This window comes from Myodes glareolus, chromosome 2 (assembly GCF_982192425.1).
Source record: "Myodes glareolus chromosome 2, mMyoGla1.1, whole genome shotgun sequence".
NCBI lineage: Eukaryota > Metazoa > Chordata > Mammalia > Rodentia > Cricetidae > Myodes > Myodes glareolus.
In genome coordinates, this window is record NC_142027.1 from 101,759,917 (window position 1) to 101,814,150 (window position 54,234).

General features: G+C 49.1%; 3 protein-coding genes across 6 annotated transcripts; all 3 read left to right on the forward strand.

Annotated features, from left to right (window-relative positions):
• The first annotated feature begins 13,507 nt into the window (after positions 1 to 13,507).
• On the forward strand, positions 13,508 to 23,278 carry Zdhhc4 (zDHHC palmitoyltransferase 4). Of its 3 annotated transcripts, none has more exons than XM_085683691.2 (8): positions 13,508 to 13,666; positions 14,269 to 14,445; positions 16,375 to 16,499; positions 17,598 to 17,671; positions 19,168 to 19,346; positions 20,858 to 20,983; positions 21,789 to 22,033; positions 22,925 to 23,278. In XM_085683691.2, exons 3-8 carry the CDS (start codon positions 16,383 to 16,385, stop codon positions 23,213 to 23,215), a joined length of 1,032 nt encoding a protein of 343 aa, XP_085539817.2. In that variant the 5' UTR covers positions 13,508 to 13,666; positions 14,269 to 14,445; positions 16,375 to 16,382; the 3' UTR covers positions 23,216 to 23,278. The 3 variants fall into 3 exon arrangements, with proteins under 3 accessions (XP_085539817.2, XP_085539819.2, XP_085539828.1); XM_085683693.2 differs by having other exon boundaries at positions 14,269 to 14,419; XM_085683702.2 differs by lacking the exons at positions 13,508 to 13,666; positions 14,269 to 14,445; positions 19,168 to 19,346 and having other exon boundaries at positions 16,456 to 16,499.
• Positions 23,279 to 24,234: 956 nt separating this feature from the next.
• Positions 24,235 to 37,532, forward strand: Ints15 (integrator complex subunit 15). Of its 2 annotated transcripts, none has more exons than XM_048436818.3 (6): positions 24,235 to 24,644; positions 25,197 to 25,418; positions 27,831 to 27,996; positions 32,088 to 32,612; positions 33,643 to 33,682; positions 36,751 to 37,532. In XM_048436818.3, exons 1-6 carry the CDS (start codon positions 24,483 to 24,485, stop codon positions 36,950 to 36,952), a joined length of 1,317 nt encoding a protein of 438 aa, XP_048292775.1. In that variant the 5' UTR covers positions 24,235 to 24,482; the 3' UTR covers positions 36,953 to 37,532. The 2 variants fall into 2 exon arrangements, with proteins under 2 accessions (XP_048292775.1, XP_048292774.1); XM_048436817.3 differs by having other exon boundaries at positions 24,236 to 24,674.
• A 4,857-nt stretch (positions 37,533 to 42,389) lies between these two features.
• On the forward strand, positions 42,390 to 49,829 carry Znf853 (zinc finger protein 853). The gene is given in 4 exon segments (XM_085683676.2): positions 42,390 to 42,814; positions 43,317 to 43,434; positions 46,376 to 46,534; positions 46,537 to 49,829. Coding segments are annotated over 4 exon segments (2,145 nt in total). The 5' UTR covers positions 42,390 to 42,802; the 3' UTR covers positions 48,393 to 49,829.
• The last annotated feature ends 4,405 nt before the right edge of the window (positions 49,830 to 54,234 follow it).

Genomic DNA, 54,234 nt, shown 5'->3' on the forward strand with positions numbered 1-54,234 from the left:
GGGTCCGGGAAATTTAACCTGGGTCCTCTGTAAGGGCAACAAGTGCTTATAACCACGGAGTCAACTCTTCAGCCCCCCATAGTGTGTGTGTGTGTGTGTATATATATATATATATATATATATATATATATATATATATATATATATATATATATTCTCTCTCTCTTTCTCTCTCCCTTCTCCCCTTCTCACTCTTACCCTCTCTTTCCCTCTCACCACCCCCTCCAAGGTCTCACTGTATATCCCTGGCTGGCCTAAAGATCACTATATGGAAACCAGATTGGTCTTGAACTCTCAGAGCTCTGCCTGCCTCTGCCTCCCAAGTTCTGGGATTAAAGATGCCAAGATAGTGTTCTTACAAGAGGAAGACGTCTGGGCAAAGATACACAGAAGGATGTCAAGATGAAGACACAGCAAGAAGCTAGCCATCAGCGAGTCCTAAAGTGGTCTTAGAAGAAACAAAACTGCTAATACAAACCAGGCTTGTGGCTTCCGGAGCTGCGAGAAAATGAACCTTGTGATGGGGCTGCAGCTTAGTCGGTAGAACTCTTGCTTAGCATGCACAAAATTCGGGGCTTCATTCACAACAGCGTAAACCCAGCATGGTAGTCCAATGCCATTCTGGTTTACAGAAGACATTCAAGGTCAGCGTTACGTGAGACCCATCTGAGAACAAAACCCAAATAACTGCTACTGCTGAAGCCACTCCATCCATGGTATTTTGCTTGGTGGCCCTAGCAAAGCCTAAGGTGGGCTTAGTTTATGGTGGGCTCCATTCTGCATACAAAAGGCTCTTCATTCAGGATGTGGTGGGGCCACAAGGAAGAGGTTTTTTGCCCAGCACAGTGAATGATGTCAGACAGAGATGTATCGGGAAAACCCAGACGTTGGCTTGAAAGAAGCCGGTGTCTTGTTTTCCTGCCAAGTCTATCCGACACATCCAGCCATCCTGAAGACAGAGGCCAAGCTAGAATTTATATATTGCAGTCACACATTCCTGCCCAAGGGCTGTGTGTGCCTGCACTCTGCTTTTAAAATCTTGGCTTGACAGGCAGGGTGTGTTGGGTTGTGTTACACCTGTCGAGCCAGCTCTTAAGAGGTGGCGGCAGAAGGAATGGTAGTTCAAGGTCATTCTTAGCTATATGAGATAGTGAGATGGAGCCTAGTCTGGGTTACATGAGATCCTGGACAAAACAAAACTATTCCATAGGGGGAAGGTTAGCCAACTCCATGATTGAGCTGAAGTTGACCGATGAATAATGTAATGATATTTGGAGGCTTGATAGTTGTTCTGGCTAGTTTATGTCAACCAGATACAAACTGGAGTTACCTGAAAGGAGGGAGAAACCTTAATTGAGAAAAATGCCTCCATTACATTCGGCTGTAAGATATTCTTAATTAGTGGTTGTGAGAAAGGACCCAGGCAATTGTGGGTGCTGCCATCCCTGGGCTGGTGGTCCTGGGTTCTGTAAGAAAACAGGCTGAGCAAACCAGTAAGGAGCACCTCTTCATGGCCTCTGTATCAGCTCCTGCCTCTGGTTCTTGCTCCCGTTCCTGCCCTGGCTTCCTTCAGTGATAGATTACAATGTGAAAGTGTAAGCCAAATCCTCCCTCTCCTCCCCAACTTTCTTTTGGTCATGGTGTCTCATCACGGTAATAGAAACCCTAACAAGACAAGGGTCATCGCTGGGACATGTTAAAGCTTTTCCTATAAATGTGGGTAGTATATTAGTCAGTATTATTAACACTAGCTTCTGTAACAAATAGTCATCAATGTCAATGTCGTCACTTAACCAATGTGGGTGGTGTATTAGCACCATTACTTCTAGATGCTGTAACAAACAGCCTCCAACTCAGTGGCCTCGTATAACCAGGTTTCAGGGCTAGGGACACTAAGGTTGACTTCACTGAGCCCATTAGCATGCCTGGCTCACTTCTGTGCACTTCAGTTGGCCCTATCCCTTTTACATTCACTTCGAAATCGCCTTCTGTTGTTTTCTGTCTTTAGAAACTGTCTCATTGCTTATATAATGTGGGATTCCCTTCTGTATGCTGTAAATACAATTGGTTAATGAATAAAGAACTGCTTTGAGCCTATGGCAGGGCAGAACAGAACTAGACAGGGAAAACTAGGCTGTATGCTGGGAGAAAGAGGGCAGAGTCACAGAAGAAGCCATGTGGCCCCGCCAGAGACGGACTCCGGAATTTTACCCGGTAGGCCACAGCCACGTGGCAATACACAGGTTAATAGAAATGGGTTAAATTAATATGTAAGAGTTAGCCAATAAGAAGCTAGAGTTAATGGGCCATGCAGTGATTTAAATAATACAGTTTCTGTATAATTATTTCGGGGATAAGTAGCCGGGAACGAATTTGTGGCCTCCTCCAACACTTATATGTATGGCTCTCCCTACAGGGGATAAGGATTCTTTTTCTAAAATATTTATTTATTTATTATGTATAGAATATTCTGTCTGCGTGTATGCCTGCAGGCCAGAAGAGAACACCAGACTTCATTACAGATCGTTGTGAGTCACCATGTGGTTACTGGGAATTAAACTCAGGACCTTTGGAAGAGCAGGCAATGCTCTTAACCTCTGAGCCATCTTTCTAGCCCTGGGACAAGGATTCTTTAAATTGAGTAGAGAGCACCTGGTAAACTAGTCTGCAGCCATCACTGGAGCAAGGATGGTGGGGTACCTAGCACCCCTCTCTATCACACGGAGTCCATGGGAGGCTCTTTCTAGCCCTTCTCATTGGACTTATCTATTGGCACTTCCTTGGGAAGATCAGAGAACAGCTCCAGATGACTTCCTTTGTGTGTGGCACACACACGTGTGCGCACATGCACCTGAGTACACACGCACATGCGTAAGTATATGAAGGCCAGAGTTGACATTGTCTTCTATAATTCCTTTCTACCATATTATTTGTGTGTTTGCAGTCTTTGTTTGCGTCCATGAACATACATACAGAGACCAGAGAAAGATTTTAAGTGACTGAAGGGTCAGTCTTTGCCTTATTCCATTAAGACAGAGTTTCCTGATAACTGAAGCACCTGATTTCAGCCACACTGACTGGCCAGCAAGTTCCTGGGATCTGCTTGTCTCTGCCCTTCCTTCACAGAAACGCACAGCTATCATGCCTGTCTTTATGTGTGCTGGAGATTTGAAGTCAGTCCTCATGCTCTTGGCTGCTGAGCCATCCCCTTGGTTTTATATCCCACTTTGTCCTGCTGGCCCTGTGATGAGCGAGCATCTCTGCCTCCTCTCTCTGGCTTCTCTGAAGGGATGACATCCATTCTCCGTGACCTTGCACTGCTGTGAGACGGCAGCTCTGTGGATAAAATTTCCTTCTCCTGACTTTGAATATACATTTCCTTGAGTCTGCAGCAGCAGGCAGCTGCCAGGAAGGAACTTGTCAATAGATTTGCCTTTGAGTCCAGAAAGGAGAGGACACATGCCACATATTCGCACCTCGCCAGGGCATCCCAAATTCTCACTGCTGCATCCTTGGGTCAGTATTGAATTTGGAGGACATTTTTGACATATTCCTCCAGCCATTCCCAATATTACAACATATTATATAGTCATGCATGACTACCTACCCAGGAGTCATGCTTCTGCCTGCCACCCCTAAACCTCATTTCCGGGGGTTCTCCCCTTCTCAAAGCAGCTGTTGGGCTGAGAGAAAGCAGATTCCTTCCTGCTCACCCACCCACAAACTGCTTCACCAGTTTGTAGGTTATACAACTCAAGCTAAGGAACACATTCTATTTTCTTGCCCTTGTCCTTGGTTCAAGGGTGAACATTATACCCAGAGCTAGCAGGAATGTCTTTCCCTCTCTTCTCTCACTGTCTATGAACGTGGGAGCATGATGACTTAGAGCCTGGAGTTCAGCTCCAAGCACCTCTAATTAAAGGATCGGACTCCCCCTTCTAGCCGCTGTGAGCATCTGCATACATGTGCACAGACACATAAACATACACACATACACATAAGGAAAATCAAAACTAAACACTCGAAAACAAAGCATCCTAACACCTTGTTTTAGTTTTATTTCTGTTACCATGATAGAATAGCCTGATCAAAAAGCAACTTAGGGGCTGGAGAGATGACTCAGAGGTTAAGAGCATTGCCTGCTCTTCCAAAGGTCCTGAGTTCAATTCCCAGCAACCACATGGTGGCTCACAACCATCTGTAATGAGGCCTGGTGCCCTCTTATGGTCTGCAGGCATACACACAGACAGAATATTGTATACATAATAAATAAATATTTAAAAAAAGCAACTTAGGGGAGCAAGGGTTTATGTTGGCTCCTAATTCCATAAGCTAACTCAGCTAGCCACCACCAGTCAAGAGCAGAAGGAAATGAGAGAGAGAGAGAGAGAGAGAGAGAGAGAGAGAGAGAGAGAGAGTGCTTTGTACTCATTTAGCTTTCTCTACTATTACACAGTCCAGGGCCCCAAATCGGGGAATGGTGCCGCCATTATCCCCAGGCCAGCCTGAACCTAGACAAATCCTCACTGTGACTTTCTTCCCAGGCAATGCCACATTGTGCCAAGTTGACCATTACATGACTAACCTTCACACACCCCAAAACTCTCACTCCAGAACTGTCCTGCTTTGTTCTTCTGTTCTGACTCCATTTGTTAATGTGGAGGGTTGTGTTTATTACATCAGCAGCCAAAATCATATGGGGACATTTCCCCGTTTAATCTTCACAATAACTCATTGAAGTAAATTCTCTTATTCTTATTTTTGAGTCTAAAGAAACCAAAGAACAGAGAGGTTAATAACTCACCTGTAGCCACACAGGTGGAAGATACGGATGCTCCATCAGAAGCCCAGGATTCCTGGGCACTAGTATCATCAGTGCCTTAACAGTGGTAACACCACTTAAAGAGAATGTCTCTCCCTCCTCATCAACTGTCTACTGCCTCTAGAATGTCAGGCAAGGGTTGGACCTTGTGAGCCCCATCCCTCTTCAGGATAGAATGTCAACCGGCCCAATTTTCTAAAGGTGGAGTTATGGCAACATTTCACCATGTAGACAAGACAGTCCTTTCTCTCACAATCCTCCTGCAGCCCCCTCCTCAGTGCTGGGATCACAGACATGTTCCATCATGCCTGACTCTATGCACACACTCTACCCTTACTTGACATCTCAATATTCTCATTCTGTATTTCTTGTTGAAACTACCTTTGTGTTGGTCCTCAGCAGAGCTTAGTGTGATCAAGATGCACTTAGTGTTCAAAGAGTTATATCAGTTACTTTTCTCATTGCCTGGCAGAAGCAACTTAAGGAAGGAAGGGCTTGTTGCTTTTTGTTTTTATGTTGGTGAGCACACATGCTATGGGACATTTGTTTAATTATACAAAGATGTGTTGGCATTCTTTATGTTGAATTTGTTTAACTCTGTGAAGCTGTGTTACTTTGCCTGCCTGAAACACTTGATTGGCCTAATAAAGAGCTGAATGACCAATAGCAAGGCAGGAGAGGGACAGGCAGGGTTGCCAGGCAGAGAGAATAAATAAGAGGAGAAAAAGAGAAGAAGGAAGGAGCAAGAAGAGTAGAAGGGGAGGCTGCCAGGGGCCAGTAATGGAATAAGAAGGAAAGAAAGAGATATAAAGAAAGGTAAAAAGCCCAGAGACAAAAGGGAGACAAGATAATTTAAGTTATGAAAAACTAACTAGAAACAAGCCAAGGCCAGGTATTCATAAGTGAAATTACCAGGTACAAGCAAGAACGATCACAAAGCACACACAAAACCCACTTTAAGAGTTTATGAAGTGAAAGACACGTATACAGGCCTGAGAGGGGGAGGGAAGAAGAGAGGGAGAGAGGTAGAGAGAAACAGATGAAGGGAGAGAGGGAGGCAGTAGTTACCTCTTCAGAAAAGGGACGGAAAGAGAGAGGTTAGAGCAGGCATGTCTAGCTTTTAAAGGCTGCCTAGCACATGCGCATAGGTGCTTAAGTAGCTGTAGATACAGCATGCTTAGATCACGTGACCATGCTGCACATAGTTCTTGAGGGCCCCGGGTTGCTATGTTAATTGCCGGAGCACTTGATGGTGCATGTGAGGCCCTGGAATCCAGAATTGCCAGCATTTGGAGTGGCTAGACATTTTGCCAAACCACTGGGTAATTGAAACCATAACAATAATAAGAATAAATCTCTGTGTATTTATCTGGGAGCTTTGTGGCAGGCCCCTCAAAGAATAAACAGTGAAAAAAAGAACCAAAACCAACAGCTCTAGGGAGGCAGAGGCAGGAGGATCTCTGTGAGTTCAAGGCCAGCCTGGTCTACAGAGTGAGTTCCAGGACAGCCAGGGCTGTTACACAGAGAAACCCTGTCTCAAAAAACCAAACCAAAGAAGACAAAACTGAACAAATGAAAAACCAGCTACACCCAGAGGTGTGTCTCCTAGGTGATTCTACATGCAGTCAAGGTGACAGAGAAGATTAACTATTAGGTGTTGAGTCACATGACTGAGCATGAACTAAAAACTGTTACTCAATTTTTCTCCACGGGTCTGAGATGCTGTGCCTTCTCCTTCCCCAGCCTCATTCTGAGGGGAGACATCACAGCTGATTGCAGCAAGGGTAATGCTGGATTTTTGACTTGAATACAAATTATCTCCATAGGTTCATGTTTTGAATGCTTGGAACCCAACTGGAGAGCTATTTCTATCCCTCATCCCCTCCTTGTCTCATTTTCAGCTTCCTGTCAACCACTGCCAAGTTAGGTACATCCTCTGCTACACAATCCCACCACCATGGTATTCTGCCCAAGTGCACGGGGCCAAGCAACTATATACTGAACCCTCTGGAACCGTGAGCTAGAACAAATTCTCCCTTACTTACATTGTCTCCAGCCGGTCACCCGTACACCTACATATTCAAGACAAGGAACTAAGCAGTTTAAGAGCAATCCAAAGTGAAACTCATAACAGAGAGCCTGTCCTCACCATCCGCTTTCAGGAATCTCACCATCCAGGTGCTTAGGAGCCTGGGTGGAGTTCTGAAGCACACTGAATCAATCATAGAAACAAAGCTGGTGGGAGTGCAAGCTGGTACAGCCACTTTGGATATCAGTGTGGCGATTTCTTAGAAAATTAAGAAAAAAACCTACCTCAAGACCCAGTGATGCCACTCTTGGGTATAGAAAGGATGCTCAATTGTACCACAAGAACATGTGTTCAACTATGTTCATAGCAGCATTGTTTGTCATAGCCAGAACCTGGCAACAACCTAAATGCTCCTACACCGAAGAATGAATGAGGAAAATGTGGTACATTTACACAATGGAGTACTACACAGCAGAAAAAAAAATGACATCTTGAAATCTGTGGGCAAATGGATGAATCTAGAAGACATATTGAGTGAGGTAACCCAGACACAGAAAGACAAATATCATATGTACTCACTCATAAGTGGCTTCTAGACATAAAACAAAGAAAAACCAGCCTAAAATTCACAATCCCAGAGAACCTAGACAACAATGAGGACCCTAAGAGAGACATACATGAATCTAATCTACATGGGAGGTAGAAAAAGACAAGGTCTCCTGAGTAAATTGGGAGCATGGGGACCATGGGAGAGGGAAGAAGGGGAGGGTAGAGGAGGGGAGGGGAGCAGAGAAAAATATATAGCTCAATAAAATCAATAAAAAAGAAATTTTAAAATTAAAAAAAAAGAAACAAAGAGAAGTGGAAATTCCAATGGGTGACTTGGACACCCACAGGTTGTCATACAAACCAGCTAATGGCAACACACGGTGGCACCACCTACTGGCCAGAGTAATTTTTGTTCTGATACTTGTGTATGTGTGCTTGTGTATGCGCACAGGCACATAGGTCAGAGAATAGCTTGTGGAAGTCAATTCTCTCCTACCATTATGTGGGTTCTGAGGAAGAAACTCAGGTTGTTAGGGCAGCCAGCACCCTTACCCTCTGAGCCACCTGGCAGGCCCTGTTTGACTGGTTTCAGTATAGCTTTCAATCAAGTATAACTCGGCCCCTCCCTATTCATCCAGCGCTACTGATATCATGAAACCAAAACAAGCCAGCAAAGCACTTCTATCACGTTCCTCCCCCACCCATCTGTTTTTCCACGGAAAAATTCCCCGTGACCAATACATGCTTCCTGCATGAACAGCAATGGAATCTCTATGTCTCTCTGTGTGTGCTTGTGAACGTGTGTGTAGAGGCCAGAGGTGAACCTCTGGTGTCGTTCCTCAGGAGACACCCATTTTGTCTTTATGTTTTAAAATTCTTTGGCCAAGTGATGGTGGTTCATGCCTTTAATCCCAGCACATGGGAGGCAGAGGCAGAGACAGTCAGATCTCTCTGAGTTCGAGGCCAGCCTAGTCAACAGAGTGAGTTCCCGGACAGGTTCCAAAGCTACACAGAGAAACCCTGTCTCAAAATAACCAAAAACATCCTTTAGGTGTATATGTGTTCTCCGTGCACGTGTGTAATGGGGTGCCTTCACGCGTGTATACAGAGATTAGAGGAGGACCCCCATGTCCTTCTCCACCGCTTCCCAAGTATTTCTCTAAACCAGCATCTTCTGTTGTAACTGTAGCTCTTGTTTTTTCAGCTAGGCTGACAACCGGCAAGTCCTATGATCCTCCTGTCTCCAACACCTCAGTCCAGGACTGAGTCCAACACCTCTGCCTTGGTACAGGAATACTGGAAGATAAACTCTGGTCCTCAGGGTTGCAGAACAAGCTCTTACCCATCATGCCAGCCCCCACTCTTTTTTTCTTTTTAAAGAGTTTTCCATTGGGACATGGAGCTCACCCATTAGCCCAGACGTGCTGGTCAGTGAGCCCCCTGGATCTTCCTGGTTCTGGCCTGCCAGCACTGGGACATGGAGCTCACCCATCAGCCCAGATGTGCTGGTCAGCCAGCCCCTTGGATCTTCCTGGTTCTGGCCTGCCAGCACTGGGATTACAGGAGCATAACTCCATGTCTGACTCCCATCTATCCCCAGAAATAAGGTCTCTCTATATAGCCCTGGATGTCCTGGAACTCTCTATGTAGACCAAGCTGGCCTTGAACTCACAGAATCCCACCTGTTTCTGCATTCTAAGTGCTGGGATTAAAGGCATGTGCTATTATGCTGGCTATGTTTGATTTTTTTAAGGAGGTGTGTGTATTGTGGCAGGTAATTTGACATCTGAGCTGTGTCCCCCAGCCCAGCTAGGAAGTCTGTATCCCATTTCCATATCACCTCAGACATTCCTCCCAGGGAAAAGCGATCATGGTGTAAAAGGTGGCTGATCCTGTCAACTGATCTCATGACAGGTTAAAAAAAAAAACCAACTTGATATCACAGGTCCAGTTTCAGGGGTTGACAGGAAGGTCTAAGAATAATTCTAAGAAGAAGTCTATGTTCCACGCATCAAAAGCAACTCAGTACTTTCTAGAAGACTAAATAACATACTTGGATTTAGGCTTCAGTGGTTTTTTTTTCTTTGCTCTTATAAAACAGACGCCAGTGTTTGTGATGGGAGGTTCCAAGGGGCACAGAGGAAAATACAGTTCAAGTCGCACTTGGTTTTCAAAAGCCAGCAAAGCACTGAGAAATTTTTCCAGAACTTGTATTTTAGAGACAGGGTTCTGTTATATATGAGCTGGGTTTCCCTTGACTCCTCAACCACCTGACTGCTGGGGTTACAGGACAGCATCTATGTAGTCCATGGTGGCCTCAAACTCATGGTTCTTTTTTTCAGCTTCATGAACCTCCTTCCTCCGTGTCCTCCGCCCTGGGATCACAGGGGTGCACTATCAAATCTGGCTATAAATATTTTAAAGCTATGGATGTATCATTGAAAAAGTACTTGTAACATTACAAAGTAGCCAAGAGATGGTGGTACACACCTTTAACCTGAACACTCTGGAGGCAGAGGCAGGCAGATCTCTGTTTGAGGCTAGCCTGGTCTACAGAGTGAATTCTAGGATGGCTAGGACCACACAGAGAAACCCTGCCTCAACCCACACTCCAGCAAAAAAAAGAAAGAAAGAAAGAAGGAAGAAAAGAAAGAAAGAAAGGAGAGACTACAGTATCCCACAGTAAAAATACTTTTGTTTGTTTTCCAGACTTGGTCTCATTACATGCTCTGGTTGTCCTAGAACTCACCAGGTAGACCAGGCTGGCCTCTAATTTACAGAAATCCATCTGTCTCTGCCTCCCTTTAGAGTGCTAATATCAAAGGCATACACCATCACTCTTGAATGTCCACAGTAAGAATGTTAAATCCACTATGTTGGAGGTGAAAAACATGTATACCCACTAAACTTACACAATACAAAACTGTCTAGAGATAGGTGTGTCCAACCTGTGACTCACAGACCAAGGGCAGGGAGGGTCTCATGTAGCCCAGGGTGACTGCAAACTTGTCGTGTAGCTGAGGATGACTTTAAACTTAGACTCTTTCTGCCTTCACTCCCTCAGTACTGACATTATAGGCATGTACCACCGTGCTCGGTTTTATGTGATCCTTGAGATGGAACCCAGGCTCTACCAACTGACCTACAGTAGTCCTAGTCCCAACTTCAGCAGTTTCTTTTGCTTGATTGCTATGCTCCCTTGATCTAGAACAGCAGCTGGCACTATTAGCCTCTTGAACCCTGTAGTCCAATCACCGAGGAGGAGTCGCCCCAAGAGACCATTCTCATACCACAGTTGATGAAAAAGCAAGGGGATTTAATTAATTCTGTCACAACAGAGTCTTTCAGCATTCAAGACCCCGAATAGCTGGTACAGGCTACTTTTAAAATAAAAAGTCACAGAAACAAGGGGGGCGTCTGGGAGTTCTTTTCCCAACTATTACGATTGGTTGATTCAAAGGACTACTAGCAATGATTGGTCTGAGCCACAGCGAGAGAGTGGTTGCTAGACCAGGCAGGGTAAGGGGAAACATCTGTGATCATCCTAACAATATCCGAGGAACTGAGTCAATATCCACTGATCAAGGCCAAGGAACTGAGCCAGCATCTACGGGTTATCTTGCCCCAATTTCAATAACTGAGTTCTATCTGGAGAACATTCACAAGGACACAGGGAGATGGAAAATCCTCAACATTTCAGTACTTGCATGTGAAGTTGTTAGGTCCTTGGTTCCCAGGGGAGGGAGGAGTACTACTACTGAGAGGCCTCAGAAATGGCCTCAGAGTTGTCAGAAGTGGCTTCAGAGTTATCCTAGAGTTTTACATCCCAATATGTGTTTGTTGAATGGATGCATATACACAAATGCAAAATGAGTTTTGGCCAGGCCTGTAATCCCAACACTCATGAAGAAGACCCAGTAGGGCTGTAAGTTCAAGGCTGGTGTGGGGTATATAATGAGAGTTGTCTCCCTATCAAAATAAGAGAAAGGAGTTTGCAGGACATTTACTAAAGAATAGTAATTCTGGCCGGGCAGTGGTGGTGCACGCCTTTAATCCCAGCACTCAGGAGGCAGAGGCAGGTGGATCTCTGTGAGTTTGAGGCCAGCCTGGTCAACAAGAGCTGGTTCCAGGACAGGCTCCAAAGCTACAGAGATACCCTGTCTGGAAAAACAATAAAATAAAATAAAATAAAATAAAACGGTAATTCCACTGTGAAATGATTTGGAGGAGATGGCAACCAAAGATTATTGTTTTGGATAATTTGATTTACTTCCATTCCCTTCCCTTCTCTCTGTGTTTAATGAAAGGCAATGAAGCGTAAGAAAAATGGATGATTGATCTGAGATTCAAAGTTAGTCAGAACTGAGAAAACCAGAAAGGGATGGGAATAAAGCTCTGAACTCATGTGGGTGAAAAGACAAACATTCGAAATATTTAATTACCAACTAAGGGTTAACTGTCAGGCCGGAGCCCACTGGAGACCTTGACGAAATCTAGCCTATTCTGGGTGTGAGATGGTCTCTGCATGCAACCATTCTTCCAGGTCTCACCATGCCTGCCTGTTCTATGTTCGCAAGTTTGCAAACGCTTCGGATACAATATATTTAGAAAGGTATGACTTTTTTTTCTAAAAGGTAAAAGGAATCAAGAAGCTGAGGTAGACAGCAAAGCAAACAGGAAGAATGAGCTTTGAAGTCAGTGGCTAGAGATCAGATATTTTTCCTCAAAGAGAACCTGCTTTTCAGAAGTGTCGAGAATAGCTCTTAGAGGACCTGCAGGCATTCAGAGCAAAGCCACATCCACAAGAACCTGCTCAGTGCTATGTTTGGAAGCTGCCTTTCTCACCCCAAGCCTGTCTAACATCAAAACAGCCTTTTCATCCTCAAGGATTCCAGCCAAACACTAGCCACTGTGCCCCCTGCCCCGGAAGGATGCTCAGAGCTGCACATGGAGACAGCAGGAGAGAGGGACATGCACACTGCAGAATCTGAACTCACATGGGGGACATGTTGTGACTTCTGCAGTGGAAGATGCTGGGACTGGACCAGGTCCCAGTAATGTGGCTGACTGAGTAAACAGCCCACCAGTTAGACACAGATCTTCTGCTAGGGTACCTGCCGGTTGTCAGGGCCACTACCAAGCTCCTCCCAGGACACAGAAAGACCTAGGCTGTTTTGCACAGCCCAGCGGTTCTCCAGGACCAGATCCAAGAAAGTCTCCTCTTATTTATTTATTTATTTCTGGCAAAGGTGCTAGAAAATTCCAGTTCCTGTGTTGGGTGTGGTTGTGTATGCCTGTCACCCCAACAAAAGGAAGGCTGAGACAAGGAGGTGCAAAAGGTCAAGGCCAGCTTGGTACGATGTGGTGGGACCTTAGTTTTGTTTGCTTGTTTGTTTTGTTTTAGGCAAGGTCTAGCTATGTATCCATGGCTGGTCTGGAATTCCTATGTAGAACAGATTGGCCTTAGACTTAAAAGAGATCCACCTGCCTCTGCCTCCTGAGTGCCAGGATTAAAGGCCTGCACCACTATGGCAGGCAGAGACCTTAGGGGTTTTTGTGTTTTCGAGACAGGGTTTCTCTGTAGTTTTGGAGCCTGTCGTGGAACTAGCTCTATAGACCAGGCTGGCCTCGAACTCACAGAGATCCGCCTGCCTCTGCCTCCCGAGTGCTGGGATTAAAGGTTTATGCCACCACTGCCCAGTGCAGAGATTTTAGCTTTAAAAAGAAAAAATTTTTTTTAAAAAAAATGAAAATAGCTTTTCTATGCATGTTCATACAAGAAAACCGAATTAAACTCAGCGGGGAACAACAAACCCACCCACAAGAATCAAACAGAAGCCACAAAACAGGATGGGGGGGGGCTTTGTGAAATGAAGGAGTCGGTAGAGGGGCGAATGAGTGTAGTTTGTGGAATGACCAAGACTCATTGCATACATGTAGGAAAATGTCAAGTAAAAATAAAGGTGGGAAGGAAGAGAGGAAGGGATCGGAGAGGAAGAGGGAGGGAGACAGACATGTTAAAAGAGAAGAGGAAGAGGGAGGAGAAATAAAATCAACGAAGATAGGCGAGGGGGAAAAACAACAACAACAACAGAATGTACTAGCGGTATCAGAGTCCAAGCCCCCAAAATTCCCAGCCTCGGGCAACTATTTCCGTCGGAAGTTATCCTTGTCGCGGGCACTGATGACGCCATGGACGCGCCGGAAAATCCGGGAGAGCTCAGATGGCGCCAGCTGGGAGTGGCTGACAGTTGGCTGAGCTTGGGGTAAGGCAGCTTCGGAAGGCTCTGTGACATCTAGGCTGGGCGGCCGTCGCACCCCGTGTTTAAACCTCCTGGCTATGTGTGGGATCACATTCCTCCGAGCCCCCTGCACCCCGCTCTTGTGCTCTCCTCCCAGTCGGCTGTCCGCCTGGTCCTCTTTCGGGGCTCCGGACGCAGCTACGATTCCCAACCTGCTACAGAGCTTCCCTTATCTCCTCTGAGCCTGATGCATCCGAGATCTGGTCATAGAATGACCTCCATTCACCACTACCCCTCCCCGGTCCCACCACAGTGGTAGTTTACGTGAGCTCAAGTATGCAAAGGTCTTGAATATAATGTATTCTGAAAGCATCCAGCAAGGGAAAACTATTCGGGACCTCATGGAGGCAATCTCGCCGGTGAGGGCGCCTCAGAGAGTCCCATAGTGATAGTGACAGCTATAGGGACGGTAGATCCCAAACAACTGGACTTCAACTTTTCGTCCCAGTTCAGCAGCGGCGCAGTAGCCTCTACTTCCAAACGCCTTTCGCAGTGCACCCCCCACCCTCGTCCCCCGCCACTGATACTTAATATTGTGTAAGCGTTGCACTTGGTTGTCTCCGCAGCTAGTTCTGGAACAACCATGTCGCCGTCTTTCCGCGTTCCAGACGCACAGCGCTTTCCACGCAGAGGTGCTATCTGAATTCTCCGTGGATGTGGACGAGAGGAATGAATGCTGGAGGTGCCGCTGGAACAGTGTCTGACCGAGAGAAATATGTAGGCGGGAGATCTTCTGTTACCTTGTGAGAATGGCCTGTTTTGTTCCCTCTTTTGTTAATCGTTTCTGGTTTGATTATCTGAGTTGGAATGTTGACCCAGAATCCTGCCTGGTAAAGCCAATGCCATCTTTCCCAGTTTCTAACACAGGTCTTTGTGTTCTGGTTCTTGTGGTGGTCCGTGACAGTGTGGCCACTGACCTGATTAATAGGACACGATGCCTGATTCTGGGTGTGGGACCCTGATTACTTTTAGGAATTGCTCATTCTGATGAGGTCCGCAGGTTCTTGGGGGAAGGGGAACTTTATCAGTGCCTATGTGAATATTTAAGGAAGTAAAAGATATTGTTGCTGGTAATCCCAATAATCTGAAAGCTGATGCAGGAGAATTCTGAGTTCCAAGATAGTTGGAGGTACGTAGTGAGACCCTGTCTCAAAAAAGCAAAAACAAAACAAAAACAAATGAGGGGTTGGGCGTGGCTCTGTTGATAATGCCTTGTAATCTTGAGGACTCAAACTTGATGACCAGACCTTATGTTAAAGCAAAAAGTTGTGGGGCTGGGAGATAGTTCAGTGGGCAAGAGTGCTTACTTTGTAAGCATCGAGTCCCGACATCTTCTTCATGCCTGCAAACACGCACTTGCAAGTATCCACTCCCAACAACAACTTTATTTATTAAAGTTAATAAATAGTAAAATAAAAGGTACCTTCTCATCTTATTTAAAAAAGACAGAAAGAAAATAGAATGTGGTGGGCAACAGAGGTCTGTAATCCCAGCCCAGGGGAGGAGGTGTCAGTGGGGTCTGTCGGACCTGCTGGCCAGCCTGTCCAGCTGAATCTGAGAGATACGGGCTCTGAGAGGCGCATACCTCAAATAAATATGGGTAAGGGCTGAGTGGTAGCTTAGTGATAGATTGCTTGCCCAGCACACATGAAGCCCTAGGTTCTGTCCTCAGTACTGACAGGAAAGAAAGGAACCTACTGACTTGATGTTGCCTTGTCCAATACTTTAGGACAGAGTGCTAGCTTAGTGAGTGAAGTACTTGTCTTGCAAGTGTGAAGGCCAGAGTTCAAATCCCCAGGACATATGTCAAAGCCTGATGTCGTATTATGTGTCTATGTAATTCTAGTTTTCCCACTGTGCGCACAGCGGGAGGGTCATCAGAAACACACAGGCCAGCTGGCCTGACGTACCCCACAGTGAACAGACAGCAAGATGGGGGAGGAGGACCAACGCCATAGTTGTATTCTGACAGCCATGTACATGCTGTGGCATGATCCACCCACACTCAGACAAATGCACATACACAAATGTTCAAATATTAAAATCTGGGCATGGTCACGCACACCTTCATCCCAGCATTTAGCATACAGAAGCAGGTGAATCTCTGCTGAGGCCAGACTGATCTGCATAGTGAGACCCAGTCTCAATAGCAAAAAGAAAACTAAGCCCCAGGACTAGTGAGATGTTTCAGTGGGTAAGGACACCTGCTGCCAAGCCTGATGAACCAGAGTTTAATTCCCAGGACTCACATGGTGGATGGAGAGAAATTACTCCTGAAAGTTGTTTTTTGCATGCTTTTGTGTGTGTGTGTGTGTGTGTGTGTGTGTGCGCACACGCGCGCGCATACACACACACACAGAGACTAATAAATAAAATGTAATTTAAAATAAAATAGAGTATAATTGAGGAAAATATGTCAACCTCTGGCTTGAGCACACATAAACATGTCTATGTACACCTGTAGACACATGTGCACACACAAACAAGTACACACACAGCCCACAGAAAAACTAATAAAAGGGATTTGTTGCCCTGAAGGCAGACCACAGTGTTCATCTTGAGGATGGGCCAATCAGGGTGTGGATCTCTAACACAGTCATAAACCCAGGGCTTGGGATACTTGCCGGGATAACTCCCGCAACTGCAGTCACTAATGCTGTCTTTCCCTGCAGCCTCCAGCATGGACTTCCTGGTTCTCTTCTTGTTCTATCTGGCCTTCCTATTGATTGGCGTTGTCATGATCTGCATCTTCACAAAGAACCAGCGTTTGAAAAGCCTGGTCCTGGAAGGAGCACAGGTAGCAATCCTTGGATACTGCTGAAGTTTGAATGCCATACTGTAGGCATAGTCGGAAGCGCTCACTGGGCCAGGTCTCAGGAGTCTTGCCTTCAATCCCAGCTCTTGGGAAGCTGGTGCAGGAGGACTGGGAATTCAAGGCCAGTTGGGGCTACACAGAAAGATCCTGTGTCCCAACGAACAAAAAGTCATCTTGTTATTTTGCTTTGAGAGAGGTCTAATTTTCAAGGCTGACTGGGAGGAGGGGGGGCATATGAATAGAACGCGGAGCATCCAACTGCCCACTGTCATTTGACGTCATACCATCCATCTTCCTTTGGGGACAAAAGCAAAATGGGAGCAAGTGGCCATGAGGAGAGCTTGACTTGGGAGGACTCTGGGGATCTGGGGTGGACTTTGAACACGTAGTAAGGAAAAGGCAGCTTTCACACCAGCCTCTGCCCACTCCCTTTTCTTAAAAGACTCTGGTATATACATTCTTTGCAGTCAAAGTAGAAATGGAGAAGTTGTCTACACCTCCTAAGTCCTCACACTTAGGAAGCTGAGGCAGGAGGATCATACATTCCAGGCTAGCTTAGGTGACATGATGAGACTGTTTCAAAAATAGAGGGGGAGCTGAGGAGATGGCTGAGTGCTGGCCATGCAGCCGTAACGACTGGAGTTCAGATCTCCAGAACGTGCAATAATGCTGGCTGGGGTAGTGTCCAACCTGTAATTTTAGTACTTGGAGGCAATAACAGGAGAACTGCAGGGCAGACTGGCTGGCTAGACCAGCCAAATAGGTAAGCTCGGAGAGACCCTGTGCCAATATATAAGGTGGAGAGCAACCAAGGAGGATACCTAACACCAACCTCTGACCACATACATGTGCACATGTGTAGACAGAAACAATCTGTGCACGCGTGCACCGTAGCAATGTGAGCAAGTTGGCTGAAAGGAAAGGTATAGAAACAAGTCCTCTTTATTCTCTTGCATTGCTTCTGTGCCCTGTGAAGGAACAGTGGCTAGAATCACCACCATTGGTAGCTGCCTGTGGAAAATCTCACTTGTGCGGGAGTGAGGGGAGTGAGAAGTGAGGCTGACCCTTCTGTGATTTCAGGTGTGCTCCGGCATAATCCCACAATGCCTTCAGAGGGCCGGGCGGAGGCTTCTTCATCAGCTCTTCTACACACGGTATTTGTGGCTGGGTTTAGACATGGCCAGATTCAGTCTGGGTGACTGAGTGGTGCCAGTCCATGGCTTCTGGAAGTGTCTTGTGGCTTTCAGCATAGAAAGTAAAAGGATCCTGGAAGTTTCCAGAGTGCTGGGTTTGGGACCTCTCCTGACAGATCATTTATCATTTATCTCTGAGCTTCGAAGGTGCCTGGTTTTACTTTTTTCATTTATTGACTGATTATAGTGCTGGGGATTGAGCTGAGGATACTGTGCATGCCTGTCAGGCTTTCTTCCTCAACCACTGAACCATGTCCCCAGACCAGCATGGCCACTTGGTTTTGTTTCTGTTGAGATGGGGTCTCATCCTGAAGCCCAGGCTGGCTTGGCACTGACTGCATAGACCAGACAGACTCATGGCGGTCCTTTAGCCTCAGCCTCCCCATGCTGAGATAGCAGTCCCGAGCCACTGTGCCTACTACCATCACGCCTGCTTTAAAGTAAAGATTGTTGTAAAAGGAGCAGTGGGCTGCTTCCTGCCGCCCGGCTCCCGGCTAGCTTTACCTGAAATAATTACACGGAAACTGTATTCATTTAAACACTGCCTGGCCTATTAGTTCTAGCCTCTTATTGGTTAACTCTTACATATTGATTCAACCCATTTCTAATAATCTGTATCGCCACTTGACTGTGGCTTACCAGCATGAGTCTAACCAGCGTCCGTCTTGGAGAGAAGAGCCATGGCATCTGCCTGACTCTGCTCTCTTTCTCCCAGCATTCTGTTCTCTTTTTCTCGCCTAAGTTTTACCCTATCAAAAGGCCAAGGCAGTTTCTTTATTTGACCAATGAAAGTGACACATAGACAGAAGGCCTTCCTACTCTAAAAGATGGTTAAAAAAATGTCTGTAAGATGTATGCAAGATGCGTTTTTGGTTTTCATTAAAAAATATTTCTGTGTGTGTGCCTGAGTGTGTATATCACATGGGTGGAGGAGCTGGTGGAGGCCAGAAGACGGCCCTGGATCCCCTGGAACTGGAGTGATGGATGGTTGGGAGCCACCGTGTGGGTGCTGGGAACTGCACTCGGTCCACTGCAGGAGCAGGGAATGTTCTCAATCACTGAACCACCGTCTCAGCCCCAATTACTACTGCTGCTGCTACTATTATTCTAGTCAGAGTCTCACTATGTAGCTCTGGCTAGCATGGAACTTTTAATGTAGAACTCATAGAGACCTGCTTGCCTTTGTCTCCTGAGTGGTGGAGTTAAAGGTTTGCACCTCCACGCCTAGCTTTTATTTTGGTTATGAGACAGAGCTTTACTATGTAGCTCTGGCTAGCCTGGTACAAACTCAAGGCAAACCTGGCTCATCCCCAAGGTGCCGGGATGACAGGCTTGTGTGCCACACTGGGCCCTTATTTAACCCTTATAGGAAGCGGCTGGCCTAGGTTGTGCTCCTTGGGCTCATGTGATGTCATCTGGGAGTGGCCTGTGCATAAGCCACCTGTGCTTCCTTCCAGCAACCCCGCCTTCATTGTCCTGCACCTGCTCTTGCAAGGGCTAGTCTATGCTGAGTACACCTTGGAAATATTTGGCTACTGCCAGGAGCTGGAGTTCTCTCTGCCTTACCTTCTCCTGCCCTATCTGCTGCTGGGCATAAACCTGCTGTTCTTCACCCTGACTTGTTCAGCCAATCCGGGTAAGTCAGGTGTCAGACTGGTCACAGCTCAGGCCTCGTGTTGCTGTGCCACAGGTGACGCAGTCCCTAGAAGATGGCAGAAGACCCCCCCCATGTTTGCACTGTCTTTCAGTTTTGAGTGTTTCCTATTTTATTTTTGGTCTTTGACCCATGGGCTATTTAACTAGTGTGAAATCTTCCAATATACATTGTTTATTCTGAGACAGGAATTTGCTCTCTGTCTCAGACTGACCTTGAACTCAGGAGCCTCCTACTTCTTCCAAATGCTGGGATCACAGCCATATGTCACCACGCTGGTTTCAATATCCTTTGTAGTTTTTAAAATTTTCATTTAATTGCATATGTCTACTTAGAGCCGTGGTCAGTATGACACAGCTTCCTTTTTATTTTTTAAATTAATTAATTTGGTTTTTCAAGATAGGGTTTCTCTATGTAACAGCCCTGACTGTCCTAGAACTCACTTTGTAAATCAGACTGCCTTTGAACTCACAGAGATCCACTTGCCTCTGCCTCCCGAGTGCTGGGATTAAAGGTGTGCACCACCACTGCCTGACTGGGTTTGGGTTCCACTTCTCTAAGTGCATTAGAGAAGAATTGGGAACGACTGTTTAAAAAATGTTTTCCAGGGATGAGGATAGTGTTCCAACGTTGATTGTGGCAATGGCCACATAACCCTGGAGTCTTGTTGACCACGGAATCGAGTATGCTTAAATTGGCTCTCATCTATAATCTGTGCACTTGGGAGATTGGAGCAGGAGGATTGTGTCAAGTTTAAAGCCAGCCTTGCTACAGTGTGAAAACTGACTCAAGAGGCCATATAAAGGACTGAGATGGCTCAGTGGGTAAAGGCACTTGTGGCACAAGCCTGGCAATGAATTTGATCCCTAGGACCTACGTCCTGTGGGAGGTGAGACCGGGCTCCATACCACTGTTCTCTGGCCTTCACATGTGCTGTAGCCCACACACCTCCACACACATTAGTCACTCAAACACATGCTACTACATAAATAAAACAAAGAAGTGAATTGGGTTCCTGAGTTCTGTCTCAACGGACCAGTTACTCAACGTGAATTAGGGGCTGGACGGTTGCTGTGTTGGTGAGGTGCTTGCTATCCAAGCATAAGGGCCATAGTTCAATCTCCAGAACCTACAAAAAAAGCCGAGAGCTGGGTGCAGTGGTTCTAACCTGGACTTATAGGGCTGGGAGGCAGAGGCAGAAGGAACCCTGGAGCTTGGTGGCCAGTCAGCCTGGCCTAGTTGCTGAGCTCCAAGTGAGTGGGAATCTGTCTCAAAAAAAAAAAAGTTGGCTGACTGATACCTAGGAAGCAACATTGGAAGTTGCTTCCAGCTTCCGCACACGTGTGTGTGCATCTGCATACATGAACACCACAGAAAATAGAGTGAATTTTTTAAAATAGTAAACATTATGTTTTTAGCTGCATTGTGCTGGTTTGGGTATCGTAGGCTTGGTTAACTATATTGCTTAAAACTGACATCCCTCCCCTTCTCAGGCACCATCAATAAAACAAACGAATCATTGCTCCTGCAAGTCTACGAGTTTGACGATGTGATGTTTCCAGAGAACTCAAGGTGCTCCACTTGTGACTTATGGAAGCCAGCTCGGTCCAAGCACTGCAGTAAGTGTGGCTGCTGGGGCTCTGCAGACCCCCCAGCACACACCCGCCAGCACACACCCGCCAGCACACAAGAGGATACTGCAGAGGAAGCACACACCAAGCTCCGTGTGTATTCTCCCAGGTTTCCAACAGCCGAACCCAGGACTAAAGCATGCTCCTTCACCTGGCGATTGGTGGAACAGTGGACTGAAGGGGACGGAGGTTGTAGAACGCACACCCCAAAGTCACATCTGTCCACAATAAGTTCTAGACTCACTCTTGTGCCACGCTGGTGTCCACATTGAACTCAAGAGTTTTGCATAAGTCAGAACCCACTAACTTTGTTAATGTCGAGAAACTTTTTTTCTGATTTTTCTTGTCCCTACTTGGTGCTCAGTGACTCTAGTAGCTGCACACTGCAGTTCTTTCTTAAATGTGTGTGTGTGGGGGGTTAGAGGTTGGTGTCAGGGGTCTTCTTCATCGTATGTATCAACGGTTGGCCTTTTACTTGAATCCACCCACTGATTCGTTCAAGTAGTCTAGGTAGCTAGCTAGCTCAGGGAATTCTGTGGCCTTCTGCCTGGGAAGCCGCAAACCTGCCTGGCATCTGTCCGTGGTAGGGATCCAAACCCGTATCACGCATGTCTAGCAAGCACTCACATCCTGAGCCATCTCCCAGCATCATAAGCTGCGGCGCTAAAAGCCTGGTGACAATGGCTGCTCTGCTCCCGAACCGTCAGTGGTCAGTCTGTAAGCCGCGGCCAGTGTGCCTGCTCTTACTGTCTCCACAAGGACACGCTAGCCATACCACCTCCTTTCTTTGCAGGGGTGTGTGACAGGTGCGTGCACCGTTTTGATCATCACTGTGTCTGGGTGAACAACTGCATCGGAGCCTGGAACACCAGGTTCTTCCTCATCTACCTCTTGACACTGACGGCATCGGCTGCCACCATAGCCATTCTGAGTGCTGCCTTTCTGGTCCAACTAGTGGCAGCGTCAGATCTGTACCAGGAAACTTACATTGATGACCTTGGGCATTTCCAGTCTGTAGACACAGTCTTTCTTATTCAGGTAATTCTGCATTGGGTCCCAGGGGGAAAAAAGACATAAAGCTACTCTTTTTAAAAATACATTATTTTTATTAATTCTTTGAGGATTTCCTAAACACATACAGTGGATTCTGCTCCTCCCAACTTTGTGTCCTTTTTTCTTTTCTTAAACCCGTGAGGTCTCATAATGGTGGGGTCATTCACTGGATCATGCTCAACCTCCTAGGACCCAGACTCTTAAAGGAAACTGACTGCCTTTCCCCCAGAAGCCATAAACCATCTACGGCTGCTCAGTTAGGGGTAGGGGCTCTACTGGCATGTTGCCTGGCTTGATTTTGTGCAGACAATGACACTTGCCATGAGATCATGATCCTATCTTGTCCAGAAGACACTGTCTGACTCTGATCCTCCCTGCCCTCTGGCTCTTACGCTTTTTGTGACCTCCATTCCGTAATGGTTCCTGGGCCTTGGGGTGTGTGTGTAAGAGGGAAGAGAAATAAATGTTCTGTCCTGTTTATAGTTGAGCTCTCCAGACACCTACTCTCAGCACTTTGACCACTGTCTGCACTAGCCACTGTCCACAGTGCAAAGAATGAGATCTGAGATCTGCACTAACCTATGGGTAGTGAAATATGAACTCAGATGTGTGTATGTGTGTGCGTGCGCGCACATACACATGCGTGCTCATGAGACAGACACAGAGATATAGAGAGGAGAGAAAGAGGGTTTTGAACCCAGGGCCTCACAAATGCTAGAGCATTGCTGTACCTCTGAGCTGTATGTACTGCCTGGTATGTAAGATTTGACGCATGGGCTGAACTGAGGTGGTGGCTCTGCGCCATCGCATAGAGTCACGGCTGTGTTCACAGGTGTCATAGTCAATTTGTTAACATGCGTGTCTTTCTACCCCCAGTATCTGTTCCTGGCTTTCCCAAGGATCATCTTCCTACTGGGCTTTGTCATGGTACTGAGCTTGCTCCTGGCCGGTTACCTATGCTTCCTTCTGTACCTGGCTGCCACTAACCAGACCACGAATGAGTGGTATAGAGGGGACTGGGCCTGGTGCCAGCACTGCCCTCTGGTGGCCAGGTCCACATCGACTGAGCCTCACGTCTACCAGAACATTCACTCGCACGGGTTCTGGAGCAATCTTCACGAGATCTTTCTGCCTGCCATCCCCTGTTATGAGAAGAAGAAAAAGTAGCCTGGGAAGTGGTCTTTGGAATACAGCGCACATCTGTCTGTACAGATGGCTATTTTCTAAGCATCGTTTGTGTTGGTTTCTGATGTGAGAGTATGAATGGGCTTTTGATGGGGAGGCAAAGAAGGGAAGCGGGGCTTGCTGAGTTACACAAACCTTTCCTGGTCCCATGGCAGACTCCCCGCTTGCTGATTTCCTGCTAGAACCAATAGCCTCCAAGGGCCAAGTGTCAGGAGGGTCAAGGCTGTGGGTGACAAGATCGTTGTGTCTCTCACTGCATTCTCTCACCTGAACAAGGACCATACAACCTTATTCCTTGATGTATAGCAGGGTCTTGGCAGCTCCATGTCTCAGGTTTGTGCCCAGCTACACTCTTTCCCTAGTGTGTTCTCCCCAATGAGATCTTCATCACCTTAACCAAATTCTCACTGAGGCCTACCTTCAGCAACCATAGGGCTCTTATTCATTGTTCTGTGAGTGGGCCACACTCAAGACTTTTCTGCTCTGTTCAAAAATTTCCAATCTTTACCACCAGCTAGTTCAGTATGAAGCGTAAATGATTGCCCATAAATTGTATAAAAATCCTGGGGTGAGAGTGGGGGCTGCTGTAGGGTGGGAGGGTTTTTAGGAGCAGAAAACATGTAGGCTGCACCTTGTATTAAGATTCCCATAGTCCTCCTGGGCTAGGCCAGAGCATAGCAGTCTGGAGGGGCCAGGTGAGAATTAGGAAACATCGGCTCTGGGAACAGAAGTTGGAAGCAGGGTGTTGTGGGGGTGGGTGCTTACCAGCATTATCGGGCCCGGTAGCCCCCGGGGTTAATGATATGCCCTTGGGTGGTGGGAAGCAGCAGAAGGTTTGCACACCTGGTGTAGGATCAGAAACGTTTCCCAAGATTGCGGGGCGGGGCGGGGCGGGGCCTCGTGTCCTCGTGCAAGCCCGTGCGGGTCTCACCGCCAGGGGGCGTCCTCGAGAGCGCGCGGCCGCGGCCTGAGCTTGGCCCCTGCGGGCCGCCGTCGCCGCCCCGGCATTCCGCCGCCGGTTCGGCCGAGCGGCGTCGGCTCCCGCGGCTCTGGGCGCTGCTGTCGGACTCAGGACGCCCGCTGACCCGCGGCGACGGCGACGACGACGATGGCCCCCTGAGCGGGTCGGCGCCAGGTAGCGGCGGGCGGGCGGGGGCCGCGGCCCGGCCCGCGTCGGAGCCCAGGCTAATCGCGCCTCTTTGTCTCCGGGCGGAAGTGGGACGCGCGGCGGGGACGCGGCGGCCGCACCATGAGCGACATCCGCCACTCACTGCTGCGGCGCGATGCGCTGAGTGCCGCCAAGGAGGTGCTGTACCACCTGGACATCTACTTCAGCAGCCAGCTGCAGAGCGCGCCGCTGCCCATCGTGGACAAGGGCCCCGTGGAGCTGCTGGAAGAGTTCGTGTTCCAGGTGCCCAAGGAGCGCGGCGCGCAGCCCAAGGTGCCCGTCCCGTCCGTGCCTTCGCTCGGTGACAAGCGCTCGTCCCGAGGTCTCACCGCCTCCTCCAGTCCCCCGTTCTTGCAGTCCAGCGGCGTTGCTTAGCCGCGTGCCTGTTTTGCAGGCGTGTGACAGTCGTTCACCAATGATCCAGGAGGAGACTTTGGGAATTGGCTACTTAACATCACTAGAGTCCTGGGTCCTCTGGGATGTTGCATAATTAGATGCACGACTTTTTCTTGTGCAAGGGGTTAAGTAAACCCCCGGGGCTTAGGCTTCAGAAAGGTGAAAACATATACTCGGGCGGGGGGTACAGTTTTGGTTTTTTGGGTTTTGTTTTATTTGAGACACTGTCTCTCTATGTACTGTGTAGCTCAGGCCAGCCTAGAACTCAAGATCCTCTAGCCTCAGCCTCTTGAGTGCTGGGATTTCAAGCATTCACTCCCTAATCCTTTACTGTGGGAGGTAAGGGGCGGGCGCAGGCCCCATCTCTCACAGCTTCTCTCCCGGATTTGTTTTTTACAGAGACTGAATTCGCTCCAGGAGCTCCAGCTTCTTGAAATCATGTGCAGTTATTTCCAGGAGCAGAGCAAGGACTCTGTGCGGCAGATCATTTTCTCCTCCCTTTTCAGCCCCCAAGGGAACAAAGCCGACGACAGCCGAATGAGCTTGTTGGGAAAGCTGGTCTCCATGGCGGTGGCTGTGTGTAGGATCCCCGTGTTGGAATGTGCGGCCTCCTGGCTCCAGGTATTGTTCTCGGAGTAGTCTTGCTTCCCAGAGTCTCCGTAGACAGGATACTGAGCGTTTGGATTTAACTGGATGTCTGTAGAGTTCTTTCACACATGTGTGATGTCCTCAATCATTTCTGCCTGCGTGCTATACCTAGTCCCATCTTTATAGAGCATCACGTTAGTTAGTTTGTGACAAGGACTCTGTATGGAGCCCTGTGCCTGGCTCTGGAATTGTAGCCTTTTTATGCATGCAGTAGTAAATGGTTATGCTTTGTTTTGTTTTTGAAACAGGGTCTGATTTGAAATATAGACCAGCTGACCTCAAACACACAGAGATCCACCTGCCTCTACCTCCCGAGTGCGGGGGATTAAAGGGGTGCGGCACCACACCCAGTTGCTTTCAAATTTTTATCATTTATTGTGCATGTATGATGTGCGTGTGGTTTTCTGTAACAGCACATCTGTGCGGGTCAGCAAACTTTGTGAAGTCAGTTCACACCTTTCACCTTTACTAATTTCTGTTGTTGAAGATAGGGTTTCTCTTTGTAGTTCTGGCGATCCTGGACCTCCTTCTGTAGACCAGGCTGGCCAGGAACTCAGAGATCCACTGCTTCTGCCTCCCCAGTGCCGGGATTAAAGGCATGCGCCACCACACCTGGCTTCCTTTCACCTTTATATTTTTTTAAATTATTATTTATTAATTTTAAAATAGTTGTTGTATGTAGGTATTTTGCTTGTATATATGTCTGTGCACTACCTGTGTGCTTGGTGCTCGAATCAGGGAAGCTGGAAAAGTTGCTTCAGATCCCAGGTACTTGAATTACAGATGTTTGTGAGCCACCATGTGGGTGCTGGGAATCAAACCTGGGTTCTCTAGGAGAGCGACCAGTGCTCTTAACCACTGAACTGTCTCTTCAGCCCTTATGCCCTTTACCCTTATTTGGGTTCCAGGGGTTTATCTCATGTTGTCAGGCTTGTGGGACTGAGTCATCTCACCATCCCCTATTTTTTTCTTTTAAAACGTCTTACTGTATAAACTTGATTGAAATGGAACTCACTATGTAGACCGTGCTGACCCCTAATTCACAGAGAGCTCTACCTGCCACTGCCTCCCCAGATTAAAGGTTCGTGATACCACACCTGGCCCAAAATTGATGTTTTTTTGTTTTTTTTTTTAAGACAAGATTTTTATGTGTAACAGTCCTAGCTGTCCTTGAACTAGCTCTTGTAGCCCAGGTTGACCTTGAACTCCCAGAGGTCTGCCGGCCTCTGCTTCCCGAGTGCTGAGGTGCTGAGATTAAAGGTATGTGCCACCACCACCCGACCCAAATTAATTTTTTTAATAAGGAAAAATGGCCTCATCTTCAGAATAAATGAAAAATCTATTTCTTAGACAAAATGATTAGATCTTAAAAACGGTATGCAAAGGGATAGAGGAATGGCTTGGTGGTTAGGACCACAGTCTCTTCTTACTGAGGACATTTAGTTTCTAGCACCTAAGTCAGGCAGCTTGCAACTACCTAGCCCTCCAGGCCGGGATAGCAGCCCCCTCTTCTGGCCTCCCTCAGTGCCTGTACTCACATGCACACACTCACAGAGACCGCTATACACACCGCTAAAAATAAAATCTTGCACTCGGGAGGCAGAGGCAGGCGGATTTCTGTAAGTTTGAGGCTAGCCTGGTCTACAGAGTGAGTTCTAGGACAGCCAGGGCTATACAGAGAAACTTTGTCTTGAAAAACTAAGTCAAAAAAGGAAAAAAAAAATTTTTTTGTTTTGTTTTGTTTTGTTTTTGTTTTTCGAGACAACGTTTCTCTGTAGCTTTGGAGCCTATCCTGGAACTTGCTCTTGTAGACCAGACTGGTCTCGAACTCACAGAGATCCGCTTGCCTCTGCCTCCCGAGTGCTGGGATTAAAGGCGTGTGCCACCACCGCCTGGCAAAAGAAAAAAATCTTAAAAGACAAGGCTAGCTAAAATTCCTGATCCTTTTGCCTTAGGCTTCCTAGCGTTGATCTTAAGGCATGGATTACCGTGCCCAGCTGGAACATTTCATCACCTGACAGTTCACAGACTCTTCCGAACCTCAAAGTGGTAATAATGACTAGCTTTGATTTGTGGTGTCTGGCCTCAGCAACCATCTTACCAAAGTCAGCTGCCAGACAAAGACTGGTGTAAGGTTTCCGTCCATGTTCTGCCTTGCAGGCTGCACAATCCCTGTTGTAGGATCTCTCCTCTGTCCTCTAGTGCAGAAGCAGCCTGGGATAGCAGGCAGAGGAGCATGGCCGTCTCAGTGGTGCTGAGCTCACATATGTGGGTGGGAGGTGGACTGGTTCCACGGATCCACTCAGGCAGGTTCACTGTTTGTGTTCAACTGTTGCCTGCTAGCTCAGGATTCCTTAGTGACTTGTGCTGTTGGCTTCTTTCCAGCGGACGCCCGTGGTCTACTGTGTGAGACTAGCCAGGGCCCTCGTGGATGACTACTGCTGTTTGGTGCCAGGCTCGGTTCAGACGCTGAAGCAGATCTTCAGCGCCAGTCCCCGTTTCTGCTGCCAGTTCATAACGTCCGTGACCGCGCTCTACGACCTGTCGTCGGGTAAGTGTCAAGTTGTTCCTGTCAAAGCACCTCCTAGGGAACGCCAGCTTTGTGCCTTTATCTTTGAGCTGTGTCGGGGTGGAGCCCAAGGCTCTGTGCATGCTAGGCAAGCGGTCTGCCGTGAAACTACATCCCATGCGCCAATGACTACATTCGCTTTTTGTTTTGGTTTTGTTATTATTTTGTGTGTGTGTGTGTGTGTGTGTGTGTGTGTGTGTACAATGCATGTGTTGCCACATGTGTGTAGTGCCCACCGAGACCAGCAGAGGATGTCAGATCTCTTGGAGCTGGGTTACAGATTTTCCCTGCATAGCGAACTGAACTCAGGTCCCGAGAGAACAGTGAGTGCCCCTTAACCACTCACCAGCCCCTTGCCATGACTTTTTAACTGTGAAGTGTACATCCTTACTGTGGGCTTAGCCTGAAGGTTGGCATCTAGACCATTTCCATTGGTTTAGTTCTTCCCAGCTGCTTGGGTCTGAGTGGTAGGGATGAGCTTAAAAAGCCCAAGCCTGAGGCTGAGGTAGCTCCTTTTCCATAGACATGACTTGCCTCCCCCAAGATTATTCTTGATTATGTGCATATGTGTAAGTATGTACAGGTAAGAGTGGGTACCCAGGAAGGCCAGAAGAGTTGTCAGGTTCCTTGACGCTGAAGTCACAGGTAGTTGCCCTGTGTAGGAGCTGGGAACCAAACTCATGTCCTCTGGAAAAACAGCAAGTGCTCTTTTTATTTTATTATTTACGTATTTATTTATTTTTATTTTTCAAGACCAAAGGTTTCTCTGTATATCCCTGGCTGTCCTGGAACCCACTCTGGCCTAGAACTCAGAGATCCATCTGCCTCTGCCTCTGAGTTCTGACTGAGTTCTGTGATTAAAGGCGTGTACCACCACCGCCTGGCCTTATTTTATTATTTTTTTAGGATTGTCCTTCTTCTCTTCCTCCCCATTTTCCTCCTCTTCTCTTTTTCTTCTGTGTGTGGATGTTTTGCCTGCATGTGTGCATGCCTGGTGCCCATGGAGGCCAGAAGAGGGTGTTGGATGCCTGGGACTATAATTGCAGACGGTAGCGAGCGACCCAGGTCTCCTGGAAGGGCAGCCAGTACTCTTAACTGTTGAGCCATTTCTCTAACCTTGGAGTTAAACCTCTAGGTTTTTTTTATATTACGTTTATTTATTTTGTGTGTGTTTGTGTGTGGGCATTTGCATACTACTGCATGTGTATGGCAGTCAGAGGGCAACTCCTTTCCCCATCTGGGTCTCATGTGTGGAACCCGGACTGTCAGAACTGGCACCGAGCATCTTTGCCCACAGAGCCATTGCCCCAGCAGGTAAACCGTTTTTAGCTGTAGTGCCGCACCCTCAGTCCCAGGTTTACCGTTAAGTTCTGAGACTTCCTCAGCGGCTCTCAGTAGATTCCCATGCTAGCCAGGAGAGGGTTTGACTTTAACCAGGAAAAGCCCAGTGTCCCTTTTCCCTGTCAGGTAGCAGTCGACTGACTGGTTAAATGGGGGCAGAGGGCTCAGGCCTCCCGAGCTGGACTTTGCTGACTGTGTCCTCTGTCATGGACACGTTTCCAGGAACAGGGTCGACAGGATAGGCGGGGCTTCCTGCTTAAGTCCTTCCTCATCTGTCTTCCGTGGCCCCCACAGTGCTGTGTGGCTCGGGCTCATTCTTTTCCCATGATGCAAAGGTATGTGTGGCTTTCTGTGTAGAGTGAAGCTCTGGACCTGCTTTTGTGCTAGGGTTCAGTTTCCTCCTCCTGCCTTCTGCCCTGGGGGTTGACAAGTGGTGTCTTGTCCTGATCTGATAGCTAAGCCAGCAGTTTGAGAGCCCTCGGGAATATTACCTACTTCCTGTTTGTCAGCTGCCTTTATTATATGTGTGTCTCCATTTACTTCTTACCCATTGTTGCTTTTTTAGGGGAGGGAGTTTGTTTTTTCTAGACAGGGTTTCTTGTAGCTTTGGAACCTGTTCTGGCATTTTCTCTGTAGACCAGGCTTACCTCAAACACACAGAGATCCGCCTGTCTCTGCCTCCCGAGTGCTGGAATTAAAGGCATGTGCCACCACCACCCAGCTGCACTTGTTGCTTTTACAGAGAACCCCGGTTGAGTTGCATGCATGTGGTGTACATACATACATGCAAGCAAAACACTGATGTGCATAAAATAAAATAGGTAAACCTAAACTGTTACTCTCTAGAACATTCACTTGGAAATAGTATGCGGATGCATTCACTTGTAGCCCCATGCTCTTTCCTCAAACAGTCTGCCTCTGAGGTTGAAGCAGAGCCCTGCTGCCAAGGCAGAGCTTCCTCGGTCACTTGTCCAAGTTCCTAAGAGCAGTCGCTAGCCAGCACTTGCACTCGGGCTTTTGACTTTCCAGTGAGAGAGATGTCACTAGACCTAGTCACCTCATTGCAGTTCCTTGCAGTCCGTCGGTCACCTTAGACCGACAGGGTGGACGTGGGCCTTGACGTTGAGAGTGGGTGATCACATGTGGACTGGAAAGTCAGGCCTGGGGAGCCACTGTTGTGCTGTGTGTCCCAGACAGGATGTTTTCACATAAGCCACAGTGACCAGCCCTGGCTCCAGCCTTGAAGACAGTTGTCAAAATGGTGTGTAGTGCTGCCTTTAGGGGCTGCGGAAGACAGCATGCTGGGGGAGTCTGTACCTCCACGCCAGCAAAAGAAGAAAATCCCTCAACCACACAGTACCACTTCTTGCAGGGCAGAGTTAAGAGCATGGGCCTCCTATATGGGGATGGAGAATTCAGTCACTAAGCACACTTACCACGTGCACACAGGCAGGGCACAGATCCCCCTTTACCTGTACACATGCTGCCGTCAGGCTACTGCGGGCAACTCCACTGAGGCCTGGGCATACGCTGGAAATAGAGATGGCATTACTCACTTTGTCCTTGGGAAATCAAGGGACAGAACCAGGATTGCCATAGAATTGTAGACCTGAGCTGCTGCCTACTGCTGGAGGGCAGCATTTGCCAGAGTGGGAACAGTCTCAGAAAGGATCGTCTTCCAGAGGAAGAGAGGCTGGAAACCTTATTGCAATAGCGGGAGCACGTGCCTTGCTTCCAAAGTCCTTCTCTGACACGCTTGAGCCAAGCGCAGGAAGGGACTTAGTTGTGCTTTGCTTTCCCAGAGCTGAGAATACTTCATCCCGGAGAGGAGGCTGGCCACAACCAGCCTGAGCATATACCATGCTGGGTGCAAATTGAGCAGTGTAGCATGGTGACATAAAAGCCAGGCTGTCAGGGTCAGATACAAGCCCACCGTGTGCTTCCAATGAATCCCAAGAAAGGACTCAACAGTATCTTGCCTCTATTTCTGGGGAGCAGTCTGGGGTGCTGTGTGGATTAAGTGGGTCTGTCTGTCTAAAGGATTAGGACCAGACTTGACACAGTCAGTGGCAACTTCCATTGTCATTAGTGCTGTTCAGGGGCCAGGCTGGTTGGGGCTGAGACAGCCATTGGTGGCTGGTAGATGACTGGTGAGACTCTAAGCGACTCTCTGAAGCCACTGTAGCTGTCACTGTGCTATGGAGGAGACACTGGATCTAGGGTAGAAACCTGCACCTGAGACGGGTGCAGTATGCTGGTAGTTCTGAGCTAGAAACTGGCGGGTCGCGTGACTCAGTGCATAGAAGCATGTGCCACCCAGCTGACAACTTGAGTTCAATCCCTGGGACCCACATACAGTGGCAAAGAGAAGGAACTCATGCAGCTTGTCCTCTGACCTTTACATATGCTCCATGGCACCCCCATAAACAAACAAACAAGTAAATTAATAAATACATGTCAGGGTGAGTGATGTGGTTCAAGGGAATTAACTTACTGGGGTGTTTTGGGGGTTTGGTTTTTTGTTTTCTCTTGGGGGGACCTTGACCTTGGCCATAAGTCCTGGATACTGGGGACAGGATATTAACCCATGGAGCAGGTATAGGAAAGGAGATGGGAGATGGGTGAACTTGAACCCCAGACAGGAAGACCGTGAAATTGTATCTGTCACCCACTGTGCACTCTGCTCCTGCCTCCAAGGCCAGAGCCTCTCCCAACTGAATGTCTCTTTGCAGATGACCTCATCCCACCTTTGGACTTGCTAGAAATGATTGTCAGCTGGATCTTCGAGGACCCAAGGCTGATTCTCATCACGTTTTTAAATACTCCCATTGCCACCAACCTGCCCGTAGGATTCTTAGAGCTCACGCCCCTCATTGGACTGATCCGCTGGTGCGTGAAGGCCCCTCTGGCTTACAAGAGGAAGAAGCCTCGTCTCTCCAATGGCCACATGGGTCACAAGGTCGCCAAGGACTCGGGCACGGGCACAGACAGAGACTCGCACGTGCTGTACTCAAAGCTCCATCTAAGTGTGCTGCAAGTCCTGATGACGCTCCAGCTGCACCTGACCGAGAAGAACCTGTACGGGCGCCTGGGACTCATCCTGTTTGACCACATGGTCCCGCTTGTGGAGGAGATCAACAGACTGGCAGATGAACTGAACCCCCTCAATGCCTCCCAGGAGATCGAGCTTGCACTGGACCGCTTGGCCCAGGCCTTGCAGGTGGCCATGGCATCGGGGGCCTTGCTCTGTACTAGAGGTAATTGCTGACCCCACGGCCCCCTGGTGTAGGCAGAAAGGACAGGGGGTCCTAGACAGGTACCTCTTTTGCTGCTTTTAGGACTTGCTCCCTATCCTGGTGACCACAAGGGAGGTTGGTGGAAAGTCCTGGAATACCCCCAGAGTCCCCTGCATTGGGGTGCTAATGTGCTCTCTATAGGACATTTAGATACCGCCTGACTCTTGGTACAGGGCCACTAGAGTATACAGAACTTTTCCTCGGGGGACTAAGTTTTTGGGGGTCTGTGTGTGAGAGAGAGCCGGGGGTGGGGGAGAAATCTTGCTCTGTAGCCCAGGCTAGCCTGAAACAACGGCAGTTTTTCTGCCTCTGCCCTTGAGTGCTAGGATTCTGGGAGTGAGTCACTATGCCTGAATGTGTTCCCTGTCTGGTTCCCTCTTTTGGTGGGAGGGCGGGCAGTACTAGAGACTGCGCTAGGGCCTCCTGCGTGCTAACTGAGCACCCTGCCACTGAGCTGTGGCACCAGCCCTGTTTGCTGTTTGATGGACTGTTGCCTGTGTCCTCAGCTGAGGGTTGCCAGCGATGAGTTCCCCCACTTACCCTGGGTATTTGATAACCCGGTGAGAGCCCTGACTTCTGGCTCTGTCCCCGAAACTCAACAGATTGTTCTCAGGACTACCCCTTCCTAAGTGGTTCCTTCCATTTGTGTTTTATGTTTTGTTTTGTACTTTATTTTACATTGTTATTTTGCCTGCATGTGTGTCTGTGTTAGGTGTCAGATCTGGGAATTACAGACAGTTGTGAGCTGCCAAGTGGGTGCTAGGAATCGATCCCAGGTTCTCTAGAAGAGCAGTCAGTGCTCTTAACCACTTAGCCATCTCTCCAGCCCCTTGGGGTTTGTTTTTAAATTGAAAACTACCATGCAGGAGAGCCCAGCTTCTAAGGAGCCTGAAAACTTGCCACAACAGTCCCTGCTGTCTGTCCAGTATTCTTGTTAAGAACCTCAGCACTCAGTCTCCCCGGATCTAATCTCATGTCTCCTTGGTTTCAGATGACCTGAGAACCTTGTGCTCCCGGCTACCCCATAACAAGTAGGTATCCTAGTCTCTAAGTGGGTTGGCACTGCTGGGGCAGGGTGGGGATGCTGGAAGGCAAAGCAGGACAGATCTGCTTTCCTGGGGGGCAGAGCGAGTTCCCACTGGTGAGCTTTCTGCAGGGAAAAGCAGGCTCAGTGGCCCTCTTGCTGGGGTGGGGGAGACAGCAGCGTCCTCCCAGTGTCACTCAGAGCCGCTAGATGGTAAGCTTCTGTTAGAGCAGACCTTGGTCACAGTGTCTCAGTCAGCTGCTGTCCCTTTCAGAACCCGGGCATTTCCCTTCCGTGACTGTCCTTAGATGGGAGGCTAGAATTAGTCTGTGCTGAGGATGGTATGCTGTCACTCTCTGTGACCCCAAGTTACATCTGTTTGGGAGGGACAGGGCCACCTCCCAAAAACTAGGTGTGCTGGTGGTGGCTTCTGAGAGATTTGCGGTGGCATTTGGGCCATCTCTGTCTATGCCTCTGAGTCTCAGTTCCCTCTAGGGTGGTGAAGGCCAGACTGTGAAAAATCGCATCTCCTCTGTCCCGTGGGTCCCTCCATAGTCGCGATCATCATGGGGAACAATCTGGCTCCACGACAATTGAGTTTCACTTGTGTTACTATGAGTTCTGATGTCTTGGTTTGTGTTGACTTTCCAACCAGACCAGAAACTTCTGGAAATGCTAAATTTCTAGAAGGGTGTGCCAGCTTGGCCTCTGTAGTGTTCTCTAGGCTTAATAAGTTTTTTGGTTTGTTTGTTTGCTTGATTGCTTGCTTGAGACAGTCTGGCCGAGGAGCCCTGACTGTCCTTGAATTCACCTGGCTTTTAAGTGTTTTTATTGAGCTTCTCTTCCAGAGGTTTTGGGGTTTTTTTTGTTTTGTTTGAGACAGGATTTCTATTCATAATCTTAACTGTGTTGGAATTCACCCTGTAAACTAGGCTGCCCTTGAATTCAAAGATTAGTCTGTTGGGGTTAAAGGCAGGTGCCACCACTGCCTGGCTGCCCAGAGTTACTGTAACAAAAAGATACTGTGATGTAAATAAAGGCTTAGAGGGGCTGAAGAGATAGCTCAGTGGTTAAGAGCACTTGCTCTGGAGAGGTCCTGAGTTTGGTTCCCAGCAGTCACTTGTTGGTTTAAAATCAGCTGTAACTCCAGTTCCAGAAGATCTAATGCCCTCTTCTGGCCTCTGTGGGTACTGCATGCATGTGGTACACAGACATACATGCAGGCTAAACATTTGTACACAGAAAATAAAAATAAATCTGTGTGGTTGTTTCTTGTTTTTTGAAAAGGCCTTAGAGGAGCGTTAGCCCTTTAGCTGTGCCAGCTCTCTTCATGCCCACAGTACTGGCTGAGGGCTCCTGTGGGCTCTGGGTCTACAGCAGGGTCTGCGACAGTCCTACCACCTCCTTAGGGAAGCACGGGAGGTCCACCTGGGGGCAGGCCGTCACCACATAAGGCTCTGTTGTATAGACAGCACACAGGGAGGAATTAGGGGCCGAGGGCGCAAGAGGGTCACTTGGAAGGCTGGGTTTGGTGATAAACTCCAGGCACATGGCCAGGCTGAGGTTCAGTCTGGACAGGGGTGAGCAGAGTTCTTGTGTCTGTGGCAGAGACTTAAGCTGGAGGTACCTGCGTCCTCTGTAGAGAGCCCGGGCTGCTTGGCAGACTGAGTTCAAACTGGATGGATGTGCTGAGCTTTAAAGCTGACGGCTGGAAAGGAGCCAGGGTCTTAGACCAGCCCTGAACTCAGGGGAATTCTAGGAGCTGGAGGATGGAGAAAGGGAAGGAAAAAGAGGTACTAGAGAGGTTCACAGTAGACCTCAGGGTCCTGGAGGGGCCTTGGTATCATAGGCCCTGGGGCTCGGGAGTACCCGGGGCTGAGATGCATCGGACTCTGGATCTCAGCAGTGCCCATAGCCCAGTACTGAGACTGCGTCAGTTCTGACGATTGTCACCATGTGCTCTTGTTTGAGCCACGGGGACTTTGCTGTTACATGAATGTGTCCTCACCTCCGCTCAGCTCTGCCAGGGCTGTGGATCTGAGTACAGAGTATTGAGAAGAAGCCAAAATTTACCTAATTGCAAAGAAAACTTGTCAGTACTTAGAACTGTTCTTTTATATGTACTTCATTTTACTTTGTGCTCTGAAATCCATTTGTAGTATACAGATCTGGGGAATAAGAGGAAAACTTCCCGATTTCCTAGAACTAAATCAAGGCTAACTAACATTATAGAAGAGTGGGAGGAGCCAGTGCTGCCTTTAGACAAGCTGAAGAGTCACTTACAACTATGTACAAAAATAAATATTACTTATTTAATAAAAGTAATACCTTACATTTAAAAAAAGAAAAGAAAAGCCACTCTCTGGAGCTTATATATGGAGTGCAGTCAAGACTCAACCTTTTTAACATTTTCCTGGTGGCCGTGTTGCTGCCCTCAGATAGCACCGTGAATGGGCATTGGCCCAGGCTGACATGGAAGCTGTCTGAGCCAGGGTGACCATTGCTGTGATGAAATACCGTGGCCAAGCAACTCAGATAGGACAGGCTTTATTGGGCTTCCCCATCCACATCACTGTTCATCAGTGAAGGGAGTCAGGACAGGAACCTGGAGGCAGGCGCTGCTGCGGAGGGCATGATGGGGCGCTGCTTACTGGTTTGCTCCTCATGGCTTGTTCAGCCTACTTTCTTATAGAAAGCCCAGGGCTGACACCACCTACAGTGGACAGCCAGATCTTATGGAGGCATTTTCTCAACTGAGGCTCCCTCCTTTCTGATAACTCCTCAAGTTGAGGGCTGAGGAGTATGGCTGTCCCATAGCCCGTGGTTCCGTGTGGAGCGCCTCCACCCATCCTTGGTGGGGTCTAGCTTTATCCCCATGGATCCTTCTTACTCAGTCTTGGCCTAGATCCTGCTAACACCTCCACTCCCTTCCCCTTCCCCAGTCTCCTGTGCTCCAAGGGACAGACAGCTTCTGGAGTACTATCATGCTTGTACTATTGGGAGAACAAGCTGGATGCCCAGGTGGTGACACTGGGCTTGGGGCCTTGAACCTAATCTCTCTCCTTGTGTTTGCAGCCTGCTCCAGCTGGTGATCTCAGGCCCAGTGCAACAGTCGCCGCACACCGCTCTTCCCCCTGGGTTCTACCCGCACATCCACACACCCCCGCTCGCCTATGGCGCTGTGCCAGCCCACCCAGCCGCCCACCCAGCCCTGCCTACACACCCAGGGCACACCTTCATCTCAGGCGTGACGTTTCCATTCAGGCCCATCCGCTAGGCTGGCCCTTCTGAGCCGCCAAGCGGCTTGTGTGCCTTGCACCTGGGCCAAGGAAGCCTTTGGAGAGAGGGATGCTGGCCCCAGGGACAAGGACCCTTGGGAGGCAGCAGGTGGTCTCTCCAGCTGGTAGAACCGTCTTGGTACTGATGTCCCAAGTTGCTGGTGCCCGGGTGCCTCCTACCTGGTCATGTTAAATATCCAGATTGGATGGATGAAAGGGAGTGCACTCCGCCCTCTGCAGAGAGCGCTGCGGGTGTTAAGTATGCCCGTCTCAGAGTGACGGCGGCACTCGTGCACGCGCAGCCCGCCACCAGGGAGCGCTGGCGGGAAAGCCGTCCCTCGGGTCCATTTGCCCTGCCTCAGGAATGTGCCGTGTCTCTGCCACCAGTGCGAGGTTTCCGCAGCTCCGTGAGCTCAGAGTGCGGAGGGAGAGACCCATGCTTGTATGCAGCACTGGGCACTGCTCAGGGACACCTGTTGGGATTCCCCATCACCTTGGAAAGGATCTTCTGTGTTTTATTTGCGGGGTATCTCTAAATTTTCCTTTCATGTGTTCAAAATAAATTTTTTCTAAACAGTTTTATAGGCATTATGGAGTTTCCTTTTTGTGGTGCTGGGATTCAGACCTGTGGTTTTGCATGTACTCAGCGGGTGTTTTTTCAATGACCCACACTCCCAGCTATGTGGATATCTAAGTTTTTAAAAATTTGATGTATTCACATACAGCCCATACGGGTTGGCCAGCCTGGTGGATTCCAGGTCAGTGACCAGCAAAAACACTTTAAGGAACAACACCCAGGGTTGTCTTCTGATCTCCAGGTGCATGTACCTGCATCTGTACACACATGTGCACATGCACACACAAAGTGGCATGTGGGGGCACCCCTGTAATCCCATCACCTGGAAGGTGGTAACAAACAACAAAATAAAAAATTGCTCGAAAGAGCCATGAACTCTATATAAAGACTATAAGAGGAAGTGGCGAGGGTTGGCTCTAATGTCCCTTTGAAATGTCTTTCATAGTTATGTGTAAATCTGTTGGCATGGGACTGAGGAATGGCTGTTTGCTGGGAAGCCTCCTGGAGGGAAGAGCTGAGCACCGGGCTAGACCGGGGTTTGGCGTTGGTGCACACCATTTCAGAAAGTTCTGAGGAAAAGTTCTATCCGTTCTCACACGATTTACTCAAATTCAGTTACTCTCTGAGCACTGCGGCCTCCAACAGACTTTCCCAGACTGAACTAGGACCTAGGAAAATGGCTCTTTGGGGAGTTTCTGGTCGTTTTTAAATTACATGTATGTGTGTGTGTAGGTATGTGTACTTGAGTGCAGGTCTCCACAGAGGGCATGGATTGCCTGGACCTGGAGTTACAGATGGTTGCGAGCAGCCTAACTAGGTGTTGGGATCTGAATTCAGGCCATTGGGAAGAGCAGCAAGCCTCCTTAGCTGCTGGACCATCCCTCTGGCCCTGTTTGCTTTTGTTTGCTGTTTTCAAGACAGGGTCTTGAGTAGCCTGGCCTCACCTTGAACTCTCTGTATAAAAATCATGGAGGACCTTGAACCTTTTTTTTTTTTTTTTTGCATTTAGTGTGTGTGTGTGTGTGTGTGTGTGTGTGTGTAAATCAGGAAACAACTTGTTGGCATTGGTTATCCTTTGGTCTTTTTTTAACTCTTACTCTTTGGTAGCCTGCTACCCAGCTCCCAAATAAATACACAGAGGCTTACTTCTTATAAATGCCCAACCTTAGCTTGGCTTATTTTTTGCCAGCTTTTCTAAGCTTAAATTTTCCCACCTATCTTTTGCCTCTGGGCCGTTACTTTATTCTATTTACATTTCTTTCTGTCTCGCTACTCCATAACTGACTGTACGCCTGGCCGCTGGCATCCTCCTCTCCTTTTTCTTTTTTTTTGCTCCTCCCTCTCTTCTCATTCTTTTTATTCTCTTAGCGCCAGCCCCGTCTATTTCTCTCTCCTGGTTACCTATTGACTGCTCAGCCCTTTATTAGAGCAATTGGGTGTTTTAGACGGGCAAAGTAACAGCTTCATGGATTTAAACAAATGCAACACATCTTTACATCATTAAACAAATATTCCACAGCGTAAACAAGTGAAGTACATATTAAACTATATCCCACAATGTTACCTCACAAAGTGATCAAACTCAGCTTGCCAGACTTGGTAACAAACAACGTTACCCTTTTAGCTATCCTTTATCCCCGGTGTTTGCTTTGTTAGGAGCAGTTTGAGCTAGAATTCATTCACCCAGTTTGTATCCCCACATGGTCATTCCAGCGTCACCTGTTTTAGAATCCCGCAGTCTCCCCAAAAGATGGCCGATACACCTCAGCACGCACTTACTCCTCTTATCTCCCTGCTTGAGCAACCCCCATCCCCTTTTTCTCTATAGTCTTTTCTGGAGCTATCTGTAGAGTCATGCAGACTATGACCTTAGTTGAAGTTTTTAAGGGTTTTGTTTTGTGTGTGTTGGTGTGTTGCTGCATGTGTGGCTGTTCATGTGTGTGCAGCAGTACCTGCAGAGGCCAGAACACGGCTTCTGGACTGAAGTTTCTGGCTGCTGTGAGCTGCCTGACTGGGGTTCCGAGAACCTGAAGTTGGATCCTCTACAATGTGCTTTAGTCACTGGGCCATCTTTCCAGCCTTTATTTACTAATTTATCTAGGGAAGAGTTCAACTGTGTAGCCCTCGATGGCCCAGAACTCATAGAGATCTGCCTGCCTCTGCCTCTCAAGTGCTGGGGTTAAAAGTGTGTGCCACTCTTCCTAGCTTGAGCATGTGAAACCTCAAAACCGTCTCCATAGTGACACACTTCCTTCTCCAACACCTAACAGTGCCACTCCCTGGGGCCAAGCAGTCAGACACACGGGTCTCTAGGGGTCACTTCTATTCAATCCCCCACAGTCACCATGGACATTTGTATATAAGTTTTTGTGTGCACATGCCAATTCTTTTGGGATTCACTGGATTTGCAGAATTCTTTTCTTGCTTCAGCAACTTTCCATGGGAGACAGGTGTCTTTCTTTCCTGTGGCTGTTGATAAAATACCCCTATAAAAGCAACTTGAGGGAGGAATTTCTTTAGCTCATGGTTCCAGGCTACAGTCCATCTGTGCAGAGAAAGCCAAGGGCATCGGGAGCTCAAAGCAGGCGACCACATCACACCCACAGTCCGGAGAGGAGAGAATGAATGAATGCACACTATACTCAGTTCACTCTTTAAGATTCAGCCCAGAGCCCGTGAAATGGAGCTGCCCACATACAGGATGGGACTTTCCATCACAACCCAGTTAAAAATCCCTCACAGATGTACCCACAGGGTGACCTAATCTAGACAGTTCCTCACTGATGCTCCCTTCCTGGGTGACTCCAACAGTGGAGGTGACTGGTGCCATGAGAGAGGGAGTTGTCTAGGGGAAGTGATGGGGCTCATGCCAGGTGGGAGAAGGGAAGGAGGGATGGGCAGATGAGAGAGCAGTAGGAACTGCCTGGACCCGTGGATGTGCAAACGCTTCTGGAAAGAATCCAGCAGTGGAGGAGAGGGAGAGGTGAAAGATCCAGGGACAGGGCACTAGAAGATAGCTCAGTGGGTGAGAGAGTTTGTGGGGCAAGCATGAGGACATGAGTTCGAATCTCCAGCCCCCATGTAAAACACCGGCCATGGATACTCTGTGCCTGTAACCCGAGGGTTGGACTGGGCAGAGAGAAGAGAATGCTGGTCCTGGTTGGCTGCTGGCCTTGCTCCAGGTTCAGTGAGATACCCTGTCCCTGGAGTGTGCTAAGTGGAGAGCACCCAACATCTTCCTCTGGCCTATTTAAATGAGCATGTGAATGACGCACACACACACATACACACACACACATACACACATACACATGCACACACACATTCGTGCACGCGCACACACACACACACACACACACACACACACACACGATTCAGGGAGGAGAGAAACATTGGAGTTAGGGCGGTGGAAGAAGGCACACCCAGTCTTTACCCATATGTTCACTGCCTGCTCAGTTATCCTTAGATGCTGCCTGACAGCCTGTCTCCACTTTCACCGCTGGAAGGCTCTATGATGCCTCAAGTTATCTAACTACCAGAGGTCCTTATGATGCCCAATTTTCCTGCCTCCAAGTCTGGGTCCTTACTGTTGCACCTGTGGCTCAACCCGTGGCCTCCTGCACCCTTGCCCCTGAAGGGGGGCTGTTGGTCTGCAAGTCAAGCCTCCAGAGTCAGGCCTTTCAAGCCTGGCTGCAGGAAAGCCTGCCAGAACAGTAATAGTGTGAATTTGAGACTATACTATAAGCAGGGAGACAGGAAGAAGAGCGGGACTGTGAGCACACAGAGGGTTCTTGTACCCCTCGAGGGACATCTACACTTCATCTCATAGGCAGCTCTGGTTTGCCAGACCTTTGAGTTTTTCAGCCCTTGGTGGTTTTGTTTTTTTGTTTTTGTTTTTTCCTGCTCCTCCTCCTCCTCCTCCTCCTCCTCTTTCTCCTCCTCCTCCTCACGCTCCCTTCCCGCCCCCAGGCAGGAAACAACTTGTTAAGGTAACAAGCAAACGGAGAAGTCACTGGGGCTGCGGTGGCTCAGAACGCTGGATGAAGAGTCTGGAGAAGGAAGGAAGCTGGGGTGGGGGTGGGGGCTGGGGCTACTGGACTACTGGAGGGAGAAGAACCCAAAGAGATAAGGGCCGGTCCCCCTGCTCCCGAACATGGCCCTGCTGGAGCTGGCACAGTTGCCACCTGTCTATCCTAACCAACTCAAGATTTCAGGTGTGGGCCGGGTTGGCAGTTCTGGACCTGCTGGAATCAGGAGAGGTCTTCCCCACTAACTGGTTAATTAAGTGCTAATTAGACCAAATTTGTACGCCTGTCCGGGGAGGGGTTCCCTGAAGCCATGCCAACGCTTCAGAGGACATTGGGGGTGTCGGCTAGGAACCCCTTTCCTCTTCCATCCATGCAGCCTCAGTGACAGTCACCAGCCGTGGCGCACGGACACGCGCACCGCACTGGGCGATGCGTTGCAGCAGCATGCGCTGCGCGCCCAGCACCGGCGAGCTCTGGGACGCAAGCAGGGCCAAGCATTCTGTCCCCATTCCCACCCACACCTCCCCAGGGGGCCCTGGTGAGTGATCGGGCCGGCAAGGGTTAAGCTCACAGAGCTGGAGGTGCGGGCTAGAGCGGCGGCGACCGTGGTGAAGGCAAAGGCAGCGGCCACGGTGGTAGTGGCGGGGACCGGGGCGAGGGGGGCGCGGCACGCAGCAGGGGCGGGGGACAGGATGCGGATGCCGGGGGACTTCCTGTGTCGGCCCCCCAGAGCCCCCGGTCCGGCCCGGCCGTTTCCCGCATGGACGCACAGCACCGGAGGGCGGGCGAGCGACCCGGGACCTGGCCCGGCCGCGGCGCCCGCCCGCCGCCCCTGGGCACCTGTGGCCCGTGATCGCCCAGGACCCTGTCACCCGGTTCCCACTGAGGCACCCTAGGGCTCCAGCTTGGGCCCTGCTGCACGCCATGGTCATCCGGACCAACCCTGATCCCTGTTCGGGATTTGGAGCCCTGCCTCCCTTCTCTGTTCCTACGTGAGTCTCCACCAACTTCTGCCTGGCACCTCCACTCTGCACCTTTTCTTGGCCCAGGGCGACCTCAGCAGCTCTGACAGCGAAGACCCGGCGGAGTGCCTGCCAAGGGTTCCCCGGTGGGCAGTCAGAACCTCCCAGGCTCCTTCTAGATGGAGGCACCTCCGGAAGGAGCTGGCTGAAGAGCCGTGGCCTTCACCTTATAGCCACTGGTGACCACACCTCCCCTAGCGCAGAGACTGCAGCCGGCGGGAAATGCTCTTCCAGGTGAGGCCTGGCAACCTTGCTGGGCACAGGGGCGTTTCTCTACCCAGGGCTCCTAAGCCAGAGGGAGATGGAGTCTGCTGGCATGGGGGAGTGGGGACGCCTGAATGTGAAGACCACTTCAGAGTGGACTCAGGACAGAAGCACAGGCCTGCAGAAGGCCCCAGCGTGGATGACAGTGCTCTGGACTCCGACCTTCCCGGGGACCTGGGATGACACCTGATAGATATTATGTGGCCTTTGAAGCCTGGGGGATGGTCACACTTTGGAAGGGGCCAAGGGACTGTGCCATGGGTACCCTCAGGTGTGCCTCAAGCGTCCCAGCCTTGAGAGAGGCTGTTTCCCACAGTTACATTTCCCAGTGGGGACAGGGAGGTTGCTGGTCAGCTGAGGTGGATCACTGTGTATATCCAGCAAATAACAGCTCTGGCTCTTCTGTGTAGGAATGGGCTTCAGCCATCACCATCTCCCTCCTCAACAGCTTCCTTTCTTGCTCTCAGCACAGCCTGTTCCCAAGGACCCTGGTGAGACCGCCAGGATGGAGCTGGGCCCTACAACAGAGACCTTTGTGTTGGAGCTGCGATGTCTTGAGGATGGGGGTTCAGGGCCTGACACCCTCTCAGGTGAGGGTTGGGGGGTGGAGGCAATGGGGACACCAGCAAGGATTCTGTAGTTGAGTTGCAAGCTGGCACAACTCAGGCCACAGCAGAGGGAGCCCCGTGTGGCCAACAGCATACTCTTTCATACCTGCTAACCTCACTACCCTGGAACTTGACTTGGGACCTGTTGAGGTGTCTGTCAGGCCAAGGGCTTACAGGAGACAGCTTCGGTTGCCTCAGTCCTGACCCCCACACCTGGGCGGGCTTTAACCTGCTTTTCCCAGGTGGCTTCACTGTCTCCCATGGAGCTGGTAGGATTTTCCATCTCTGATGCCTCAGACATTGGGTGCATGGCTCCTTGTCTGTAGTGACCTCGACCCTGGGTCCTATTTCCTCAACATCTGTCCCATCCCTTTCCTTCCGCGGGCCACACAGAGGTGCCCCTGGTGTTGTGAGACTTCCCAGGGCTGTCTCTGAGCCCCACCCAGGGGGAGACTTCAAGGGTGGACAAGAGTTAGTGTTCATGTTCTGTGCTGAGTGACAGTGTGGGGCAGCTTTAAGGGAGTTAAGAGAGAACCAGGGTGGGTTTGATGATGGTGACATATAACTGGAATCCCAGAACCTGGAGGGCTCAGGCAAGAGGGTCACGGTTTGACAACCTGGGCTGTGCACCGAGTTCCAGACTGGGACTATACAATGTTACACTATAGGTGGAGAGACAGAAGGGGGGGGTGGGGGAGGATGGGGGAGGGTGGGGGGGTGGGGGGTGGAGAGAATGAACAGAGAGACTGTCGGGATATTTAGGAGAACGAAATGATAAAATGGGGATATATGAATTGAACAGAGACTCTTTCTGATTGTGAATTTAACTCTAGCGGGCATACACTTCAGGTGACATCTAACTACATGGTCAATAAAATGCTTCTGTGGAAACTGCTGTCCCAGGAATTCAGAGGGACCACGTGAGCAAGCTAGCCCTGTGGAGATTCACCCAGAGGTGAGGTCTGTCCCTGCAGAGGAGGCGGAGTTGAACTCGCTGTGGCGACAGGTTCCCAGGACTTTCTTCATCTACCACCTAACATCCCAGCTGTTCTGTAGAAGTCTGTCTGAATCATACACCCAAGGTGCTGGGAAGGAAAAAGAGCAGGAAAAGCGCTCTCCCGACAAGCTTCAGGATTAGAGTTCGAATCCCCAGAAACCATGCATAGTAGCGCATGTCTGTAATCTCAGCATTCCTATGTGTGAAATGGGAGGTGGAGGCAGGAGAATCCCTTGGAGTCTCCAGGGCCAGTTAGCCTGGCTGGCCTGTGCAGTGGCTGACAAGAGACCCTGTCTCAAAGTGGAAGGTGAGGTCCAACACTCAAAGTTGTCCTCTGACCTCCAGAGGTGTGTTGTAGCACATATGTTCCCATAAGCACACACATGAACACGCATGCACATACACACAAGACACAGGTTTGTTTTTTTAAAAAAAAAAAACAAACCAGACTCACCAAAGGTGGTTGGAAAGAATTTTTTCCTTAAAAGATAATTACTACACAATTTTTTGGTATGTGTGTATGTGGTGTGTATGTATGTATTTATGTGTTTGGGAGCTCATGTGTGTGGTGTGCATTGATATGTGCACATTTGGAGGCCCCAGGTTGATGTCATGAGTCATCCTTGACTGTTCTTCCACCTTAGTCAATGGGCAGAGTCTCTCAATCAGACCCATAACTTGCCTACACAGCTATATATACACAAATATATATATTTATTTATATATATATGTTTATATATATATATATATATTTGTGTTGGGGGAGGGAATAGAAAAGAAAGCAGCCGCTATACTGGGCCCTATTCAGTGGCAGCTTCTTGTTCCATAGGATTAAGGAAGACTTTGAGGAAATAAAAGTTGTTTGGAAAAATCCAGGTGTAGTTGCTTTGTATGCTGTGGTGGGTAGGAGGGATGAAGTGAAGTGTGAAGGCCCCTCACATCCTCCATCTTGCCTCAGACAATGTCCTGGAACCCTGGGGTGGAGAAAGCGCTACTTTCATTCCTGCTTCTTGGGATTGTTGACCGCCACGTAGTGATAGAGACCCACGAGCAAGAAAGGCGACACGCCAACAGGAAGATGGCGAGCAGCTCGTCCTGACCTGCCCCGCTCGGCTCCGATGCTACCGCTCGCTGTACAGCTCGAGGTAGGAGACCTGAGCCGGAACTTCGTAGCGCTAGTCCCACAACTTCTCTTGCCAGCCAGCTTCCTCCAGGGATCCCCTCTCTCCACCCTCTGAGGCTGGAGTTACAGGTAGGCTGCTGGGCCTGGTTTTTCAGTCCGATTCTGAACCACGAACTCCCTCCGTGACCCTGGAATTCCTTCCGCACTTTCTAGAAATGGCTTGCTGTATCTTTACAGAAATGTCCTCTATTCATAGACAAGGCAAACTTCACTTATTTAAAGTGTGACCATCACTGGAACGTGGTGGCGCACGCCTTTAATCCCAGCACTTTGGAGGCAAAGGCAGGCAGATCTCTGTGAGTTCGAGGCCAGCCTGGTCTACAGAGCTAGTTCCAGGACAGCCAAGGCTACACAAAGAAACCCCGTCTCAAAAAACAAATGAATGAATGAATAAAGTATGACCATAAATGGAGTCAGAATTCACCCACTGCAAAATCTGGTTTCTCCTACTTAGGAAGGAAGTCAGTACTAGAGACCTCTTTGGGAATGGTGCCAGGAGCCCAAAGCTCTGCTTGGTATCAATGCATGAGACTTGCATGAGGGAGGCTCAGAGGGGGTCTGAATGCGGTGACCCATGAAACTCTGAAAATGTCTGTCATGACGTCATTACCACTTAATCCCTCATTTTTGGGTCCCTGCTAAGAGCCCCTTAGTGGATCCTGAATACATTCTTTTGGGGGTTTGTGGTCCAGGTTGCTGCCTATCGATCCTTCTCTCCTGGCTTCCTGCCATTTCCACTACAGGTGGCAGTGGTGGGAGTGAGAGCCAGGAGGAGGAAGAGGCTCAGGAGGTGAGCAGCAGCCTGCAGCCGCCAGCACTCGCAGCCCCAGTAGGGGCCAGTAACAGCATTGGGGCGGTGCAGCCAGGACAACAGGACTTGCATCTGCAGCAGTTAGAACAGCAGCAAGCAGTTACAAGCAGTTACAAGAGCAGCAGCCTCAGCATCAACTGTTAGCACCTCAACTAGAATTGCAGCGGCAGCAAGATGGGCAACAGTAGCTGTCTCAGTTGCAGCAAAAACTACAGGAAAACCTCCAGTCCGAGCATCATCAGGAACCAAAACCACAACTGCAGCTGGTGCAGCATTCAGGACTTGGACAGGAGCATCAAGAGCAACAGTTGTTACAGCAGCAGCAGCAGCAGCAGCGGATGATTATGAAGCCCCAAGGCCAAAAGCAACAGCTGTTACTACAGCAGCAAGAACGGCTGCAGCAGCAGCAGCAAGTACAAGAACAACTTGTGCAGCAGCATGTGCAACAGCAACAGCTATTGCAGCAACAAGTAGAAGAACAAGCTTTGCTGCAGCAGCAGCCTTTACAGCAGCCAATGCAAGAGCAACGACAGTCACAGCAGCAGCTTCTCCAACAGCAGCAACTACTGCAACAACATGAGCAATTGCTGCTGCAACAGTTGCAAGAACAAGCATTGCAACAGCAATTACAAGGGCAACAGCTGTTGCAGCAGCATCAACAGGAGCAGTTACAGCAGCAGCTGCTGCTCCAACAACAGGAACTGTTGCAACAGCAGGGACAATTACAACAGCAACAACTGCAACAGCAGATACTGTTGCTGCAGCCACAGGGACAGCTAGAGCAGCTGTTGCTGCAGCAGCAGGCACAGTTGCAGCAACAACTGCTGCAGCAGCAGCAGGTCCAGATACAGCACCAACTATTGCTGCAGCAAGAGCAGTTGCAGCAGCAACAGTTGTTGCAACAGCAGCAGCTGCAGCCTCCTCCGCTGGAGCCAGAGGAGGAAGAAGATGTGGAACTGGAGCCTATGCCATTGGGCATAAGGTCAGAGCAGGAGCTGGAGCAGCGGCGGCAGGAGTTGGAGAAGCTGCGAGAACAACGGCAGCTGAAGCTAAAACTGCAGGAGCAACTGCATCTTCTGGAGCAGCACCTGAAGCAGCAGCAGCAGCTGGAGCAGCTGCAGCAGCTGGAGCAACAGGAGGTACACTTGGAGCTGGCCCCGGTGGAACTGAGCGCCCAGCATCAGGAGCTGCAGCTGCAGCTGACCTCTGTGCAGCCAGAGCTGCAGCTGGAGCTGGTTCCCACTCCCGGAGGTGGCATAGCATCAGCTCCAGTCTCCTACGTGATGGCCCCTCCAGGCTATGTGGTGCTGCAAGAGCTCATGGTACTGCCCACTGTGGCCACATCCACTATGGTGACCATTACAGGCACCACACGGAGTGAGGCTCTGACGCCCACAAAACAGCGGAAGAAGCGACGAGGCAGGGACAGGCCCACCATCTGCGGGGAGTGTGGCAAGGGTTTCAGCCGCAGCACGGACTTGGTGCGACACCAGGCCACGCACACTGGAGAGAGGCCGCATCTCTGCAGCGAGTGCGGCAAGGGTTTCTCGCAACACTCTAACCTGGTGATCCACCAGCGCATCCACACCGGCGAGAAGCCCTACGCCTGCACCTTCTGCTCCAAGCGCTTCAGCGAGAGCTCGGCGCTTGTGCAGCATCAGCGCACCCATACAGGCGAGCGGCCCTACGTCTGCGGCGACTGCGGCAAGTGCTTCAGCGTCTCCTCCAACCTGCTGCGCCACCGCCGCACCCACTCGGGTGAGCGGCTCCACGCGTGCGAGGACTGCGGCGAGCGCTTCCGGCACAAGGTGCAGATCCGCAAGCACGAGCGACTGCAGCACGGGTCAGGCCGCTCCAGAGGTCTGGGCCTGCAGCGCTCCTCCAGGCAAGCGCCCTCAGGAGTCTCCACAAGGGCCAAAAAGGCTTCTGCATCTGGGAAGAAGCTCTGAGTGGTGTGAGAGCCACTCACACCAGGACCCTAGGTCATGATCTTAACCCCAGTTTGAGGTCTTTCTGGGTATCTTGAATTATCCTTAGAAAAGAAAGACGTCCATCTTTTCCCAGACCTACCCCCACAATGCACCAAGTCCACTGATTCAATCTTCCCTCTAAACCACGCACAAGAGAGCAACTCCATGTGGGTGAGAGAGACTACTAAGACTACTACTCCCCGATTCCGCCCCCCTCTCCCGCCGCCTTCCTGGGAAAACTGGACTGAGAACTTGCCTGGTGGCAAACAACTCCTGGGTTTGATACGCCCAAACAGCAACCAGCCAATGAAATGTGCAGTGTGTGTGGGAGCTGGGGAATGAATGGATCATTCTGAATACTTAAGGAGGAACTGAAAAGGGGGCAGATGGTGTAGCTCAGCTGGCAGAGTGCTTGCCTAGCACAAGGATGGGTTTCATCTCTAGCATCATAGAAACATATAAACGTGTGTGTGGCACATGTAATCCCAGCACTTGGGAGGTAGAGGCCGAAGGATCAGATGTTTAAGGTAATCTTCAGCCACATAGTGAGTTGGAGAGCCTGGGTTACCTGAGACCCTGCCTCAAAAAAGAAACAAAGAAAGAAAGAAAAAAAAGAGGGGGGAAAAAGGAAACTGGCTTGCACAATGCAGTGAACTTGGTCCAGACAATAAATTCTCATAAGTGACATAAACCTTGAAAATACTTGTTGGAATGAAAGGCCGAAGGGTGAACATAGTTCTGGTGCAAATTCCTGTGTTCATAGACACAGGGTCACAGTGGCCTCGGGGGCAATGTGCAAATAAAAGTCAGGAAGTTCTGCTCTGGGTGGAAGGTCGAACCTCCCTTCCTCAGGAGCCCAGCCTACAGGCATTAGAAGCAGGTTCTGGGCCTCCATTGCAAAGCTCCCAAGCCATCTGTACCTCCTTACTGTTCTCCGCTGTAAGAGCCTGTGGCTGAAGCAGAGATTTCCAAGAAGGAAGGAGCCTGGGAAGAACTTCCGGGTAGTCCCCACTTAGCCTAAGCTGTTTAGGTGGTGCCCATTTGACCCAGGGACCACAGTCTTCCGGCCGGGCCATAGGGTAGGGGTGATTGGTCACAGGAGACTTCACCTCCTGACTGAAATGTGAGATGAATGTTGGGGACAAGGACTGGACGTGTCAGAAAGACTGTAAACCATGTTTACCAAATCGTATAGGGCAGGGACCGTCTGGGGAGGTGTGCCAGGTGGAGAGGGCCCTCCCCAACCCCCCCAAGCCACTTCCTACCCCACGTGACCTGCTGACCTACTGTGGCGGCTTGGTCCTTGCCATTTCGCTGCCCTCCCTGCTTCTCCTTTATTAACACAGCCTGGCAAACTTTACACCTGTGTTGGCAAGTGAGAAACAGACCATGGAAAATAAAGTGAAGAGTCCCGTGCGTCCTGCTTGTGATTCGAACTTTGCATTTTTGCGTCTTGCCTGTAACTTCTCTTGTTCATTTAAAACAGAGTCTTGTGTAGCTCAGGCTGGTCTCAAATTCCCTCTATAGCAGAGGATGGCCTAGAACTAACTTCTGATTCTCCTCCCAAGGTCCGGGCTTACAGGCTTGCACCACTGTACTTGGATCGAACCCAAGGTATTGTGTACACTAGGCAAGTGCCCTGCCAGCTGAGCTACTCAGTACATGCAGTGCTGGGGATTGAACCCAAGGTATTGTGTACGCTAGGCAAGCACTCTATCAGATGAGCTACACCCCAAGTTATGGATTCTCTTTTTGTGAGATTTTTCTTTTAGTGTAGCCCAAGTCATCCCTGACCTTGCAGGAATTCTCCTGCCTCAGCCTCTTGAGCACTAAGATTACAGGCATGTGCCACCACACGCTGAGATTAGAACCGACCTGTGTGTGTGCATGTGTTTGCGGGAGGATGCATGTGCCACAGTGCACAGAGGACTTTGTGGGGTTGATTCCCTCCTTCCTCCTTTATAAGGATTCAGGGGCTTGAACTCAGGAAGCCTGGCTTGGGTGACAAGCATCTTTACCCGCTGAGCCGTATCACCAGCCCTGACCACCTTATTTATTTGAGACAGGGTCTCTCACTGAACATTAAGGACGCTCATTGGCTAGACGAGCTGGCTAGTGAGCCCTGGGAACCCACTTATCTCTGCATCACCCACAGCTCTAAGGTCAGAGATAATGTGTTATCACACCTGTCTTCTGGGGTACTGGGGATCTGAGCTGGGGTCCTCATGTGTGTACAAGCCCTTTGCAGACTGAGCTGTCTCCCAAGCTCAGAACAAACCTTTCCAGGGATGAAAATGTGTGTATCTAGGCCAACATTATGAACACACTGGCTCTGAAAACATTTTAGGTCTATCTTTATTCTTTTAAATTATGTGTAGGGGTGTGTGCGTGCGCGCACGCATGCACACGTGTACGTTCATGGACACATACGGGTATGGACACATGGATACAAGTGTTGCCACAAAGGCCAGAAGTGTCAGATCCTCTGGAGCTGGGGTTATAGCGGGTTGAGAGCTGCCTGATGTGGGTGCTGGGGAAGCAAACTCAGGTCTGCTGGAGGAGCAGCAAGTGATCTCAACCACTAAGCCAGCTTTGCAGCTCTGGCTGAACAAGTTTGAGACACATTCCTCTATAGGACTCAGGGCTCATGAGGAAGGGGTGAGCTAGATTTAGGGACCTCCAGCTCCTTGGTTCAACAGGGGTCTGCCTAAGCCCTCCACCTGCAGCTTGTTTGTTTATTTATTTATATGGTTAGTTAATTAATAAATTAATTAATTTTGTTAGTTGTTTGGTTAGTTAGTTGATTAGTTAGTATGTGTCATAGCCTGTGTGTGGTCAGTTTTCTCCTTCCACCAGCCAAGCAGACCCAGAGATCACACTCAGGCTTATCCACTGAGCCATCCTGCCAGTCCCTACCTTTGGTTTTAGTCAAAAGTTTTAGAAGTGAGTGATTCTTTTTTAAAAAATTTATTTATTATGTATACAGCTTTTTCCCTACATATATGCTGCAGACCAGAAGAGGGCACCAGATCTCATTTCAGATGGTTGTGAGTCACCATGTGGTTGCTGGGAATTGAACTCAGGACCTCTGGAAGAGCAGTCAGTGCTCTTACCCTCTGAGTCATCTCTCCAGTCCAGAAGTAAGTGATTCTTTAACTCGAATGGCGTGAGGCTACCCCGGTTCATATGCCATTACCCACCACATGTGTTCAGGTCCCATTTTTGCCCTTGATCCTGGAAGCAGAAGAGACCTGTCCAAGACACACTTGTTGGAGAAAATGAAAGCCAGTGGCAGAGACCAGAGAATTTTTTTTTAAGGAATTTTTCCAGATGTGGTGGCATACACTTGTAATCCCAGCATTTGGAAAGCAGATGCAGGAGGACAGTGAATCCAAGGCTAACCTGGGCTACATAGCAAGCTCTTGTCTCATGAAAGGAGGGAGGAAGCCAGCGAGACATGGCAGTTCACGCCTGTAATCCCAGCACTTGGGATGCTGAAGGGGGATCCAGCGTTGGAGGCTAGCATGGGCTACATAGCATGAAGGCTAGCATGGGCTACATAGCATGAAGGCTAGCATGGGCTACATAGCATGAAGGCTAGCATGGGCTACATAGCATGAAGGCTAGCATGGGCTACATAGCATGAAGGCTAGCATGGGCTACATAGTGGCACTTTATATTAAAAAGAAAAAGACAATCAAAATAGTGTAGATAGAGGACCAGTGTCACTCGAGGGAAGGAGAAGACAGCCATAAAAACAAATACAGTGCGGTTTCTAAAGCACTGTTCCATTACAGCAAGATGCCCAGGCTTGCTAAGCGTGGTGGAGGCAGCAAGGTAGGAGTTTCCAGTTTGGTCCCAGCTTTTAATTTCTCCACGTTCACGCACAATGCAGTGTCTTCAGCAAAGGCTCTACCGTCTGGTTCTGGTGTACAACCAACGACAGCCGCCACAGCCTTTATGGCTTGAGGGACCTCAGGGGTTTCCCTGGCCAACAATCCACAGGAAGGCAGCCCACCCCTGGCAGTAGGGTTGTCATTCAAGAACCTTAGAGCCTCTGGCCATTTCCACCCATGTACTACTGTATCTCTTGGATTTTCCCCTCTTTTAATTAGCCCAGCCCTGTAGGGTTGGAAGTTATGTAGAAATACCATGGCATCTGGTTGTCTCTGGTGGTTCCCAGATCTGCGAAACACTCGGAGGTTAGCATCACGTCATCCATAGAACCAAACCTTTTCCAGAGAATGCGGGTCAAGGTTGCATCCTGAACATGACAAAGATAACCTTGGTGAGGCACTGGGGAAGTTACTGACGTCTGTTCTCAGCAAGGGTCAGGCGACCCCAGGGGTTAACAACCAAGAATGTACTGGAGTCAAACATCCGCACGGCCATTCCGTCCATTTGTATCAGTTGCTCCCTCCACAGATCAAGGTCGGGTACGATGCGTGAATAAGAGCTGATATAATTAGCTTCCTGTGATCGTTAGTGGTTCTCTCTGAGCCTGCACATTACCATATCCTGGAGGTCTTCCGCGGGGCCTTCCCACATTTCTCCACCCCTGATAAACTCAGTGGGCTTCAAGTTAATCTGCTCAGACCCACTCCGGGCGGAAGGGGAATGTGACCCTGCTCTCCGCTGCTGTACTGGATGGCTCCCTCCCTCAGAGAGGCCTTGGGTTGCCATTGTAGCTGTAGCCTCCCCATTCACCATACCTGACTCTTGGGGGAGTTCTTGATCGGTGAAACTAGCTCCACCCCTACCATAACCTCTTGCTGGCGGGAAATGTACCCTCCTTAGTCCGGGGGCATGTTATCCCGGCACAGGCTTGACAGTCTTTGCTTGTATTGCGCTATCAGCGATATCTTCTACAAACTGCTCATCGGGATCTACAGCCTTCCGGAAGCTCCTCAGCACACAATTTGGCTTCCTATCCGTTTTCTCCTTGGGAACTCCAGCTTGACACAAATCTTCTTCTTCTTCTTTTTTTTTTAATTGATTTTATTAAGCTCTACATTTTCCTTTGCTCCCACCCTTTTTTCTCCCCTACCTTTCAGCCTTCTCCCATGGTCCTCATGCTCACAATTTACTCAGGAGATTTTGTCTTTTTCTACTTCCCATGTAGATTAGATCCATGTATGTCTCTCTTAGGGTCCTCATTGTTGTCTAGGTTCTTGGGGATTGTGAATTGTAGGCTGGTTTTCTTTGCTCTATGTCTAAAAGCCACTTACGATCGAGTATATATGATATTTGTCTTTCTGTGTCTGGATTACTTCACTCAATATGATGTTTTCTAGATCCATCCATTTGCCTGCAAATTTTTAAGATATCATTATTTTTTCTGCTGTTTAGTACTCCATTGTGTAAATGTACCACATTTGCCTTATCCATTCTTCGGTTGAGGAGCATTTAGGTTGTTTCCAGGTTCTGGCTATGACAAACAATGCTGCTATGAACATAATTGAGCACACTTCCTTGTGGTATGATTGAGCATCCTTTGGGTATATACCCAAAAGTGGTATTTCTGGGTCTTGAGGAAGATTGTTTCCTAATTTTCTGAGAAATCATCATACTGATAGCCAAAGGGGCTGGACCAGTTTGCACTCCCATCAGCAATAAAAGAGTGTTTCCTTTACCCCACAACCTCTCCAGCATAAGTTGTCATCAGTGTTTTTGATCTTGGCCATTCTTACAGGTGTAAGAGGGAATCTCAGAGTTGTTTTGATTTGCATTTCTCTGATGACTAAGGATGTTGAACATTTCCTTAAGTGTCTTTCAGTCATTTTAGATTCCTCTGTTGAGAGTTCTCTGTTTAGGTCTGTAC

What these genes read in the sequence shown, in the direction of transcription:
- Zdhhc4 (XM_085683691.2), top strand. Translation starts at nt 16,383, where the DNA reads ATGGACTTCCTGGTTCTCTTCTTGTTCTATCTGGCCTTCCTATTGATT. An exon ending in CATCAGCTCTTCTACACACG is followed by an intron (nt 17,672 to 19,167) that starts GTATTTGTGGCT and finishes GCTTCCTTCCAG; the next exon opens with CAACCCCGCCTTCATTGTCC. An exon ending in ACACAGTCTTTCTTATTCAG is followed by an intron (nt 22,034 to 22,924) that starts GTAATTCTGCAT and finishes TTCTACCCCCAG; the next exon opens with TATCTGTTCCTGGCTTTCCC.
- Ints15 (XM_048436817.3), top strand. Translation starts at nt 24,483, where the DNA reads ATGAGCGACATCCGCCACTCACTGCTGCGGCGCGATGCGCTGAGTGCC. An exon ending in GTGCGGCCTCCTGGCTCCAG is followed by an intron (nt 25,419 to 27,830) that starts GTATTGTTCTCG and finishes GCTTCTTTCCAG; the next exon opens with CGGACGCCCGTGGTCTACTG. An exon ending in GGCCTTGCTCTGTACTAGAG is followed by an intron (nt 32,613 to 33,642) that starts GTAATTGCTGAC and finishes CCTTGGTTTCAG; the next exon opens with ATGACCTGAGAACCTTGTGC.